At 47.4% G+C, this 72,089-nt stretch overlaps 1 protein-coding gene across 1 annotated transcript; it reads left to right on the top strand.

Annotated features, from left to right (window-relative positions):
• Window positions 1-15,363: 15,363 nt before the first annotated feature.
• On the top strand, window positions 15,364-22,325 carry LOC129762971 (uncharacterized). The gene is made up of 2 exons (XM_055761612.1): window positions 15,364-15,638; window positions 20,508-22,325. Exons 1-2 carry the CDS (start codon window positions 15,619-15,621, stop codon window positions 22,108-22,110), a joined length of 1,623 nt encoding a protein of 540 aa, XP_055617587.1. The 5' UTR covers window positions 15,364-15,618; the 3' UTR covers window positions 22,111-22,325.
• The last annotated feature ends 49,764 nt before the right edge of the window (window positions 22,326-72,089 follow it).

The following is a 72,089-nucleotide window of genomic DNA, read 5'->3' as shown; positions in this document are numbered from 1 at the left end:
GCCGTAACGATCATTCTTTGTTTGGACACCGACTGGACAACATCGTTGCTGGACGGCGAGGGATCGAGTGCCTTTCTCAAGGCAAGAGGGCGGAGGTGGTAGCGCTGGAGTAGAATAGAGTAGAGTTTTCAAAGGGCCTTTCTCAAGGCTAGAGACGAATGAACTGCAAAAGTTTAAAGTCTCTATAATACAATACCTTCCTTCTTTCCTTCCGTAACGATCATTCTCATTCAAACCGTACACCACATCGGTTCGCATCACAACACATCAACAAACCAACCCAAGAAGCCATGTCTGGACATGGTAAAGGAGGAAAAGTGAAGGGAAAGGCAAAATCCCGCTCGAACCGTGTTGATCTGGAGTTCCCCGCAAGGGTAGCTAGGCCGAGCGCGTTAGTACCAGTGCACCAGTCCACCTAGCCGGCGTTATATAGTTTCGGCCGCCGAAGTGATCGAGTTGGCTGGTAGAGCTGCTCGCGACGATAAGAAAAACCGCATTCAGAACAGAACACATAAGGACAACAACAGGCAGTTGCAGCGAGTGGCGAGTGGCAAACACAATCGCAAAACGGCATCAGGTAGCAGAAGAAAAAAGTTTGTTCTTTATACAAACTGCTTTGGTGGCAAATCCAGAACAAAGCGGAATCGAGGACGTTCGAAATGGTTTTTTTCAAAACCACGAGTACTAAGTTTTCTAAATTGGAACCATTCCATAAAACAAGACGCTTTTCAGGGCCATTAAACCATCCAAAAAAGAGTTTAGGAGATACAGTTCAATGCTTTCTAAAACATTATCCAAAATAATAATAAAACACAATTTGATTTTTTCATAATTTGTTTGCCAGGATCAGATGAGTATGTCAATTTGGCAGCTGTTCTGAGCTTATTGATAGTTGGGGACTTTCCTGATTATTCAATTTTCACCAATTCTTAAATTGTTTCCAGATTGAAAGTACAGTAATTTACAATTAGTTCGACATTTAGCTAATTAGACGGACATGTAATGCGACTTATTTAGTTGGACATTTTTGTAAACATAGAGATCCAAATTATGACCCCACATTGAAAGTCGACACTGAACCACTGTCATCGTAAATGTTCAATTACAGGTTGAAATCTCCTCCAATGCGACACTGAGTGGTGCTTCGGCACGTCGCATTAAATATAATTTACTGTAAAATATGTCACTAGCTGGATGGGAAGAAATTTTCCAACTGTGAAAGCTGTGGCGAGTGGCAAATGCAATCGCTAAACAGAAAGGTTTAGCCGAACAAGATGGGGATATCGAGTGATAACAAAACAATAAACTCTTTAGATTGAAGATAATTTTGTGATCCTGAAAAGGACCCTTTTTTAGCCTGCATGTGAATCCAACGAGCGAACAAATCGTAATGAATGTATTTTTTTGCCATCGCTCCCTTTTAACGCTCATTCGTTCGTCTCGTTGGACTCGCCCCTCTGGCTGAGTCTGCCGATTTGTCTCTATCCTGTGAGTGTGTACCGCTAGAGTATAAAACACGCGGACCCCAAAAAATATCTTATTTTTCTTTCAAACCGTAAACCCGTGTGGTTGTACGGCATCGGCATCGTGGACGTAACAAAGGAGGACAAGTTAAGGGAAAGGCAAAGTCTCACTCGAACCGTGCAGGTCTCCAGTTCCCTGTTGGTCGCATTCACTGATTGCTCCGCAAGGGTAACTAGGCCGAACGGATTGGTGCCGGAGCACCAGTATACCTAACAGCGATTATAGAGTTTCGGCCGTCGGAGTGCTCGAGTTGGCTTGCAAAGTTGCTCACGACAATCAGAAAACCCGCATCAAGAACAGAGCAGCTTCGGTTCGGCGCTCATCAAGGCAACAATTAGTTTCAGTGAGTGGCAAAGTGTTTCTCCGGCACGTCGTAATCAATGTAATTGACTGAACAACATGTCACAAGCTAGATGGGAAGAAATTTTACTGTGAAAGCTGTGGCGAGTGGCAAACGCAATAGCTACACAGGAAGGTTTAACCGAACAAGATGGGAATATCGAGTGATAACAAAAACACAACACCAAAGGTTCTTTTCAGAACCATCAACATATTCATAAAGAGTAAACAGTAAACTAATCCATTTTTCAGGTAGATAGGTAGGTATTCACGTATTCAAAATAAAACAATATATTTAAAATATATATTTAACAAAAGCTGTCCCATTTGTATAGTCCTACGTCACTCCGGTTATGTCCCCGACATTACCCACCCGTCTTTTTTCATGTAGCTGTAAAAAACTCAACAAGGTTGGTCGATAAGACGTTTTGGAAAATTTTATGGAGAAATGATAATTTTATTTTTTTTTTCATTCAGAATTGCTAAATTACAGAATTGAAGGAATTAATTTTGATTCTATGAAAATTGCGAGAGCTGTATCTTATTTGCCTACAGCCAAATTATAACAAGAATGAGTCCATCAATCGCAATAATAGCTTTTGAATGTACCGAAGGGCTGCTGGGCTCCTGTAAGGGCATATAGGACTAAAACATTCACACTTTAATTTTTAAATAACTACAGATGTGGAATTATAAAAATTTATCTCATGAATTAACGAAAATTAAATGCAAGGAAACTAAAATTTGGAAAAAGAGGAATTATTACCCTCTAAATACATAAAACAAAGAAATTTATGAGAAAAAAAAAATTAAGGTACACAAAGAACTGTAAACAAAGCTATGGTCGATACGGATAGAATTCAAGAAACATTTAGGGAGATACATCATTATGATCTCCATTCATCAACATAATTACTTATAACCTCTAGTAGAAATTAAAATTGTATCTGCCCATCATAAACAAAGTTCCAAGTATTTTCACAGATCCCACCTAGGACCTACAAAAGGAGGGGGGAGAGACCGCATCCACAGTTTGTTTTTAGGACCGGAACAGAGTGACGCCACACATCAGCAGAGAGGAGAAAGACGCGATCTATCAACAGAAGAATGGTAAGAAGGTTAAAAAAAACGGTAAAAAAAACATGAATAAATTTTCAATAGAGTTCTGGATAAAATACACAAAAAAAAAAGAAAAGAGAGAAATTATGAGAAAAAAAATGTGTTAATGAATGAGAAGAGAATAATCGAACAGGTTTTAAAAAAGTTAAATCAATTTTATTGGTAATTTGCTCAAAAGCTAGAAATATGAAAAAAGATCGGCAATGTAAAAAAAACAAATCAAAACAATGTATGAAATAAAAACAAAGAACGAAACAATGTAAAAAAAAAAAAAAAAGTTGTAATTACGTACACTGTAAAATGGTCAAACTGGTAAGACGAAAATTAATTTTCAACGAGGAGCGAGACGTGGTCAGGCAGGCAAAGACAGATCTCAGCATACCGCTGATGGGAAGGACGATTCGGCATCCCAGCCGGATGCTCGCAAGAAGAGGACGACGAGTCATGTGGAAGGTCGATGGTCAACGGTGTTGGATGTTGTGAGACGATGGAGCCAAAACAACATGGAGCAATTCGAGAGTCGAGTAAAGCGGGAATCGTGATCACCATCTGATCCTAAGGACACTGGAGTGAAAGTAGTAGAATTCATGATGGAACTGGATTCCATAATTGGAGTAATGACTTTGTACACTTTACGTTGAAGTAAAAGATTACAACAGTCTCAAAAAAATGATTATTTATCGCCGAAAACTGATAATACTGTTAAAAATGAACAGGAGGCACATGATGTTTAAAGTATTGATGAAAGATGAACGAAAAGCCTTAAATGAATGGAAAAACTATATTGCAAACATTACAATTGAAGATGCAAATGATATTTCAAAAAAAACTGATAAACAAAATTAATTTCAATCCAACAATGGAAGGCGTGGTGGACTTATGGACCATTCTAAAAGGTTGTTCTAGAATAGGACCCAGGAACACGCATCAGAGAGAAAGACAGATAAGGCGACGTGAAGAGGAGGCAAGCGGCAACTCACACCTAGTACCAGAGACCAACCAATTGACGAGTCACCAGTCGACGGATATACGGAGCGGAAGAGGAGTAGCCGGTGAACAATGAGAATCTTATATAAAATAAAAATTATAGAGTTTATGCAAATGTTTGAAAAAAAACAAAACATTATATTTACAAATATATATTATATTTACATTATATTATATTTACAATTTACATTATATTTACAATTAGGAAAAATTAAAAAAAAATACACATTCATATATAAAAAAAATCTATTGCAATATATATATATATATATATATATATATATATATATAAAAGAAGAAGGTTGATAACAATATTAGCAGGTAGATAGGAAATCTAACCTTTCGAACCAATTTTAGGGAAAACTCATCTAGTTTCCCCTAAAACTCATTGAGTAGGGGGATATGCAGCAACCAAAAAACCAGACGGGTTATGTATACCCAAAATTATCAATAGGCTCGAGCCTGAATAAATGGATAGGTCTGGTTGATCTTGAATAAACATAAAACATCTTTATCGCACGATCCTTAGTGAGGATCGTGTTAGTCAGTTTTAAGATAAGGTCGGAACGATCCAGAATAAATAAATAAATCCGTTTCTTTTACGATCATATGATTCATAGTTTTTCAGATAGGGAAACATTTTATTGCACGACCCGTGTGAGGTCTAGTTTACGATAAGCTCGGGTCGATCCCGAACATAAATAAATACATTTCTCCTGCACGATCCTGTTTGAGGATCGTGTGATTTATAGCGTCTAGTTTTAAGATAGGAATTTTTGTTTATGTTTTGGTGTTACGATAGCGGGGAGCTTATCGTAAGATTAGGTTTCGTTAAGAGGAATGAGAAAAATAAAAAGGCAGTGAGTTTTGAGACACGAAAGAGGACGATCGTTGTCTCTCTTGTTAGAACGGAAAAGAAATCCAGTTGCCTAGACCGCTAGGCAACGCCTCTCGTGACGCTAACCACTCGGCCACGGGAGCACTATCTTTACTCTCTACTCTCTCTATTATCTACTCTCTACTCTCTACTCTCTTTACTCTATCTACTCTATCTACTGTCTACTCTATCTACTTTCTACTCTCTCTACTCTCTCTATTCTCCTTACTCTCTACTCTCTCTACTCTCTCTACTCTCTCTACTCTCCCTACTCTCTACTATCTCTACTCTCTCTACTCTTCACTCTCTCTACTCTCTACTCTCTCCACTCTCTACACTCTGCTATCTCTACTCTCTACTCTCACTACTCTCTACTCTCTACTCTCTCTATTCTCTACTATTTCTACTCTGTACTCTCTCTACTCTCTCTACTCTCTACTTTCTACTCTCTCTACTCTCTACTCTTCCTACACTGTACTCTCTACTCTACCTACTCTCTACTCTCTCTATTCTCTACTCTGTACTCTCTCTACTCTCTACTCTCTCTAGTATTTTTTTTTTTTTATAGAGGTGAGAAACGCTCTACCAGCCTTATCTGGGAAGGGTTAACCCAGACGTCGAGTGGGGATCGCACCCACAAAAACCAAGCCCTCTACTCGTTACCTTATTCCCCCTGGGACCACATCTAGGCGACTACTTCAGGGGGCGGCTGTGCTCATGCACTCTTCGAGTTTTCAACGCTGACTAGCGTTGTCCTTCCCTTTTTCTCAACATTTTTTCTCTCTATTCGCTTTTCATTCCACTGCGCTTATGTCCTCTTCGCAGGCATCCAGTTACCCGTCGAGACGTGTACCGATTAGGAATTGCCCTCCAACTTGACGCGCAACCCGTCACAGTCACCCTCGCGGGATTTCTCACCTGTCGAGACGTGCACCGATTAGGAAGCGCCCTCCAACTTGACGCGCGCCCCGTCACAATCACCCTCGCAGGATTTCTCTTCCCAGCGGAGTGCCGATTAGGTAGTGCCCTCCTACATGACGCGCACTCCGTCACAGCTACTCTCGTGGGGTATACACCATTTTGATCATGGCTTCATCCTTCGCGGTGTTTCTCCATCCAGGCCACGATCAGGCGTTGCCAGGCAGGCATTTTTGCTGTTCTCCGCGGCAGTATCCGGTTACCTGTCGAGACGTGCACCGATTAGGAAGCGCCCTCCAACTTGACGCGCGCCCCGTCACAGTCACACTCGCAGGATTTCTCTCCCAGCGGAGCGCCGATTAGGTAGAGCCCTCCAACATGACGCGCACTCCGTAACAGCTACTCTCGTGGGGTTTGCACCATTTTGGTCATGGTTTCATCCTTGATGCTCGCTCCTTCGAGCGTTCGCGGTGTTCTTCATCCAGGCCACGATCAGGCGTTGTCAGGCAGGCATTTTTCAGTCATTCGCGGCAGTATCCGATTATCTGTCGAGACGTGCACCGATTAGGAAGCGCGCTCCAACTTGACGCGCGCCCCGTCACAGTCACCCTCGCAGGATTTCTCTTCCCAGCGGAGCGCCGATTAGGTAGTGCCCTCCAGCATGACGCGCACTCCGTCACAGCTACTCTCGTGGGGTATGCACCATTTTGGTCATGGTTTCATCCTTGATGCTCGCTCCTTCGAGCGTTCGCGGTGTTCTTCCATCCAGGCCACGATCAGGCGTTGCCAGGCAGGCATTTTTGCTCTTCTCCGTGGCAGTATCCGGTTACCTGTCGAGACGTGCACCGATTAGGAAGCGCCCTCCAACTTGACGCGCGCCCCGTCACAGTCACACTCGCAGGATTTCTCTCCCAGCGGAGCGCCGATTAGGTAGTGCCCTCCAACATGACGCGCACTCCGTCACAGCTACTCTCGTGGGGTATGCACCATTTTGGTCATGGTTTCATCCTTGATGCTCGCTCCTTCGAGCGTTCGCGGTGTTCTTCCATCCAGGCCACGATCAGGCGTTGTCAGGCAGGCATTTTTCAGTCATTCGCGGCAGTATCCGATTATCTGTCGAGACGTGCACCGATTAGGAAGCGCCCTCCAACTTTACGCGCGCCCCGTCACAGTCACCCTCGCAGGATTTCTCTTCCCAGCGGAGCGCCGATTAGGTAGTGCCCTCCAACATGACGCGCACTCCGTCACGGCGGCTCTCGGGGGGGGACTATCCGGTACTACAGCCGTCTCGATTGTTCATCTCTTATGGGCAGGCGTTATCCGCATGCTGGTCGGTCCTCCACTTCCGCTGTAGCTCGGACATGATATATACGATTGCACTGTTTACTGCGTTCCAGGTGCCCTCGTCACGACACATTTCCTCCACGATGTTCCCAGCATGAAGGGTAGGCAGCCTCTCGCGCACTGTGGTGAATCTGGGACATTCGAATACGATGTGTTCCGGTGTTTCCTCCACATTTCCACACTCCGGACAAAGAGGCGATCTTGCGTGTCCGAACCGGTGCAGATACTGCCTGAAGCAGCCATGACCAGACAAAAACTGCGTTAGATGGAAATTTACCTCTCCGTGTTTCCTGTTCACCCAGCCCATTAGTGTCGGTATGAGCCTGTGCGTCCACCTGCCGTTTTGCGCCGCACTCCATTCTTGCTGCCACCTAGCCATCGACTCCGCCCGCATTAGCTTCCGGATTCCTCTGGTCCTCCTCCTATAGCACTCGCTGTCCTCCGCCAAGATGATGTCTATGGGGACCAACCTGGCTATGACGTAGACCGCTTCTGTTGACACGGTTCTGTACGCACTCGCGACTCGCATCGCCATGAGCCGGTACGTACTATTCAGCCTCTTCGTGTTCCGCTGAGTTTCTAACGCCGCGATCCAGGCTGGACCACCGTAACGTAGTGTCGATGAGGAGACACTAGCCAAGAGGTGCCTCTTGCTGCTGCTTGGGCCAAAGTTGTTGGGCATGATTCGTGTCAGTGCATTGATTGCCTTCGTTGCTTTTTTACAAGCGTAGTCGACGTGACTGTTGAAGTTCAGTCGATCGTCGATCTGCACCCCCAGGTATTTTAGGTCTCGCTTCGAGGTTATCGAGTGCTCTCCAATTGTGATTTCTGCACGTTGCACCGCCCTGCGGTTGCTGACAATCAGCATTTCCGTCTTGTGGTGTGCTATCTGCAGTTTCACACTTTGCATCCACCTTCCGATCATGTCTATCGACTCGGTCGCGAGCATTTCGACCCGTTCCAAAGATTCCCCCGTCGCGAGAATAACGATGTCATCCGCGAAGCCAATGATCTCCACACCTCTGGACAGATTCAGTTTTAGTACACCATCGTACATACTGTTCCAGAGCGATGGGCCCAGGATAGAGCCCTGCGGAACTCCCGCCGTAGTTTTAATCTGCGCCTGGCCCGTGTTTGTCTCGTACACCAGCACACGGTTCTCGAAGTAGTTTCTCAGTATTCTACACAGGTAGTTTGGGACTTTCATCGTGTGGAGCGCAGTCGCGATGGCCTCCCAGCTGGCACTATTGAACGCGTTCTTAACGTCGATCGTTATCACTGCGCAGTATCGATTTCCTCTGAGCTTCTGTTTGGATGCTCTGTTGGCTCTTTCGACCACTATGCGAATGGCATCTACCGTGGATCTCCCTTTCCGAAATCCGAATTGATTATCGGACAGTCCACGAACTTCCTCCGTGCATTCCGTCAGCCTATTAAGGATGATTCTCTCCAAAAGTTTCCCCAGAGTGTCCAACAGGCATATGGGTCTATACGATGCTGGACCACCCGGCGTCTTTCCTGGCTTGGGCAGTAGTACTAGCTGTTGTACCTTCCATCGATCCGGAAAGTAGCATTCATCTAGACACTTCTGCATGGCTGTCCTGAACATATCAGGGAATGCTAGGACTGCCGCTTTCAAAGCTACGTTTGGGATTCCATCTGGGCCAGGCGCTTTCTTCGTTTTTTGGCGTATGATAGCTGCAACTAGCTCATCGTTCGTCACATCTCTGCGTTCGATGCTATCCTCATCCTCTCCATATGGCGTGGGTGGCCAGGTCGTTGGGTCGTGCTGCGGAAATAACCCTTCCACGATAATTTTTCATGTTCATGTTCAAGACGTCGCTTTCCACGCGTAGTGCTTCGATGAAAAGGTCCTTGTCAAAGGTTTTTATCTTCCACCTGCGTGGGCATGTCCTATTTATCCGTACTGCCAGTAGTAGAGTCTCTAGTAGAGACTATCTCTATTCTCTACTCTCTCCCTCTACTCTGTACTCTCTCTACTCTCTCTCTACTCTCTACTCTCTACTCTCTACTCTCTACTCTCTACTCTCTACTCTCTACTCCCTACTCTCTACTCTCTACTCCCTACTCTCTACTCTCTACTCTCTACTCTTCCTACCCTCTACTCTCTCTACTCTCTACTCTCTCTACTCTCCCTACTTTCTACTCTGGATACGCTTCCTCGAATATTGCGAGTATTCGAGGGCGACCGCTCATGTCCGTCTCCAAAGCAGTGCAGATGTAATGTCCACATGATCCGTCGCCTAGTAGTACCCACAAGTGTGGACGACTGTCGTCTGACAGTCGCAACACGCCTCGTAGGCGCAGCGTTTCGTTGGTGATGTCGATGGCTGCTGTTTCCGTGTGGCGGTAGCTCTTCGGGTTGAACCCGGCTGGTGGCCCGCTCTTGCACATCACCCTCCAGCCGCTGGCCGCTCGCTCTTACGCCCGTTCCAGGACCAGCTCCAGTTCGGGGACCCTCCTCGGGTGATCGCATTCGTAGTATTCGTCTTGACCTTAGCTCCATTGTCTGGGTGTATCTCCTTTGCCCGGGAGACAGCGGGTTGGCAAGGCCTCCATGACCCGGGAGGCCTTCCCCGGGAGAGATATAGCGCTCTGACTCGCTCGCACCCCCTCACTTAGCCACTTTCGACACCCGTTCTCGGAGCCAAGACCAGGTGTGTGTTTCCAGTTCACGCCCGATCTAAAAATGTCGTCATATGATCTTCGTGGAGGCGTGAGATAGGAACATTTGAGACCAACAGGTAGGCTCCTACCCTAGTGTTGATCCCCATTTGAGAACCAACTCAACCGTTGTTCACCTTTCACCGTCGGACGTTGTCAGCACTTTGGTCAGCCCTCCACCTTCGCTGCAGCTCCGACATGATTTGTGTGATTGCACTGCTCACGACATTCCAGATCATCTCGTCGCGACACATCTCCTCCACAATATTCCCGACATGAAGTGCAGGCAGCCCCTCGCGCCTTTCGGTGAACCTGGGACAGACAAAAACGACGTGCTCCGGTGTTTCCTCCATATCTCCACACTCCGGACAGAGGGGTGAAACTGCGTGCCCGAACCGGTGTAGATATTGCCTGAAACAGCCATGCCCAGACAGAAACTGCGTCAAGTAAAAGTTAACTTCACCGTGTTTCCTGTTCAACCAGGTCAAAAGTACCGGTATCAGCCTGTACGTCCATCTACCATTTTCTGCCGTATCCCATTCATACTGCCATTTGTCCAACGACTCCGCTCTCATCAATTTCCGGATACCTCTGCTTTCCCGTCGCTTGTAGCACTCGCTATCTTCCGCCAGAGTGATGCAGATGGGAATCATTCCGGCGATTACACACACAGCTTCTGTCGAAATGGTCCTATAAGCACTTACGACTCGCATGGCCATGAGTCGGAATGTGCTGTTCAGCTTCCTCCGATTTCGGTGGGTTTCCAGAGCCGCCAACCAGGCAGGGCCACCATACCTCAGTATCGACGAAGATACACTTGCCAAGAGACGCCTCTTGCTGCTGCTTGGGCCAAAGCTATTTGGCATGATCCTCGCCACCACGTTGATGGCCTTTGACGCCTTCCCACATGCATAGTCGACGTGCTGGTTGAAGTTCAGCCGGTCGTCGATCATGACTCCGAGGTACTTCACCGCCCGCTTCGAAACGATGGTATGTCCTCCGACCGATACCTCTGCCCGCAGCACTGCCTTACGATTGCTCACTAACAGCACCTCGGTTTTGTGATGTGCCATCTGGAGCTTTACGCTGTCCATCCAACTACCGATCATGTCTACAGCCTCAGTCGCCAACATTTCCACCTCCTGAAGCGTCTCGCCGATTACCGTTGTTACGATGTCGTCCGCGAAGCCCACGATCTCCACACCTCTGGGTAGCTTCAGCCTTAGAACACCGTCGTACATCGTGTTCCAAAGCGTAGGACCTAGGATGGAACCTTGTGGAACTCCCGCCGAGATATTCTTCACTATCTGTCCCCTGTCTGTGTTGTATACCAGGATCCGATTCTGGAAATAACTCCTCAGTATCCTGTACAGGTAGCTAGGGACCTTCAATCTGTGTAGCGCCTCGGCGATGGCCTCCCAGCTGGCACTATTGAAGGCGTTCTTCACGTCAATCAATGTCGACTTTCCTTTCCGGAACCCGAACTGCATTTTCGACAAGCCGTGGTCATCCTCCGTGCATTTCACCAGTCTGTTGAGAATAACCCTTTCCAAGAGCTTTCCCAAAGTATCCAACAAACAAATAGGCCTATACGACGCTGGATCTCCAGGTGGCTTTCCTGGTTTCGAGAGCAGCACCAACTTTTGTATCTTCCATTCCGCAGGGAAGAGACCGTCATCCAGGCATTTCTGCAGCACCACCCTGAACATGTCGGGGAAAGCAAGGATCGCCGATTTCAGGGCCACATTGGGGATTCCGTCGGGGCCGGGTGCTTTTTTCAACTTTAGTCCTTTTGCCACCGCGATGAGTTCTTCGTTGGTGACTTGTGCGTTCTCTGCTTCGTCCTCACCGTACAGTGTGGGTGGCCACGTCGGTGGGTCGTGCTGCGGAAAGAGTCCATTCACAATGACCTCGAGTTTTTCCGGACATAATTCCATGGGAGTCGTTGAACTACGGAATTTCGCCATCACGATTCGATATGCTTCACCCCAAGGATTTGCGTCGACGTCTCGACACAGCTCCCTATAGCAGTTCGATTTGCTCCTACGTATCTCTCGTTTCAAGGCGGCTCTGGTCGCTCGGAAAGACGCGCGGTGCTCCTCTCTCTCTACATCGGTTCGTGCCCTCTGGACTCTTCTTCTGGCTCGTAGACAGTTAGCGCGGAGGATGCTGAGTGTCTCGTTCCACCAGTAGGCTGGACGTCGTTCATTCGTCGGGTTCAGTCTTCTCGGCATCGCTGTATCGCATGCCCTCACCAATGTTCCTGTCAGCCCGTCGGCGCTCAGATTAAGAGTTCTGCTGTCTATGCGTAGTGCTTCGACGAAAAGCTCCTTGTCAAAAACCTTTGTCCTCCACTTCCGCTCAAAGGTTTTTGTATTCCGTACCGCTGCGGGATTCCGTTGGCCGACACTATACAGGATTGCCTGGTGGTCGCTGTGTTTATATCCCTCCGACACTCTCCACTTCGTATTAGCCGCCAGTGATGGACTGCAGAAAGTTACATCGATGATGGATTCGCGGCCGTCCCTTCGAAAGGTGCTGCTAGTGCCTTCGTTCAGAAGTGTGACGTCTAGTTTTGCGAAGGCTTCTAGTAGGCTGTACCCCCTGGCGTTGGTGCATCTGCTTCCCCACTCCTCAGCCCAGGCGTTGAAGTCTCCTCCGATGATGACTGGTTTGCGGCCGCTGACCTTATCCGTGAGTACGTCCAACATCTCGTGAAACTGCTCCGCTGACCATCTTGGGGGTGCATAGCAACTACACATGAAGATTCCGTTGATTTTGACGATCACGAAACCTTCCTGTGAGCTTTCCACCACTTCTTGGATGGGGTACCTTCCCATCACTAGTATTGCAGCCATCCCTGCTTTATCCACCACCCATTTTCCGTTATCGCGAGGAACTCGGTACGGTTCTGCGATCATTGCAACGTCGCATTTAGTTTCAGTTGTTGACTGCCACAACAATTGCTGTGCTATGTCGCAATGATTGAGGTTGAGCTGGGTAACCTCCATTACTGCGAACCCGCAATCGCCTTTTTGTACGCCGGACATTTGAAGCTACCTGTGACGTGGTCGTTTCCGTCCTCCTCCTTGCACAACATGCACCTCGGTTGCTTTGTGCAGTCTCTAGCAACGTGACCTTCCGTCCCGCACTTCCTGCACAATTTCGATCTGTCAGGACCACCGCAGTTTTTCGCCTGGTGACCGAAGCCCATGCATTGAAAGCATCTCTCCATTTGCTTGGCCATACGAGGGGGAGCTTTCATCGGGCACACGGACCACCCCACTTTTATTTTACCCTTCTCCACCAGTTTATTCGCAGCTTGTTTCGAGAGCCGCATCGAGGCCGTTTGTGTCCCACCCTATGCCTTTCTCAGCCGGATTGTCATTGGCACATCGCCAAGGTCACATTGTGACTGTAACGCAGTTCTCAATTCCTCAACAGTCGTGATCTCGTCCAGATACCGGCACTCGATGGTTGATTCCTGAGAGAGAGCTCTCACCTTCGCCTCCTCGCCTAGTGACTTCTCAATGAGTTGTTTGAAAGCAGAGCTCTTAACCGCTGGATCTTTTTTAAGCTCGAAGAGCATCTCGCCTTTCTGCGTGCGCCTAGTTTTCACGACGTTCTCGCCCAGTGTCTGCAACTCCGGATCGTCTCTCACTTTCCGAAGGATAGCTGCATACGATACTCCTGCTGACACTTCAACGATCAAAGCATCGCCCTTGATTCGCTCCACTCGAGGTCCGAGTTTCTTCTTTTCCTGCTCAACTTTTTTCTTCTTCTCCTTCCGTTTTTTTGCGTTTTTCTGCCTGGTTATCGACAGTACGCCATTCACTGCTTTCACCTCCTTTCGCGTTACTCAGATCGTTCTTGGCCTTTTTCAGCTCTTCTTCTTCTCCTGTGGTGTCCCTCCTTCTCTTGTCCGATCGTGTGTTCAGAGGACCCTTCGGCGTCTCAAGTATCTCGACGGGTTTCTCATTCGCCTCGAGCAGAGCCTTTTCAGCACCCTCTGCTCTCATCTGCAGCTTCTTATGCTCGCGTTCAGCAACCATGACGACCGATCTGATGCTCGTCACCAGATGTTTTATTTTTAAGTGGACATTGTTTTTGTCCTTTACGAACTCGTAAAGTTCGTTGACCTTTTTCCTAACGTCCGTGATGCTGAGCCTCCCAAGTTGCCCTTCTTGGGATGCGCTTGAGGTCAGCGTAAACAACTGGCTCTGTACGGAGCCAAGATCTCCTTGGAATGCTTGGGCAGCAAACACTTCTTGTGGTTTTGTGTTGCTTGTACTCGTTGTGGCTACTCGAGTGACAGGTGACCTCAGCATTCGTCCGCTTCTCGCGAACACATTCTCCTCTCCATCGTTTGTTGGTGTGTTATTGCAACTTCTCTCTACTCTTTACTATCTCTATTCTCTACTCTGTACTCTCTCTACTCTCTACTCTCTACTCTCTCTACTCTCTACTCTCTCTACTCTCTACTCTCTACTCTCTCTACTCTCTCTACTCTCTTTACTTTCTACTCTCTACTCTGTGCTCTCTCTACTCTCCCTACTCTCTCATCTCTCTACTCTCTCTACTCTCTCTATTTTCTACTCTCTCTACTCTCTATTCTCTTAACTTTCTACTCATTCTACTCTCCTTACTCTCTACTCTCTCCACTCTCTCTACTCTTTTTTTTGACGTAGGATTACGTCTTTCGGGAACATATTGGGGTACAAATTGAAAATCGAAGATAGAGCATACGTGAAAATTGTCCAATTTCAAACACTTATTGCTCAGTCATTTCATGATGGGTTGTTGATATTTTTGTGTCAATCTATTTCGGCACTCCATAACAATTTTATACATTGAATAAAATTATATATATCATGAAACTAACCATCGAAAAATTGGAAAATCTCAACCCCTATCCTAACGGAAATACCCACTTCTGATTGGTCGAAATTGACGACACATGCGGTGGCTCATGTACTTACAATTATTGGTCAGTTATTTCCTGATGGATTTACGAGACATTTGCATCAATCGATCTGAGTACTCCATAACAATTCATCACAATTGATAATATATTAATATCATATAAACTAACTAGCAAACAATCACAAAAATCTCCAAACGGAAATAACTCTTTCTGATTGGTCGAAATTGAAGGTACGGAGAAATCGGCACATCAAAGTAGAGGGAACTTTTGTTCCCACCGAAGTGTATTCCCTAACAGAGACATCAAAACCAAGCTGCCTGGGGGGAATCGGCATTGCAATTACATGAAAGTAGGGGGAGCTTTTGTTTCCACCGGCATGTATTCCCTAACAGAGATTTCAAATCCAAGGTGTCTGGGGGAAATCAGCATGTACACGTTATGAAAAGTCCCTCCCACACATTCATTTGAGAACATGCAACCGAGCCTGGCCCATTGCACGCGCGCCAGATTAACGATGATGCGCGCGAGAATTCGCCAGAAAGGAAAACAAGGTATCACCTTGCATAAGTACCAAGCCACCGGGATGAACGCAGACTCAGCAGTCTGTAGTCTTTATAATGGGTTCGATGCTAAAATAAAAGTTAGTTCTAAGTATGATGTTATAGCGATAAGTGAAATCGTGAATAAATTTATTTTTTATGCTTTCCCGTACGGAAGCTACATAACTGGCGCAGTCATAGTGAAGTGGAAGTAAAGTGCAGTAAAGTGCACGACCGAGCAACGTTTATTGGAAACATCTGGACTACCGGGAAACCACCGGTGAGGGAATATCACCGATTAGCGTAGCCCAGAAGCGAGGAACTACCATCGAACCTAATCATCAACTTAGAAACTCCAGGAGATGATCACCATCATCCTCTTGTAAGTATTTTTTTTTATTTCTTCCTAAGTGAGTGTTAAAGTGAAAAAAGTAACATAACTCTCGCAACAAAAATCAGCTGCCCCGTAAGCAAAAGTAAAGCACGGAGGCAAGCGGCACAAAATACAACGTTCAGCAATTTTAAAAGCGAGCGAAACTAACAGCCACAAACCGCGAGGTGCAGTGCAGTGTGAGCGAATATCATAGCAGTGCATTCTTGTGTGTGCAAATTATAAGCAAGATTATCATTGGTAAAATGGATCAACGCGAATTTATGATTTCACCCGACCTTATGCCAGCACCAGAGCTGGACGGGAGAATAATTATTGAACAAGAACCTCAGGAGAACCCACAACAAGTCACAGTTGAAAGTTTGTTGGGTCATATAAAAACATTAACGAGCAATCAAAACGCTTTGATTGACGAACTCCATAGATTGCGATCGAAATCAGAAGATCCCTTCTTACAGTTCCGAACACCAGACCCGATTAAAAATCTGGCCACTTTTGCGGGTAACAAAAAAGAAACACATGCTTGGTTAGAAGATGCGGAGAACACACTCGCACTCTTCCAGTCATACAAAAATGAACCCATTTACAGCCAATTAGTGAGAGCTGTTAAAAATAAAATTATTGGCGATGCCAAAGAAATTTTAATAGCGGCTGGCAACCCAAATCAGTGGGAACAAATCAAAGAAATAATCCTAAATTCTTATGGGGACAGAAGAGATCTTACATCTCATATTCAATCCCTTTTCTATGTTAACCAGGGAAAGAAGACTCTAACTGAGTTTTACAACCAAGTTAAGAAAATTGATACGTCAATTAAGGCGACAGCAGCTTTGATGGACGACTACAAATCATCCACTAAAGCTATAAATAGTTTAATAAGTCTTATGGCTTTAACAAGATTCATCGACGGGCTAAATGACGAGCTATCAATGCACGTTAGGAGTTATAGACCGCAATCCCTTGAGGACGCTTACTCCATAACTATGCAATATTCTAATGCAGCATATAGACAAAGACTCAACAAACAAACAATAGATCAAAAGACGACCAAAGCAAACAACTTTAAACCATCCGATAGCACCAACAAAAATTCCAACCTGAACCTCAACCCGTTCAATCAAAAACCAAACACTTTCAACAACGGTGGATCTTCGAATACGAAACCATCCTATCCAATTGCAAAGTCAAATGGGTCCGGTAGATTTAAGAATAGAGAGCCGCTACCAGACGACGATGTTTCCATGAGAACAGCAAAATCTCGGACGGAGGTTAACAACCACGAAACTGGGCAAAGACAAAAAAGGGACGACGGCAAAAATTGTGGGGATGAACACGACACCTCCCAACAGCTCGAAGAGTCAATCTTAAACTCGGAGGACGACGATTATTTTGTCGACGAGGAGCTAAATTTTCACGTGGTAGAACAAGCACAAAGAAAAATATGAAAAACGACAACAACTTCGTGCCATATATTACAATCCAAACTTCAAAGGGAGAAATGAAATTTTTGATCGACACAGGAGCGAACAAAAATTACATTTCACCAGCCCACGTAAACGTAGAAAACTGCAAATCAGAGCCCTTATCTAAGGTAACCAACATAAAAGGAACACACACAATCGACAAATCAGCATCCTTCGATCCGTTTCGAATTAACAAAAAATTAAAATTTTTCATTTTTAAATTTCATAGCTATTTTGACGGTCTCATCGGTTACGAGTCGTTGAGAGATCTAAATGCCAAAATCGATGTAAGCAAAAATATCTTGAGAATAGGAAAGAAAACTTTTCAAATGAAAAAAAGATTTCCCGAAAAACAAATAATAAATTTAACTGAAAAAAAAGAACAATTTATCAAAATCAGAACCACCAATGACGGAGATTTCATCATAAGCAGCGAAAGAAATATGGGAAATTTTTCAATTCTACCAGGGATCTACCACAGTAGTAATAATACCGCTTTTGTTGCAGTAGAAAATCATGAGGAATCGCAAATCGAAATAAACATGAATGAATTTGAATCTGATAACGATGAATTTGTCACAGCTGAGAAACCCATAGAAAGCCCTAGAAATAAATTCAGCATCTTAGACGATTCGTTGAATCAACAAGAAAGAAAAGCTTTGGATGACATTATCGGCGAATATTCTGAAATTCTATATTCCGATGACCAGAAATTAACCTTTACACATCAAATCAAACACCGAATTAGAACTGTGGACAATATACCGATTCATTCCAAGTCATACCGTTATCCACAAATATTTGAAACAGAGGTACAAACTCAAATAAGAAAAATGTTGAAGGACGGGATTATTCAAGAATCCATATCGCCCTACACATCACCTGTATGGATAGTGCCTAAGAAAGCAGATCCATCAGGTGTGAAAAAGTTTCGACTCGTTATAGATTACAGAAAACTTAACGAGAAAACCATCTCTGATAAATATCCTATACCGGATATAACAGAAATTTTGGATAAATTAGGAAGAGCGACATACTTCTCGACACTAGATCTAGTTTCTGGATTTCACCAGATTCAGCTAGACGCAAAAGACGTCGAAAAAACAGCGTTCTCCGTGAGCTCGGGTAAATACGAATTCACAAGGATGCCTTTTGGACTCAAGAACGCCCCTGCGACCTTTCAGAGGGTTATGGATGCCGTTCTTAGAGATCACATTGGTGTTTGTTGTCTTGTTTATATGGACGACATCATCATTTTTTCGAGTTCGTTTGAAGAGCACGTCAAAGACATATGTAAAATTCTTCGCAAGCTGAAGGAAGCTTGTTTGAAGATACAACTAGATAAATGCTATTTTTTCAGACGGGAAGTTCAATTCCTTGGACATACCGTGACCAAAGATGGCGTAAAGCCAAACAGCGACAAAATAGAGGTTATTCAAAATTGGCCTAAACCAAAAAACGAGAAGGAACTTAAGCAATTTCTCGGAACAATAGGTTACTATCGCCGTTTCATAAAAGACTTTGCCAAAATGGTGAAACCTTTAACGCAACTCTTGCGAAATGATACTTGCTTTGAATTTACTCCAGATAAAATTCAATGTTTTGAAAAATGCAAAGCACTTTTGACCATGGATCCAATACTTGCGTACCCAGATTTTACAAAAGAATTCATCCTTACCACAGATGCTAGTGACTTTGCAGTGGGAGCTGTATTATCACAGGGACAAATAGGGAAAGATCACCCGATTGCCTACGCTTCAAGAACTTTAAACAAATCGGAAGAAAATTATTGCACAACGGAAAAAGAATTATTAGCTATTATATGGGCTGTTAAACACTTCAGACCATACTTGTATGGAAGAAGATTTAAGCTTGTCACAGATCATCAACCATTAATATATTCGATGACAAGTGCAAACCAAAAAATTATTAGATGGAAACTAGTTTTAACTGAATTTGACTTTGAAATAATTTATAAACCTGGCAGAGAAAACGTCGTAGCCGACGCCCTGTCTAGAATAAAACCAGCAGAAATAAACTCCAATGACATACAGGAAAATCAAGACGAACCCGACACCGACGGCATGACAGTACTTTCAGCAGACACCAGCAACGATCATTATATTTGGACAACAGAAAGACCAACAGATTCATTCAAAAACCAGATCATATTTAAAATTTCTCCTACAGACATAGAAGCTCACGAACAAATCTTCACAAAATACCACAGATTTATAATCTCAAAACCAAACTACACAGAACAAGACATAGTAACTATTTTTAAAGAAAAACTTAATCCAAACGGTATAAATTGCATCTATTGCCCTTTAATGCTAACACAATTAATTCAGGAAACATATCGCAAACATTTTTCTCATAACAAAATCTTCAAGCTCCTTATTTCACAGGTATTACTCCAGGACATAAGGCTACCAGAGGAACAGGACGAAATCGTGCGCAAAACTCACGACTATGCCCATAGAGGGATCAAAGAGAATAAAGCTCAAATCCTGTTAGAATTTTTCTTCCCCGAAATTGATAAAAAATTGAAAGTTTATATAAATAACTGTCCTACTTGCAAAAAATGTAAGTACGACAGAAAACCTCCGAAATTGGTTCAAAAAACTAACCCCGCAGAAAATACATTTGAAAGGATTCATATGGATATATTTTTTATGAGTGGAAGAAAAATGCTAACTATAGTAGACGCTTTTTCCAAATTTGCAAACGTGATCGCTCTTGAAACAAGGACTATCGTAGACCTTAAAAGGGCAATCACAGAGCACATCAGAATTTTCGGCAAACCAAAATCGATAACTTGCGATCAAGAACCAAGCTTGACATCGCTCGCCTTCATTGGATTCATGCAGGATTTGGATATTGAAATTCATTTTGCGAGTTCAAGTAACTCAAACGGAATAGTGGAACGATTCCACTCTACACTCATTGAACTATATAGAACTTTAAATTCGAAATACAAAGACATGGAATTCTTCGACAAAATTAACATTCTTGTGGATATTTACAATAACACAATTCACTCAGCGACCGGCTTTAAGCCAAAGCAAGTAGTCTTTAACCACCATAATGAAACAAGCGCGGAAGAAATTTTTCAAAATTACAGTAAAATTCAGTCTGCCATTAAGGTCCTAATGGAAAAACGCAGAAAGCAGATAGAAAATGAAAACAAGGTAAAAACCTTGCCAAAAACTTTAGAACCAGGAGAAAATGTATACGTAAAAGTTAATCAGAGAATAACAAAGGACAAAGACCCATTCAAGGTTTCAAAAGTCGTGGACGATAACGAATTGACATTTAAAGATACTTACGGAGTAAAAATTCATAAAAATAGGATCAAAAAATGATTTTTTTTCTTTTTCTTTTCGGTCTGTTTCAGGATCATTCCACTTACTTCAGCGACATTTTACCACGACGTATCGACAAATAACGGACTTTTGACCTTAAAATTAGACTCGGTTAAGATAAAATTAGGATACGACCGTATAATACATAAAATTAACCTAGATGAAATAGGACAAAATATAAACTATATCGAAAAATTAGCAAATAACCTTAATGTAACGGATCACTTACAACAAACAATCCAGTTTAAAATTAAAAAGGCTTATGAAAAGTTGACAGGATTTTACCCAAAACGTGCAAAAAGAGGACTTATTAATGCGTTAGGAAACGTGATAAAATTTATAGCAGGCAACCCCGACCAGGAAGACCTCGACTTAATCAATCAAAATTTAGAGATGCTTGAAACTAATAGCAACAAAATCATAGATAATCAAATAAAACAAGTAAAAATCAACAATGTACTTCAAGCTACTATTAATAAAGTCTCAAAAACCATAAGATCAATTAAGGAACATGTACAATCTCAAGACACGATAATTAGAAAAGACTTGGAACTCATAAATCTTATTTTGAATACTGATATCCTGATAAAAACCTTAGAAGACCTCAAAAAACAGATTGCCTTTTCAAAATCTAATAGCTTGAACAAAAACATTCTCAGTATGGCTGAAAAAGATTATATTTTGAAATTTTTAGAAAGCCAACATATTGCTATTAAATTTGAAGATGAAATTTATAAATTCGTAAGATCAGTTGTATCGCTACAAAATAATCACATAATCATTATAGTCAAACTCCCCATCATTGAACCGAACGAGTACTCATTGATGCAGTTAGAACCTGTCAACGTGAATGGAACCAGAATCGACACGAACATCCGCTATGTGGCCAAGTATCAGCAGTCATTATACGAGCAGAGTGAGAGGTGTTTCATTTGCGACAATAACTTGCCAGTGAACGACGGTTGCATCTCCAATATCCTGACAAATCAAAAAGCCAAGTGTCCGATGCATAAACAACCAGAACGTCCAATAATCAAGGAAATCAGTGTCGGAACAATTCTCATCGACACAAATAAAGCAGTCTACATTTTAGACTCATGTGGAGAATCACAAATCATTTCCGCTCCAACTATTATTGAAACATGTAACTGCACAGTTACAGTGCAGAATGTAACGTTCAGAAGCAACTCTAAAACTATAAATAAATCTGAATATCTCACACCCATATTTGGAAAAGAGATAGAAACCATTAAACAAAAACCAGACATCGAAGAAATACACCAGATGAATATCGAAAATTTGGAGGAAATTCAGAGACTTAAGCTTCACATGATCAGCTCTCAAACGCTCGGAGGACTAGCGATAGCCTCTACCATCCTGTCAATAGTAATCATCTTATGCATTCACAGATACAAATCCCAAACTAGAAGTCAACCCCAACAGGATAAAAAAGAGGACATCGTCACCTCACAGATTACCAACAAGAAGTTCGACATCAGCTCCCCGGAAAACAATCAGAAAGGAACAGTAACCGATATCCTGAAGGACGAGCCAACCTGCCTAACGAAATCCTTCCTTCCGGCACCCAGATTTGTCCTTACCAAGGGATCCAGCAAATCAACCGAGGACGCTTGACTCTTAGGGGGGAGACGTTATGAAAAGTCCCTCCCACACATTCATTTGAGCCCATAGTAAGAACATGCAACCGAGCCTGGCCCATTGCACGCGCGCCAGATTAACGATGATGCGCGCGAGAATTCGCCAGAAAGGAAAACAAGGTATCACCTTGCATAAGTACCAAGCCACCGGGATGAACGCAGACTCAGCAGTCTGTAGTCTTTATAATGGGTTCGATGCTAAAATAAAAGTTAGTTCTAAGTATGATGTTATAGCGATAAGTGAAATCGTGAATAAATTTATTTTTTATGCTTTCCCGTACGGAAGCTACATAACTTACATACCCTCGTGGTCGATAGTTTAACTAACGACGCGCACAAATGGATAGTGCTCATTGTAACTAGCGTGGGCATTGTTGATTGCATACGTGCTGGCGAATAAGTAGGGAGCGATGAATGAGTGTTTTTTTTTATTTTCGTTCCAATAAGAATTTGATGGATTCATTGAAGAATGATATTTTACTTTACTTAACTGAATAGAACTTATGTTTGATAGAATATAAATAAAATTTAAATTTGGAACTTTTATGTTGGTTGCATCATGAAATTTCATATCAATGACCGATATCAATATCCAATTCGCATTGAGGCATGTGACATCGTATTCCGTTGGGTTTAAAGTGAAAATGGAAGTGGGTTGAGTAAACACTCTGAAAGTAAAAATTATAAATGAAATTATCTTTTCCATTTCAAATATATTTTCTCTTATAAAAAATAACCCGTTTTTTCTGGTGATAAAACTTGATGATTGTGTTCGATAATGATAATTATGTTATATTACATTGATGAGGTTTTTTTTCTTTATTTCATCCATACATAACACTGGAGCCACTTCGTCCAGGGCCACAGAGGGCGGCTTTCATCATCTCATTTCACTTAGGTATCTTTTATCGTGATACGCACCATCAAATTACTCGGTTATGAACACTGGTGGAGTGAACAAACAATACCTAGGAACCAGACAAAACGTCCCTTTTTCAGGGCCACCAAATCAATATCAAAAAGTTTAACAATGTAATTTTTCAAACATATCCAAAACCAGCATGTAACAGACAGCCTAAAGGAATCCTACGTCAACTATGCGGTCGTGTCTCGGACACAACCCTCCTGTGACTTTTTTTTTTTTTTTTTTTTTTTATAGAGGTGAGGAACGCTCTACCAGCCTTATCTGGGAAAGGTTAACCCAGACGTCGAGTGGGGATCGCACCCACAAAAACCAAGCCCTCTACTCGTTGCCTTATTCCCCCTGGGACCACATCTAGGCGACTACTTCAGGGGGCGGCTGTGCTCATACACTCTTCGAGTTTTCAACGCTGACTAGCGTTGTCCTTCCCTTTTTCTCAATATTTTTTCTATCTATTCGCTTTTCATTCCACTGCGCTTATGTCCTCTTCGCAGGCATCCATTTACCCGTCGAGACGTGTACCGATTAGGAATTGCCCTCCAACTTGACGCGCAACCCGTCACAGTCACCCTCGCGGGATTTCTCACCTGTCGAGACGTGCACCGATTAGGAAGCGCCCTCCAACTTGACGCGCGCCCCGTCACAATCACCCTCGCAGGATTTCTCTTCCCAGCGGAGTGCCGATTAGGTAGTGCCCTCCTACATGACGCGCTCTCCGTCACAGCTACTCTCGTGGGGTATGCACCATTTTGATCATGGCTACATCCTTCGCGGTGTTTCTCCATTCAGGCCACGATCAGGCGTTGCCAGGCAGGCATTTTTACTGTTATCCGCGGCAGTATCCGGTTACCTGTCGAGACGTGCACCGATTAGGAAGCGCCCTCCAACTTGACGCGCGCCCCGTCACAGTCACCTTCGCAGGATTTCTCTTCCCAGCGGAGTGCCGATTAGGTAGTGCCCTCCAACATGACGCGCACTCCGTCACAGCTACTCTCGTGGGGTATGCACCATTTTGATCATGGCTACATCCTTCGCGGTGTTTCTCCATTCAGGCCACGATCAGGCGTTGCCAGGCAGGCATTTTTACTGTTATCCGCGGCAGTATCCGGTTACCTGTCGAGACGTGCACCGATTAGGAAGCGCCCTCCAACTTGACGCGCGCCCCGTCACAGTCACCTTCGCAGGATTTCTCTTCCCAGCGGAGTGCCGATTAGGTAGTGCCCTCCAACATGACGCGCACTCCGTCACAGCTACTCTCGTGGGGTATGCACCATTTTGATCATGGTTTCATCCTTGATGCTCGCTCCTTCGAGCGTTCGCGGTGTTCTTCCATCCAGGCCACGATCAGGCGTTGTCAGGCAGGCATTTTCAGTCATTCGCGGCAGTATCCGATTACCTGTCGAGACGTGCACCGATTGGGAAGCGCCCTCCAACTTGACGCGCGCCCCGTCACAGTCACCCTCGCAGGATTACTCTCCCAGCGGAGCGCCGATTAGGTAGTGCCCTCCAACATGACGCGCACTCCGTCACAGCTACTCTCGTGGGGTATGCACCATTTTGATCATGGTTTCATCCTTGATGCTCGCTCCTTCGAAACGTTCGCAGTGTTTCTCCATCCAGGCCACGATCAGGCGTTGCCAGGCAGGCATTTTTGCTCTTCTCCGTGGCAGTATCCGGTTACCTGTCGAGACGTGCACCGATTAGGAAGCGCCCTCCAACTTGACGCGCGCCCCGTCACAGTCACCCTCGCAGGATTTCTCTCCCAGCGGAGCGCCGATTAGGTAGTGCCCTCCAACATGACGCGCACTCCGTCACGGTGGCTCTCGGGGGGGGGGACTATCCGGTACTACAGCCGTCTCGATTGTTCATCTCTTATGGTCAGGCGTTATCCGCATGCTGGTCGGTCCCCCACTTCCGCTGTAGCTCGGACATGATATGTACGACTGCACTGTTTACTGCGTTCCAGGTGCCCTCGTCACGACACATTTCCTCCACGATGTTCCCAGCATGAAGGGTAGGCAACCCCTCGCGCACTGTGGTGAATCTGGGACATTCGAATACGATGTGTTCCGGTGTTTCCTCCACATTTCCACACTCCGGACAAAGAGGCGATCTTGCGTGTCCGAACCGGTGCAGATACTGCCTGAAGCAGCCATGACCAGACAAAAACTGCGTTAGATGGAAATTTACCTCTCCGTGTTTCCTGTTCACCCAGCCCATTAGTGTCGGTATGAGCCTGTGCGTCCACCTGCCGTTTTGCGCCGCACTCCACTCTTGCTGCCACCTAGCCATCGACTCCGCCCTCATTAGCTTCCGGATTCCTCTGGTTCCCCTCCTCCTATAGCACTCGCTGTCCTCCGCCAAGATGATGTCTATGGGGACCAACCTGGCTATGACGTAGACCGCTTCTGTTGACACGGTTCTGTACGCACTCGCGACTCGCATCGCCATGAGCCGGTACGTACTATTCAGCCTCTTCGTGTTCCGCTGAGTTTCTAACGCCGCGATCCAGGCTGGACCACCGTAACGTAGTGTCGATGAGGAGACACTAGCCAAGAGATGCCTCTTGCTGCTGCTTGGGCTAAAGTTGTTGGGCATGATTCGTGTCAGTGCATTGATTGCCTTAGTTGCTTTTTTACAAGCGTAGTCGACGTGACTGTTGAAGTTCAGTCGATCGTCGATCTGCACCCCCAGGTATTTTAGGTCTCGCTTCGAGGTTATCGAGTGCTCTCCAATTGTGATTTCTGCACGTTGCACCGCTCTGCGGTTGCTGACAATCAGCATTTCCGTCTTGTGGTGGGCTATCTGCAGTTTCACACTTTGCATCCACCTTCCGATCATGTCTATCGACTCGGTCGCGAGCATTTCGACCCGTTCCAAAGATTCCCCTGTCGCGAGAATAACGATGTCATCCGCGAAGCCAATGATCTCCACACCTCTGGGCAGATTCAGTTTTAGTACACCATCGTACATACTGTTCCAGAGCGATGGGCCCAGGATAGAGCCCTGCGGAACTCCCGCCGTAGTTTTAATCTGCGCCTGGCCCGTGTTTGTCTTGTACACCAGCACACGGTTCTCGAAGTAGCTTCTCAGTATTGTACACAGGTAGTCTGGGACTTTCATCGTGTGGAGCGCAGTCGCGATGGCCTCCCAGCTGGCACTATTGAACGCGTTCTTAACGTCGATCGTTATCACTGCGCAGTATCGATTTCCTCTGAGCTTCTGTCTGGATGCTCTGTTGGCTCTTTCGACCACTATGCGAATGGCATCTACCGTGGATCTCCCTTTCCGAAATCCGAATTGATTATCGGACAGTCCACGAACTCCCACCGTGCATTCCGTCAGCCTATTAAGGATGATTCTCTCCAAAAGTTTCCCAAGAGTGTCCAACAGGCATATGGGTCTATACGATGCTGGACCACCCGGCGTCTTTCCTGGCTTGGGCAGTAGTACTAGCTGTTGTACCTTCCATCGATCCGGAAAGTAGCATTCGTCTAGACACTTCTGCATGGCTGTCCTGAACATATCAGGGAATGCTAGGACTGCCGCTTTCAAAGCTACGTTGGGGATTCCATCTGGGCCAGGCGCTTTCTTCGTTTTTAGGCGTTTGATAGCTGCAACTAGCTCATCGTTCGTCACATCTCTGCGTTCGATGCTATCCTCATCCTCTCCATATGGCGTGGGTGGCCAGGTCGTTGGGTCGTGCTGCGGAAATAACCCTTCCACGATAATTTTTAATTTTTCGGGACACATTTCGGAAGGTGTCGTTGGGCCCCTGAGCTTCGCCATCACCATTCGGTAAGCATTGCCCCATGGATTGACGTCCACGTCCCGACATAACTCCCTGAAGCAATTAGATTTGCTCCGCTTAATCGCCCGTTTAATAGTGGATCTAGCCTCTCTGAATTCCACTCTCCGCTCTTCTCTGGTGTCTATGCTTGACCGTTGGAAACGTCTTCTGGCGCTAAGGCAGTTGGCCCGAAGCACGCCAAGTGCCTCGCTCCACCAATAGGCTGGAGGTCGCTTATACCTGGGTTCCCTTTTTCTTGGCATTGTTATATCACATGCTGTTGCTAGCGTTTCCGTCAGTTCATCCGCGTTCATGTTCAAGACGTCGCTTTCCACGCGTAGTGCTTCGATGAAAAGGTCCTTGTCAAAGGTTTTTGTCTTCCACCTGCGCGGGCATGTCCTATTTATCCGTACTGCCACGGAGTTTCGTTGGCCAATGGTATAACGGATGGCTTGATGATCACTGTGGGTGTATCCTTCACATACCCTCCACCTCATTTTCGTCATTAGCGACGGACTGCAGAAAGTCCAGTCGATGATGGACTCTCGACCCTCTCGGCGGAAGGTACTAGTGGTGCCCTCGTTGCACAGGGTAACATCCAACTTGGCTAGAGTAAACTAGTAAACTAGTCCCTCTCGCGTTGGTGCATCTGCTTCCCCACTCTACTGCCCAAGCATTGAAATCCTCTCCTATAACGACTGGTTTTCGTTCGGCGAGCTCCTCGGTGAGGACATCCAGCATATAGTGGAACTGGTCCATCGTCCATCTAGGAGGTGCGTAGCAACTGCAGATATAAATTCCGTTGATCTTTGTGATCACGAAACCTTCGCGAGATCTCGAGACTACCTCCTGAATGGGATATCGGCCCATGACCTGGATGGCGGCCATTCGCACTTTATCCGTCACCCAATTGTCGTTACCGGGGGGAACGCGATACGGCTCCGCGATAATTGCGACATCACATTTTGTTTCTGTTGTTGACTGCCACAACAGTTGCTGTGCGATGTCACAATGGTTGAGATTAATTTGGGTTATCTCCATCACTGTTGGCTTGCCCTCGCCTGTTTGTACACAGGGCAATTAAAGCCTCCAGTCATATGGTCATTACTGTCCTCTTTTTCGCAGAGCATACACCTTGGTTTTCCCTTGCAGTCGCTGGCAAAGTGTCTCTCTATTCCGCATTTCCTGCACAGTTTGGATCTATCTGGCCCCAAGCAGCCTTTCGCCAGGTGGCTGAAGTTTAAACACTTGAAACATCGCTCCAGTTGCTTGGGAACAGGCGGAATGATTCTAAAACGACCCACACCCCAGCAGACGTTTATACTCTCTAACTTCAGCAACTTGTTAACTGCGTCCATTGAGAGACGAAACGTTGCGGTCTGCGTCCCGCGATACGCCTTTCGTAGTCGGATTTTCATCGGAACTTTGCCAAGGATGTTTTCCTCCTCCAACTTCTGACGTAGGTCTATCTCGGTGGTGAACAGACTGAGGTTCCTGCATTCTATCGATGCCTCGGAGGATAAGGCCCTTACGTTCGCTCCATCGCCGAGAACCCTTTCTACAAGATCCTTGAATGCTGAGCTCCTGATTTCTGGGTCTCTCTTCAGCTCGAACAGCATTTCGCCGTTCTGGGTGCGCCTGGACTTCACCACGCTCTCCTCCAGTTTCTTGAGGCCAGGGTCCTCTCGCATTTTTTTAAAGAGATCAGCGTATGATACGTTGCCCTTCGCTTCGACGAGGAGTGCATCGCCCGCCGAAGATTAGGCTTCTTGTCTTTTGGCCCCTGCCACTTTTCATTCTCTTTCTTATTTTTTTCCACTATTTTCACTTTTCTCTCCCTCTCTTTTTCTTCGTTCCTTTGTTTTTTCTTGTTTCTTTTCGTAACCGTGCTGCAGTCGTTTCTCTTGCTATCGGTGCTGATCTGGTCATCGCTGTCACCCAGCTCTTCGCTGTCGCCCTGGGCGGCACTATCGTCTTGATCATCGTTGTCGTGATCGTCCTTGCGTTTTTGAGCATTTCTTCTTCTGCTGGTGAATCCTTTTTTCTTTTTTCCGAACGGTTTCGACGAATCTTTTGCGTCACCTGTCCAGCTGCAGCTCTTTGCAACGCTTCTGCGAGTGCCTTCTGGGCGGTTTTCGTCCTTTCGACGAGTCCATCGTGCTCCTTCAAAGCTCGTCCCAAGAGAGATCTTATACCCGACATCCTGGTCTTGATCTCCTTATGCACGTTGGGTTTGTCCTGCACGAAGGTGTCGAGTTCTTTGACCCTCAACATGATCGTGCTCAGGATGCTATCTCCAGTCAGCCCTCCTTCCTGGGTTAAACTACCGCTGGACTTTGGCAGGAACAGGGGATTGATCCCCCGACTTTGCTGGGTCTCAGGTATTCCTCCATTACTGCCGCTAGGGCCTGGTGTTTCCACTTGTTTGAGTATTGGCGATCGCAGAAGCTTTTTACTACGAATGAACGCGTTGGCTTGGTCACCTGTATCCATCATACTCTCTCTTCGTTCTTCGTTGGTTTTGTAGGTTGTCTCCATTTTGGTAGGGTCCCAACTTCGGGCCGCTATCTCCGCTCGTTGTACATAGTCGCCTTTTTGTGATCCCATGGTTATCTATGCAAGCAGTGAGGCCATGCAGGGGTTGACACGGTCCTTCATGGGGACCGTGTTCAGAGCCGGATCAGCGCAAGTCAGGAATGTGACATCTGATGCCTATTACCTAGTGCCAAGGCCTAGACGAGCATCGAACGTACCCGAAGACTTGCCAAGTTGTTACCGGGACGGGGGCAACCGTACTATTAACCCACACGCCATTTCAGGTAGGTGTCACCCTTCCTTACTCAGGGAGCAGAATAGCACGACTGTCGGCTTTTAGCATCGCATGTTATCCGTTTTCGTGTCTTGTCCGTTTTCCATGTCATACCAGTATGTCGTAATCAGGATCTTACTGGCGTCGATCCTGATGTGCTCGGCACTCCTCTCGTTGCTCCTGTACACGGTATTTCCCCCGTGCATTCTCCATAGGCTTTACCGCGCCCTTACTCGCGTTGTCACCCGATTAGTCGCCTTCTACGACAGGGACAGGGACGTAGACCCGAAGTGCTATTCTAGGCCGGCAGCTCCACGGCTAACTCCCTAACTCCCTACTCTCTACTCTCTACTCTCTACTCTCTACTCTCTACTCTCTACTCTCTACTCTCTACTCTCTACTCTCTACTCTCTACTCTCTACTCTCTTTGGCAGACTTATCTCACTTCTTAACTAGGCGAACCTAGCCAGAATTTTCACCTGCCCCCGGGCTTCTGAATGCCAAAGGGGGACTAGGCTCTGCGGAATGCACGTATCTGCATGCTCGTGCTGTTTCAGTCCTGACCGAGAAATTGTCGGACAATCGCGCAGGTGCTAAGGATGACCGACTTTTGGATGCCGGCCAATTCCTTCTCCATATTCAACACCTTTAGCGCTTCCAGAAGTGTCTTCGGGACAATTCCAGTTCCAGAGAGAACGACTGGAACAATTCTTGGGACTTCCCTTAGCCCCCACAGTTCCTTGAGCTCCACGGCCAATGGTCGGTACTTGCAGATTTTGCGACCGTGGGTCTCCTCCAGATTCTGGTTCAGTGGAATAGCGACATCGATGATGGTGACTTTGCGGTCGCTCTTGTCGTAAACCATTATATCTGGCCGGTTGTGGTGGATCGAGAGGTCGGTCAGAACAGTGCGATCCCAGTACAGCTTGAAACGGTCATTTTCCAGGACAGGTGCAGGCAGGTACCGGTAGTTTGGTACGTTGTCTTCCAGTAGAGCACATTGGAGCGCCAGTTGTCGATGAACAATACGGGCCACGTTGTTGTGGCGCTCGGTGTAGGCTGCGTTGGCCAAAACGGGACAGCCTCCCATAATGTGCTCTATGTTTTCACCTGGTTGATGGCACATCCGGCAAATGTCATCAACGTCTTGATGCCAGACGTACCGCCTGCAGTTTCTCGTCGGCATTATCCTGTCCTGGATGGCTATCATGTCGGCTTCTACTACTGAAGAGAGTTCACCACGCGTTAGCCACAGATTAGATGCGGCCTTGTCGACGTGTGGCCGATCCAGTTGATGGGGGTGGGCACCATGCACTGCCTTCTGCTTCCAAGCTGCAATCTTCTCCTCCACTGTCTGCAGATTGCAGTTGAGTTGGTACTCCGCTTGCGCCAAGTGCAGAGCGCTGTATCCTCTGTCGGCGGCGCAGACAGCCCGGTATAGCGCGTTTTGGTTGGCGCGTTCTGCGAAGTACTCGCGCAGTTGTCGTACCTGGGCAACACACAGTGCAGATATGTCGACTATTCCAAGTCCCCCTTCTTTGCGTGGCAGTGAAACTCTCTCCAGTGCCGATTGAGGATGGTGCATTCCGGCCTCTTTAAATGCTTTCCTCATCCTCCTCTCAAGGTCCTCTAGGTCAGTTTTGCTCCATTTGACTACACCAAAACTGAAGGTCAGCAGGGGAACCGCGAATGTGTTGATCGCGCGTACCTTGTTCCCCGCGTTGAGGAAAGTCCTCAGGACACAGTTCACTCGACTCAAGAACTTGTCTCGCAGCTCCGTCTTGATGTCGGAGTGGCGAATCCCGGTGAGCTGTCGGAATCCAAGATATTTATAGGATTCGCCACGAACCATGTCTCTTATGAACTCGCCGTCATAGACCTCGTAACCTCCGGATTCGGTAAGCTGCCCTTTCAGCATATGGACACAGCGGCACTTGTCAAGGCCGAACTCCATGCAGATGTCCCTGCTTATGTCTTCGACAACCCGGATAGCTATACCTAGACGCTGACGTGAATCACCGTAGACCTTGAGATCATCCATGTAGAAGGTATGGGTCACTTCTTCGTGGGCGCCGTCGCCATACCTTATTTTATAGCCATGACCGTTTCTATTGAGCGTCCTACTGAGGGGGTTCAGTGCCAGACAAAACCAAAGCGGGCTGAAAGAGTCGCCTTGGAATATCCCCCTCTTTATCTGCAGCGTTCTAGACTGCAACACATTTTCCCCATCACTGAGGTGCAGAGACGTACTCCACTGCCTCATCGCATGCTGCAGGAACCTAACGACGACGGGATCAATTTTGTAGAGCTCCAATACTCGGACGAGAAACGAGTGAGGTATGGAGTCATAAGCCTTCCTGTAATCGATGTAGGCCATACTTAGGTTCCGCTGGTTATATACCGCCTGGCCGACTATGGCTGCGTCGATGATGGCCTGGTCTTTGCAGCCATGCGTATTTTTCCTGCATCCTTTCTGCTCTTCTGCGATGATGTGATGCTGTTCGCAGTGAGCAGAAACTTTGGCGGTAATTATGCTGCTCAGTATTTTGTACAGACTCGATAGGCACGTTATCGGTCTGTACTTTGATGGGTTCAATGTGTTGCTGTCTTTCGGGAGGAGGAAGGTGACGCCACGGGTGGCGAATTCAGGAAGGTTGTGTGGGTCACGTAGCACCTTGTTGAAGCACTCAGCTATCTTTGGATGTGCGACGGTCAGCTTCTTGTGCCAAAAGTTCTGGACACCATCGGGGCCCGGTGCTGCCCAGTTCCTTAGGTACCGCGAGGCTTCGCGGACATCGTTCTCTCCGACGATGATAGCTGGCATCTCTCCAATTTCACCACAACTCTCCTCCTCCCGTCTTAACCACATTTGCCCGTCGCGATGTTCTACTGGGGTCTCCCAAATACCAGCCCAGAAGTTCGTCACATCGCTAATATCTGGCAAACCTTCGCGGTAGTCGGGCTTCTCGTCGCTAATGTGGTCGTAAAACGCTTTCTCGTTATCTCTGAACATCCGATTTTGTTCCTGGCGCTTTGCAGAGTCAGAGTAACGTTTCAGCCGTTTTGTAAGGACGCTCAATTGCTGTACCAGTGTGTCGAGTTTTTCCGTCAGCTGGTGAGCTCCCAGCTGGCGAAGTTCAGTAGGCCGCACGATCACAGCAACTTGGCGACATAATTTCACCGATCTGCTGCCTCTTTTGTACGCCATCAGTCTTCCAATTGCGGCGCGCTTGTTTAGGATCCGTTGCTCCAATCTCCTTCGCCATGGAGGCTCACGCCTTTCACGGAGATGTTGGAGCAGTCCGCCTCTTGGCCTAATACGGTATCCTAAACTTTTGGCGGTCGCCACAGCAGCACAGTAAACTTTCAGTTGCAGCTCCTCCATGTTCTCAGCATCAACCAAGTGCAACGGAAGAACGTGCTCGTTCATGAGCTTTACTGCACTTGTCAGCCTGCGGGAATGCTGCAACTTCGGGATCCTGGGGCGCGACAAAGGGTCCGTGTCGCGGAACTGTGAGATCGCCTCGTCGTAATGGAAGACCAGATCGCGTAGTAGTTGTTGATCTGGCTGTGGATCTTCCGGCTCAGAGGGTTGTTGTACTGTGGCCTCCACTGGTGCTGATTCGCGTGCCCCACTCGCGAATGAATTGTTCAGCCGTACTGAACTTCGTCTCGACACATCGCTTGCTCTGCTTGTTCTGGAGCTTAGTTCTCTCTGCACCTGCTGCTTGATCTCGTCGACTTGCGTTTGGGAGAGCATATTGTTGCGTACAATCGCTCTACGCCTCGCGTTCATCGCGTTTTGGTCAAGCCTCCCGACGAACTCTGGATACGCTTCCTCGAACATTGCGAGTATTCGAGGGCGACCGCTCATGTCCGTCTCCAAAGCAGTGCAGATGTAATAGGCGCGGATCACGAATGGCGCTCGGTGTAGGCTGCGTTGGCCAAAACGGGACAGCCTCCCATAATGTGCTCTATGTTTTCACCTGGTTGATGGCACATCCGGCAAATGTCATCAACGTCTTGATGCCAGACGTACCGCCTGCAGTTTCTCGTCGGCATTATCCTGTCCTGGATGGCTATCATGTCGGCTTCTACTACTGAAGAGAGTTCACCACGCGTTAGCCACAGATTAGATGCGGCCTTGTCGACGTGTGGCCGATCCAGTTGATGGGGGTGGGCACCATGCACTGCCTTCTGCTTCCAAGCTGCAATCTTCTCCTCCACTGTCTGCAGATTGCAGTTGAGTTGGTACTCCGCTTGCGCCAAGTGCAGAGCGCTATATCCTCTGTCGGCGGCGCAGACAGCCCGGTATAGCGCGTTTTGGTTGGCGCGTTCTGCGAAGTACTCGCGCAGTTGTCGTACCTGGGCAACACACAGTGCAGAAATGTCGACTATTCCAAGTCCCCCTTCTTTGCGTGGCAGTGAAACTCTCTCCAGTGCCGATTGAGGATGGTGCATTCCGGCCTCTTTAAATGCTTTCCTCATCCTCCTCTCAAGGTCCTCTAGGTCAGTTTTGCTCCATTTGACTACACCAAAACTGAAGGTCAGCAGGGGAACCGCGAATGTGTTAATCGCGCGTACCTTGTTCCCCGCGTTGAGGAAGTCCTCAGGACACAGTTCACTCGACTCAAGAACTTGTCTCGCAGCTCCGTCTTGATGTCGGAGTGGCGAATCCCGGTGAGCTGTCGGAATCCAAGATATTTATAGGATTCGCCACGAACCATGTCTCTTATGAACTCGCCGTCATAGACCTCGTAACCTCCGGATTCGGTAAGCTGCCCTTTCAGCATATGGACACAGCGGCACTTGTCAAGGCCGAACTCCATGCAGATGTCCCTGCTTATGTCTTCGACAACCCGGATAGCTACACCTAGACGCTGACGTGAATCAGCGTAGACCTTGAGATCATCCATGTAGAAGGTATGGGTCACTTCTTCGTGGGCGCCGTCGCCATACCTTATTTTATAGCCATGACCGTTTCTATTGAGCGTCCTACTGAGGGGGTTCAGTGCCAGACAAAACCAAAGCGGGCTGAAAGAGTCGCCTTGGAATATCCCCCTCTTTATCTGCAGCGTTCTAGACTGCAACACATTTTCCCCATCACTGAGGTGCAGAGACGTACTCCACTGCCTCATCGCATGCTGCAGGAACCTAACGACGACGGGATCAATTTTGTAGAGCTCCAATACCCGGACGAGAAACGAGTGAGGTATGGAGTCATAAGCCTTCCTGTAATCGATGTAGGCCATACTTAGGTTCCGCTGGTTATATACCGCCTGGCCGACTATGGCTGCGTCGATGATGGCCTGGTCTTTGCAGCCATGCGTATTTTTCCTGCATCCTTTCTGCTCTTCTGCGATGATGTGATGCTGTTCGCAGTGAGCAGAAACTTTGGCGGTAATTATGCTGCTCAGTATTTTGTACAGACTCGATAGGCACGTTATCGGTCTGTACTTTGATGGGTTCAATGTGTTGCTGTCTTTCGGGAGGAGGAAGGTGACGCCACGGGTGGCGAATTCAGGAAGGTTGTGTGGGTCACGTAGCACCTTGTTGAAGCACTCAGCTATCTTTGGATGTGCGACGGTCAGCTTCTTGTGCCAAAAGTTCTGGACACCATCGGGGCCCGGTGCTGCCCAGTTCCTCAGGTACCGCGAGGCTTCGCGGACATCGTTATCTCCGACGATGATAGCTGGCATCTCTCCAATTTCACCACAACTCTCCTCCTCCCGTCTTAACCACATTTGCCCGTCGCGATGTTCTACTGGGGTCTCCCAAATACCAGCCCAGAAGTTCGTCACATCGCTAATATCTGGCAAACCTTCGCGGTAGTCGGGCTTCTCGTCGCTAATGTGGTCGTAGAACGCTTTCTCGTTATCTCTGAACATCCGATTTTGTTCCTGGCGCTTTGCAGAGTCAGAGTAACGTTTCAGCCGTTTTGTAAGGACGCTCAATTGCTGTACCAGTGTGTCGAGTTTTTCCGTCAGCTGGTGAGCTCCCAGCTGGCGAAGTTCAGTAGGCCGCACGATCACAGCAACTTGGCGACATAATTTCACCGATCTGCTGCCTCTTTTGTACGCCATCAGTCTTCCAATTGCGGCGCGCTTGTTTAGGATCCGTTGCTCCAATCTCCTTCGCCATGGAGGCTCACGCCTTTCACGGAGATGTTGGAGCAGTCCGCCTCTTGGCCTAATACGGTATCCTAAACTTTTGGCGGTCGCCACAGCAGCACAGTAAACTTTCAGTTGCAGCTCCTCCATGTTCTCAGCATCAACCAAGTGCAGCGGAAAAACGTGCTCGTTCATGAGCTTTACTGCACTTGTCAGCCTGCGGGAATGCTGCAACTTCGGGATCCTGGGGCGCGACAAAGGGTCCGTGTCGCGGAACTGTGAGATCGCCTCGTCGTAATGGAAGACCAGATCGCGTAGTAGTTGTTGATCTGGCTGTGGATCTTCCGGCTCAGAGGGTTGTTGTACTGTGGCCTCCACTGGTGCTGATTCGCGTGCCCCACTCGCGAATGAATTGCTCAGCCGTACTGAACTTCGTCTCGACACATCGCTTGCTCTGCTTGTTCTGGAGCTTAGTTCTCTCTGCACCTGCTGCTTGATCTCGTCGACTTGCGTTTGGGAGAGCATATTGTTGCGTACAATCGCTCTACGCCTCGCGTTCATCGCGTTTTGGTCAAGCCTCCCGACGAACTCTGGATACGCTTCCTCGAACATTGCGAGTATTCGAGGGCGACCGCTCATGTCCGTCTCCAAAGCAGTGCAGATGTAATAGGCGCGGATCACGAATTCGTTCATTTCGTGTGTCCACATGATCCGTCGCCTAGTAGTACCCACAAGTGTGGACGACTGTCGTCTGACAGTCGCAACACGCCTCGTAGGCGCAGCGTTTCGTTGGTGATGTCGATGGCTGCTGTTTCCGTGTGGCGGTAGCTCTTCGGGTTGAACCCGGCTGGTGGCCCGCTCTTGCACATCGCCCTCCAGCCGCTGGCCGCTCGCTCTTACGCCCGTTCGAGGACCAGCTCCAGTTCGGGGACCCTCCTCGGGTGATCGCATTCTAATAATTCTTCGTGATCGTAGCTCCATTTTATTGGGTGTATCTCCTTTGCCCGGGAGACAGCGGGTTGGTTGGCGGGTTGGTTAGGTTGGGTTTTTTTATTGGCAGACTTATCTCACTTCTTAACTAGGCGAACCTAGCCAGAATTTTCACCTGCCCCCGGGCTTCTGAATGCCAAAGGGGGACTAGGCTCTGCGGAATGCACGTATCTGCATGCTCGTGCTGTTTTAGTCCTGACCGAGGAATTGTCGGACAATCGCGCAGGTGCTAAGGATGACCGACTTTTGGATGCCGGCCAATTCCTTCTCGATGTTCAACACCTTTAGCGCTTCCAGAAGTGTCTTCGGGATAATTCCAGTTCCAGAGAGAACGACTGGAACAATTCTTGGGACCTCCCTTAGCCCCCACAGTTCCTTGAGCTCCACGGCCAATGGTCGGTACTTGCAGATTTTGCGACCGTGGGTCTCCTCCAGATTCTGGTTCAGTGGAATAGCGACATCGATGATGGTGACTTTGCGGTCGCTCTTGTCGTAAACCATTATATCTGGGCGGTTGTGGTGGATCGAGAGGTCGGTCAGAACAGTGCGATCCCAGTACAGCTTGAAACGGTCATTTTCCAGGACAGGTGCAGGCAGGTACCGGTAGTTTGGTACGTTGTCTTCCAGTAGAGCACATTGGAGCGCCAGTTGTCGATGAACAATACGGGCCACGTTGTTGTGGCGCTCGGTGTAGGCTGCGTTGGCCAAAACGGGACAGCCTCCCATAATGTGCTCTATGTTTTCACCTGGTTGATGGCACATCCGGCAAATGTCATCAACGTCTTGATGCCAGACGTACCGCCTGCAGTTTCTCGTCGGCATTATCCTGTCCTGGATGGCTATCATGTCGGCTTCTACTACTGAAGAGAGTTCACCACGCGTTAGCCACAGATTAGATGCGGCCTTGTCGACGTGTGGCCGATCCAGTTGATGGGGGTGGGCACCATGCACTGCCTTCTGCTTCCAAGCTGCAATCTTCTCCTCCACTGTCTGCAGATTGCAGTTGAGTTGGTACTCCGCTTGCGCCAAGTGCAGAGCGCTGTATCCTCTGTCGGCGGCGCAGACAGCCCGGTATAGCGCGTTTTGGTTGGCGCGTTCTGCGAAGTACTCGCGCAGTTGTCGTACCTGGGCAACACACAGTGCAGAAATGTCGACGATTCCAAGTCCCCCTTCTTTGCGTGGTAGTGAAACTCTCTCCAGTGCCGATTGAGGATGGTGCATTCCGGCCTCTTTGAATGCTTTCCTCATCCTCCTCTCAAGGTCCTCTAGGTTAGTTTTGCTCCATTTGACTACACCAAAACTGAAGGTCAGCAGGGGAACCGCGAATGTGTTGATCGCGCGTACCTTGTTCCCCGCGTTGAGGAAAGTCCTCAGGACACAGTTCACTCGACTCAAGAACTTGTCTCGCAGCTCCGTCTTGATGTCGGAGTGGCGAATCCCGGTGAGCTGTCGGAATCCAAGATATTTATAGGATTCGCCACGAACCATGTCTCTTATAAACTCGCCGTCATAGACCTCGTAGCCTCCGGATTCGGTAAGTTGTCCTTTCAGCAGGTGGACACAGCGACACTTGTCGAGGCCGAACTCCATACAGATGTCCCTGCTTATGTCTTCGACAACCCGGATAGCTACACCTAGACGCTGACGTGAATCAGCGTAGACCTTGAGATCGTCCATGTAAAAGGTATGGGTCACTTCTTCGTGGGCGCCGTCGCCATACCTTATTTTATAGCCATGACCGTTTCTATTGAGCGTCCTACTGAGGGGGTTCAGTGCCAGACAAAACCAAAGCGGGCTGAAAGAGTCGCCTTGGAATATCCCCCTCTTTATCTGCAGCGTTCTAGACTGCAACACATTTTCCCCATCACTGAGGTGCAGAGACGTACTCCACTGCCTCATCGCATGCTGCAGGAACCTAACGACGACGGGATCAATTTTGTAGAGCTCCAATACCCGGACGAGAAACGAGTGAGGTATGGAGTCATAAGCCTTCCTGTAATCGATGTAGGCCATACTTAGGTTCCGCTGGTTATATACCGCCTGGCCGACTATGGCTGCGTCGATGATGGCCTGGTCTTTGCAGCCATGCGTATTTTTCCTGCATCCTTTCTGCTCTTCTGCGATGATGTGATGCTGTTCGCAGTGAGCAGAAACTTTGGCGGTAATTATGCTGCTCAGTATTTTGTACAGACTCGATAGGCACGTTAACGGTCTGTACTTTGATGGGTTCAATGTGTTGCTGTCTTTCGGGAGGAGGAAGGTGACGCCACGGGTGGCGAATTCAGGAAGGTTGTGTGGGTCACGTAGCACCTTGTTGAAGCACTCAGCTATCTTTGGATGTGCGACGGTCAGCTTCTTGTGCCAAAAGTTCTGGACACCATCGGGGCCCGGTGCTGCCCAGTTCCTCAGGTACCGCGAGGCTTCGCGGACATCGTTCTCTCCGACGATGATAGCTGGCATCTCTCCAATTTCACCACAACTCTCCTCCTCCCGTCTTAACCACATTTGCCCGTCGCGATGTTCTACTGGGGTCTCCCAAATACCAGCCCAGAAGTTCGTCACATCGCTAATATCTGGCAAACCTTCGCGGTAGTCGGGCTTCTCGTCGCTAATGTGGTCGTAGAACGCTTTTTCGTTATCTCTGAACATCCGATTTTGTTCCTGGCGCTTTGCAGAGTCAGAGTAACGTTTCAGCCGTTTAGTTAGGACGCTCAATTGCTGTACCAGTGTGTCGAGTTTTTCCGTCAGCTGGTGAGCTCCCAGCTGGCGAAGTTCAGTAGGCCGCACGATCACAGCAACTTGGCGACATAATTTCGCCGATCTGCTGCCTCTTTTGTACGCCATCAGTCTTCCAATTGCGGCGCGCTTGTTTAGGATCCGTTGCTCCAATCTCCTTCGCCATGGAGGCTCACGCCTTTCACGGAGATGTTGGAGCAGTCCGCCTCTTGGCCTAATACGGTATCCTAAACTTTTGGCGGTCGCCACAGCAGCACAGTAAACTTTCAGTTGCAGCTCCTCCATGTTCTCAGCATCAACCAAGTGCAGCGGAAGAACGTGCTCGTTCATGAGCTTTACTGCACTTGTCAGCCTGCGGGAATGCTGCAACTTCGGGATCCTGGGGCGCGACAAAGGGTCCGTGTCGCGGAACTGTGAGATCGCCTCGTCGTAATGGAAGACCAGATCGCGTAGTAGTTGTTGATCTGGCTGTGGATCTTCCGGCTCAGGGGGTTGTTGTACTGTGGCCTCCACTGGTGCTGATTCGCGTGCCCCACTCGCGAATGAATTGCTCAGCCGTACTGAACTTCGTCTCGACACATCGCTTGCTCTGCTTGTTCTGGAGCTTAGTTCTCTCTGCACCTGCTGCTTGATCTCGTCGACTTGCGTTTGGGAGAGCATATTGTTGCGTACAATCGCTCTACGCCTCGCGTTCATCGCGTTTTGGTCAAGCCTCCCGACGAACTCTGGATACGCTTCCTCGAACATTGCGAGTATTCGAGGGCGACCGCTCATGTCCGTCTCCAAAGCAGTGCAGATGTAATAGGCGCGGATCACGAATTCATTCATTTCATGTGTCCACATGATCCGTCGCCTAGTAGTACCCACAAGTGTGGACGACTGTCGTCTGACAGTCGCAACACGCCTCGTAGGCGCAGCGTTTCGTTGGTGATGTCGATGGCTGCTGTTTCCGTGTGGCGGTAGCTCTTCGGGTTGAACCCGGCTGGTGGCCCGCTCTTGCACATCGCCCTCCAGCCGCTGGCCGCTCGCTCTTACGCCCGTTCCAGGACCAGCTCCAGTTCGGGGACCCTCCTCGGGCGATCGCATTCTGAGTATTCTTCGTGAACGTAGCTCCATTTTCTGGGTGTATCTCCTTTGCCCGGGAGACAGCGGGTTGGCAAGGCCTCCATGACCCGGGAGGCCTTCCCCGGGAGAGATATAGCGCTCTGACTCGCTCGCACCCCCTCACTTAGCCACTTTCGACACCCGTTCTCGGAGCCAAGACCAGGTGTGTGTTTCCAGTTCACGCCCGATCTAAAAATGTCGTCATATGATCTTCGTGGAGGCGTGAGATAGGAACATTTGAGACCAACAGGTAGGCTCCTACCCTAGTGTTGATCCCCATTTGAGAACCTTTTTTTTTTTGGCAGACTTATCTCACTTCTTAACTAGGCGAACCTAGCCAGAATTTTCACCTGCCCCCGGGCTTCTGAATGCCAAAGGGGGACTAGGCTCTGCGGAATGCACGTATCTGCATGCTCGTGCTGTTTCAGTCCTGACCGAGAAATTGTTGGACAATCGCGCAGGAGCTAAGGATGACCGACTTTTGGATGCCGGCCAATTCCTTCTCCATATTCAACACCTTTAGCGCTTCCAGAAGTGTCTTCGGGACAATTCCAGTTCCAGAGAGAACGACTGGAACAATTCTTGGGACCTCCCTTAGCCCCCACAGTTCCTTGAGCTCCACGGCCAATGGTCGGTACTTGCAGATTTTGCGACCGTGGGTCTCCTCCAGATTCTGGTTCAGTGGAATAGCGACATCGATGATGGTGACTTTGCGGTCGCTCTTGTCGTAAACCATTATATCTGGCCGGTTGTGATGGATCGAGAGGTCGGTCAGAACAGTGCGATCCCAGTACAGCTTGAAACGGTCATTTTCCAGGACAGGTGCAGGCAGGTACCGGTAGTTTGGTACGTTGTCTTCCAGTAGAGCACATTGGAGCGCCAGTTGTCGATGAACAATACGGGCCACGTTGTTGTGGCGCTCGGTGTAGGCTGCGTTGGCCAAAACGGGACAGCCTCCCATAATGTGCTCTATGTTTTCACCTGGTTGATGGCACATCCGGCAAATGTCATCAACGTCTTGATGCCAGACGTACCGCCTGCAGTTTCTCGTCGGCATTATCCTGTCCTGGATGGCTATCATGTCGGCTTCTACTACTGAAGAGAGTTCACCACGCGTTAGCCACAGATTAGATGCGGCCTTGTCGACGTGTGGCCGATCCAGTTGATGGGGGTGGGCACCATGCACTGCCTTCTGCTTCCAAGCTGCAATCTTCTCCTCCACTGTCTGCAGATTGCAGTTGAGTTGGTACTCCGCTTGCGCCAAGTGCAGAGCGCTGTATCCTCTGTCGGCGGCGCAGACAGCCCGGTATAGCGCGTTTTGGTTGGCGCGTTCTGCGAAGTACTCGCGCAGTTGTCGTACCTGGGCAACACACAGTGCAGAAATGTCGACGATTCCAAGTCCCCCTTCTTTGCGTGGTAGTGAAACTCTCTCCAGTGCCGATTGAGGATGGTGCATTCCGGCCTCTTTGAATGCTTTCCTCATCCTCCTCTCAAGGTCCTCTAGGTTAGTTTTGCTCCATTTGACTACACCAAAACTGAAGGTCAGCAGGGGAACCGCGAATGTGTTGATCGCGCGTACCTTGTTCCCCGCGTTGAGGAAAGTCCTCAGGACACAGTTCACTCGACTCAAGAACTTGTCTCGCAGCTCCGTCTTGATGTCGGAGTGGCGAATCCCGGTGAGCTGTCGGAATCCAAGATATTTATAGGATTCGCCACGAACCATGTCTCTTATAAACTCGCCGTCATAGACCTCGTAGCCTCCGGATTCGGTAAGTTGTCCTTTCAGCAGGTGGACACAGCGACACTTGTCGAGGCCGAACTCCATACAGATGTCCCTGCTTATGTCTTCGACAACCCGGATAGCTACACCTAGACGCTGACGTGAATCAGCGTAGACCTTGAGATCGTCCATGTAAAAGGTATGGGTCACTTCTTCGTGGGCGCCGTCGCCATACCTTATTTTATAGCCATGACCGTTTCTATTGAGCGTCCTACTGAGGGGGTTCAGTGCCAGACAAAACCAAAGCGGGCTGAAAGAGTCGCCTTGGAATATCCCCCTCTTTATCTGCAGCGTTCTAGACTGCAACACATTTTCCCCATCACTGAGGTGCAGAGACGTACTCCACTGCCTCATCGCATGCTGCAGGAACCTAACGACGACGGGATCAATTTTGTAGAGCTCCAATACCCGGACGAGAAACGAGTGAGGTATGGAGTCATAAGCCTTCCTGTAATCGATGTAGGCCATACTTAGGTTCCGCTGGTTATATACCGCCTGGCCGACTATGGCTGCGTCGATGATGGCCTGGTCTTTGCAGCCATGCGTATTTTTCCTGCATCCTTTCTGCTCTTCTGCGATGATGTGATGCTGTTCGCAGTGAGCAGAAACTTTGGCGGTAATTATGCTGCTCAGTATTTTGTACAGACTCGATAGGCACGTTATCGGTCTGTACTTTGATGGGTTCAATGTGTTGCTGTCTTTCGGGAGGAGGAAGGTGACGCCACGGGTGGCGAATTCAGGAAGGTTGTGTGGGTCACGTAGCACCTTGTTGAAGCACTCAGCTATCTTTGGATGTGCGACGGTCAGCTTCTTGTGCCAAAAGTTCTGGACACCATCGGGGCCCGGTGCTGCCCAGTTCCTCAGGTACCGCGAGGCTTCGCGGACATCGTTCTCTCCGACGATGATAGCTGGCATCTCTCCAATTTCACCACAACTCTCCTCCTCCCGTCTTAACCACATTTGCCCGTCGCGATGTTCTACTGGGGTCTCCCAAATACCAGCCCAGAAGTTCGTCACATCGCTAATATCTGGCAAACCTTCGCGGTAGTCGGGCTTCTCGTCGCTAATGTGGTCGTAGAACGCTTTTTCGTTATCTCTGAACATCCGATTTTGTTCCTGGCGCTTTGCAGAGTCAGAGTAACGTTTCAGCCGTTTAGTTAGGACGCTCAATTGCTGTACCAGTGTGTCGAGTTTTTCCGTCATCTGGTGAGCTCCCAGCTGGCGAAGTTCAGTAGGCCGCACGATCACAGCAACTTGGCGACATAATTTCGCCGATCTGCTGCCTCTTTTGTACGCCATCAGTCTTCCAATTGCGGCGCGCTTGTTTAGGATCCGTTGCTCCAATCTCCTTCGCCATGGAGGCTCACGCCTTTCACGGAGATGTTGGAGCAGTCCGCCTCTTGGCCTAATACGGTATCCTAAACTTTTGGCGGTCGCCACAGCAGCACAGTAAACTTTCAGTTGCAGCTCCTCCATGTTCTCAGCATCAACCAAGTGCAGCGGAAGAACGTGCTCGTTCATGAGCTTTACTGCACTTGTCAGCCTGCGGGAATGCTGCAACTTCGGGATCCTGGGGCGCGACAAAGGGTCCGTGTCGCGGAACTGTGAGATCGCCTCGTCGTAATGGAAGACCAGATCGCGTAGTAGTTGTTGATCTGGCTGTGGATCTTCCGGCTCAGGGGGTTGTTGTACTGTGGCCTCCACTGGTGCTGATTCGCGTGCCCCACTCGCGAATGAATTGCTCAGCCGTACTGAACTTCGTCTCGACACATCGCTTGCTCTGCTTGTTCTGGAGCTTAGTTCTCTCTGCACCTGCTGCTTGATCTCGTCGACTTGCGTTTGGGAGAGCATATTGTTGCGTACAATCGCTCTACGCCTCGCGTTCATCGCGTTTTGGTCAAGCCTCCCGACGAACTCTGGATACGCTTCCTCGAACATTGCGAGTATTCGAGGGCGACCGCTCATGTCCGTCTCCAAAGCAGTGCAGATGTAATAGGCGCGGATCACGAATTCATTCATTTCATGTGTCCACATGATCCGTCGCCTAGTAGTACCCACAAGTGTGGACGACTGTCGTCTGACAGTCGCAACACGCCTCGTAGGCGCAGCGTTTCGTTGGTGATGTCGATGGCTGCTGTTTCCGTGTGGCGGTAGCTCTTCGGGTTGAACCCGGCTGGTGGCCCGCTCTTGCACATCGCCCTCCAGCCGCTGGCCGCTCGCTCTTACGCCCGTTCCAGGACCAGCTCCAGTTCGGGGACCCTCCTCGGGCGATCGCATTCTGAGTATTCTTCGTGAACGTAGCTCCATTTTCTGGGTGTATCTCCTTTGCCCGGGAGACAGCGGGTTGGCAAGGCCTCCATGACCCGGGAGGCCTTCCCCGGGAGAGATATAGCGCTCTGACTCGCTCGCACCCCCTCACTTAGCCACTTTCGACACCCGTTCTCGGAGCCAAGACCAGGTGTGTGTTTCCAGTTCACGCCCGATCTAAAAATGTCGTCATATGATCTTCGTGGAGGCGTGAGATAGGAACATTTGAGACCAACAGGTAGGCTCCTACCCTAGTGTTGATCCCCATTTGAGAACCTTTTTTTTTTTTGGCAGACTTATCTCACTTCTTAACTAGGCGAACCTAGCCAGAATTTTCACCTGCCCCCGGGCTTCTGAATGCCAAAGGGGGACTAGGCTCTGCGGAATGCACGTATCTGCATGCTCGTGCTGTTTTAGTCCTGACCGAGGAATTGTCGGACAATCGCGCAGGTGCTAAGGATGACCGACTTTTGGATGCCGGTCAATTCCTTCTCGATGTTCAACACCTTTAGCGCTTCCAGAAGTGTCTTCGGGATAATTCCAGTTCCAGAGAGAACGACTGGAACAATTCTTGGGACCTCCCTTAGCCCCCACAGTTCCTTGAGCTCCACGGCCAATGGTCGGTACTTGCAGATTTTGCGACCGTGGGTCTCCTCCAGATTCTGGTTCAGTGGAATAGCGACATCGATGATGGTGACTTTGCGGTCGCTCTTGTCGTAAACCATTATATCTGGGCGGTTGTGGTGGATCGAGAGGTCGGTCAGAACAGTGCGATCCCAGTACAGCTTGAAACGGTCATTTTCCAGGACAGGTGCAGGCAGGTACCGGTAGTTTGGTACGTTGTCTTCCAGTAGAGCACATTGGAGCGCCAGTTGTCGATGAACAATACGGGCCACGTTGTTGTGGCGCTCGGTGTAGGCTGCGTTGGCCAAAACGGGACAGCCTCCCATAATGTGCTCTATGTTTTCACCTGGTTGATGGCACATCCGGCAAATGTCATCAACGTCTTGATGCCAGACGTACCGCCTGCAGTTTCTCGTCGGCATTATCCTGTCCTGGATGGCTATCATGTCGGCTTCTACTACTGAAGAGAGTTCACCACGCGTTAGCCACAGATTAGATGCGGCCTTGTCGACGTGTGGCCGGTCCAGTTGATGGGGGTGGGCACCATGCACTGCCTTCTGCTTCCAAGCTGCAATCTTCTCCTCCACTGTCTGCAGATTGCAGTTGAGTTGGTACTCCGCTTGCGCCAAGTGCAGAGCGCTGTATCCTCTGTCGGCGGCGCAGACAGCCCGGTATAGCGCGTTTTGGTTGGCGCGTTCTGCGAAGTACTCGCGCAGTTGTCGTACCTGGGCAACACACAGTGCAGAAATGTCGACGATTCCAAGTCCCCCTTCTTTGCGTGGTAGTGAAACTCTCTCCAGTGCCGATTGAGGATGGTGCATTCCGGCCTCTTTGAATGCTTTCCTCATCCTCCTCTCAAGGTCCTCTAGGTTAGTTTTGCTCCATTTGACTACACCAAAACTGAAGGTCAGCAGGGGAACCGCGAATGTGTTGATCGCGCGTACCTTGTTCCCCGCGTTGAGGAAAGTCCTCAGGACACAGTTCACTCGACTCAAGAACTTGTCTCGCAGCTCCGTCTTGATGTCGGAGTGGCGAATCCCGGTGAGCTGTCGGAATCCAAGATATTTATAGGATTCGCCACGAACCATGTCTCTTATAAACTCGCCGTCATCGACCTCGTAGCCTCCGGATTCGGTAAGTTGTCCTTTCAGCAGGTGGACACAGCGACACTTGTCGAGGCCGAACTCCATACAGATGTCCCTGCTTATGTCTTCGACAACCCGGATAGCTACACCTAGACGCTGACGTGAATCAGCGTAGACCTTGAGATCGTCCATGTAAAAGGTATGGGTCACTTCTTCGTGGGCGCCGTCGCCATACCTTATTTTATAGCCATGACCGTTTCTATTGAGCGTCCTACTGAGGGGGTTCAGTGCCAGACAAAACCAAAGCGGGCTGAAAGAGTCGCCTTGGAATATCCCCCTCTTTATCTGCAGCGTTCTAGACTGCAACACATTTTCCCCATCACTAAGGTGCAGAGACGTGCTCCACTGCCTCATCGCATGCTGCAGGAACCTAACGACGACGGGATCAATTTTGTAGAGCTCCAATACCCGGACGAGAAACGAGTGAGGTATGGAGTCATAAGCCTTCCTGTAATCGATATAGGCCATGCTTAGGTTCCGCTGATTATAAACCGCCTGGCCGACTATGGTTGCGTCGATGATGGCCTGGTCTTTGCAGCCATGCGTATTTTTTCTGCATCCTTTCTGCTCTTCTGCGATGATATGGTGTTGTTCGCAGTGGGCAGAAACTTTGGCGGTTATGATGCTGCTTAATATCTTGTACAGACTCGATAGGCACGTTATCGGCCTGTACTTTGATGGGTTCAATGTGTTGCTGTCTTTCGGGAGGAGGAATGTGACGCCACGGGTGGCGAATTCAGGGAGGTTGTGTGGGTCACGTAGCACCTTGTTGAAGCACTCAGCTATCTTTTGATGTGCGACGGTCAGCTTCTTGTGCCAGAAGTTCTGAACACCATCGGGGCCCGGTGCTGCCCAGTTCCTCAGGTACCGCGAGGCTTCGCGGACATCGTTCTCTTCGACGATGATAGCTGGCATCTCTCCAATTTCACCACAACTCTCCTCCTCCCGTCTTAACCACATTTGCCCGTCGCGATGTTGTACTGGGGTCTCCCAAATACCAGCCCAGAAGTTCGTCACATCGCTAATATCTGGCAAACCTTCGCGGTAGTCGGGCTTCTCGTCGCTAATGTGGTCGTAGAACGCTTTTTCGTTATCTCTGAACATCCGATTTTGTTCCTGGCGCTTTGCAGAGTCAGAGTAACGTTTCAGCCGTTTAGTTAGGACGCTCAATTGCTGTACCAGTTTGTCGAGTTTTTCCGTCAGCTGGTGAGCTCCCAGCTGGCGAAGTTCAGTAGGCCGCACGATCACAGCAACTTGGCGACATAATTTCGCCGATCTGCTGCCTCTTTTGTACGCCATCAGTCTTCCAATTGCGGCGCGCTTGTTTAGGATCCGTTGCTCCAATCTCCTTCGCCATGGAGGCTCACGCCTTTCACGGAGATGTTGGAGCAGTCCGCCTCTTGGCCTAATACGGTATCCTAAACTTTTGGCGGTCGCCACAGCAGCACAGTAAACTTTCAGTTGCAGCTCCTCCATGTTCTCAGCATCAACCAAGTGCAGCGGAAGAACGTGCTCGTTCATGAGCTTTACTGCACTTGTCAGCCTGCGGGAATGCTGCAACTTCGGGATCCTGGGGCGCGACAAAGGGTCCGTGTCGCGGAACTGTGAGATCGCCTCGTCGTAATGGAAGAACAGATCGCGTAGTAGTTGTTGATCTGGCTGTGGATCTTCCGGCTCAGGGGGTTGTTGTACTGTGGCCTCCACTGGTGCTGATTCGCGTGCCCCACTCGCGAATGAATTGCTCAGCCGTACTGAACTTCGTCTCGACACATCGCTTGCTCTGCTTGTTCTGGAGCTTAGTTCTCTCTGCACCTGCTGCTTGATCTCGTCGACTTGCGTTTGGGAGAGCATGTTGTTGCGTACAATCGCTCTACGCCTCGCGTTCATCGCGTTTTGGTCAAGCCTCCCGACGAACTCTGGATACGCTTCCTCGAACATTGCGAGTATTCGAGGGCGACCGCTCATGTCCGTCTCCAAAGCAGTGCAGATGTAATAGGCGCGGATCACGAATTCATTCATTTCATGTGTCCACATGATCCGTCGCCTAGTAGTACCCACAAGTGTGGACGACTGTCGTCTGACAGTCGCAACACGCCTCGTAGGCGCAGCGTATCGTTGGTGATGTCGATGGCTGCTGTTTCCGTGTGGCGGTAGCTCTTCGGGTTGAACCCGGCTGGTGGCCCGCTCTTGCACATCGCCCTCCAGCCGCTGGCCGCTCGCTCTTACGCCCGTTCCAGGACCAGCTCCAGTTCGGGGACCCTCCTCGGGCGATCGCATTCTGAGTATTCTTCGTGAACGTAGCTCCATTTTCTGGGTGTATCTCCTTTGCCCGGGAGACAGCGGGTTGGCAAGGCCTCCATGACCCGGGAGGCCTTCCCCGGGAGAGATATAGCGCTCTGACTCGCTCGCACCCCCTCACTTAGCCACTTTCGACACCCGTTCTCGGAGCCAAGACCAGGTGTGTGTTTCCAGTTCACGCCCGATCTAAAAATGTCGTCATATGATCTTCGTGGAGGCGTGAGATAGGAACATTTGAGACCAACAGGTAGGCTCCTACCCTAGTGTTGATCGCCATTTGAGAACCATTTTTTTTTTAACAGACTTATCTCACTTCTTAACTAGGCGAACCTAGCCAGAATTTTCACCTGCCCCCGGGCTTCTGAATGCCAAAGGGGGACTAGGCTCTGCGGAATGCACGTATCTGCATGCTCGTGCTGTTTCAGTCCTGACCGAGAAATTGTCGGACAATCGCGCAGGTTTTTTTTTTTTTATTGGCAGACTTATCTCACTTCTTAACTAGGCGAACCTAGCCAGAATTTTCACCTGCCCCCGGGCTTCTGAATGCCAAAGGGGGACTAGGCTCTGCGGAATGCACGTATCTGCATGCTCGTGCTGTTTTAGTCCTGACCGAGGAATTGTCGGACAATCGCGCAGGTGCTAAGGATGACCGACTTTTGGATGCCGGCCAATTCCTTCTCGATGTTCAACACCTTTAGCGCTTCCAGAAGTGTCTTCGGGATAATTCCAGTTCCAGAGAGAACGACTGGAACAATTCTTGGGACCTCCCTTAGCCCCCACAGTTCCTTGAGCTCCACGGCCAATGGTCGGTACTTGCAGATTTTGCGACCGTGGGTCTCCTCCAGATTCTGGTTCAGTGGAATAGCGACATCGATGATGGTGACTTTGCGGTCGCTCTTGTCGTAAACCATTATATCTGGGCGGTTGTGGTGGATCGAGAGGTCGGTCAGAACAGTGCAATCCCAGTACAGCTTGAAACGGTCATTTTCCAGGACAGGTGCAGGCAGGTACCGGTAGTTTGGTACGTTGTCTTCCAGTAGAGCACATTGGAGCGCCAGTTGTCGATGAACAATACGGGCCACGTTGTTGTGGCGCTCGGTGTAGGCTGCGTTGGCCAAAACGGGACAGCCTCCCATAATGTGTTCTATGTTTTCACCTGGTTGATGGCACATCCGGCAAATGTCATCAACGTCTTGATGCCAGACGTACCGCCTGCAGTTTCTCGTCGGCATTATCCTGTCCTGGATGGCTATCATGTCGGCTTCTACTACTGAAGAGAGTTCACCACGCGTTAGCCACAGATTAGATGCGGCCTTGTCGACGTGTGGCCGGTCCAGTTGATGGGGGTGGGCACCATGCACTGCCTTCTGCTTCCAAGCTGCAATCTTCTCCTCCACTGTCTGCAGATTGCAGTTGAGTTGGTACTCCGCTTGCGCCAAGTGCAGAGCGCTGTATCCTCTGTCGGCGGCGCAGACAGCCCGGTATAGCGCGTTTTGGTTGGCGCGTTCTGCGAAGTACTCGCGCAGTTGTCGTACCTGGGCAACACACAGTGCAGAAATGTCGACGATTCCAAGTCCCCCTTCTTTGCGTGGTAGTGAAACTCTCTCCAGTGCCGATTGAGGATGGTGCATTCCGGCCTCTTTGAATGCTTTCCTCATCCTCCTCTCAAGGTCCTCTAGGTTAGTTTTGCTCCATTTGACTACACCAAAACTGAAGGTCAGCAGGGGAACCGCGAATGTGTTGATCGCGCGTACCTTGTTCCCCGCGTTGAGGAAAGTCCTCAGGACACAGTTCACTCGACTCAAGAACTTGTCTCGCAGCTCCGTCTTGATGTCGGAGTGGCGAATCCCGGTGAGCTGTCGGAATCCAAGATATTTATAGGATTCGCCACGAACCATGTCTCTTATAAACTCGCCGTCATAGACCTCGTAGCCTCCGGATTCGGTAAGTTGTCCTTTCAGCAGGTGGACACAGCGACACTTGTCGAGGCCGAACTCCATACAGATGTCCCTGCTTATGTCTTCGACAACCCGGATAGCTACACCTAGACGCTGACGTGAATCAGCGTAGACCTTGAGATCGTCCATGTAAAAGGTATGGGTCACTTCTTCGTGGGCGCCGTCGCCATACCTTATTTTATAGCCATGACCGTTTCTATTGAGCGTCCTACTGAGGGGGTTCAGTGCCAGACAAAACCAAAGCGGGCTGAAAGAGTCGCCTTGGAATATCCCCCTCTTTATCTGCAGCGTTCTAGACTGCAACACATTTTCCCCATCACTGAGGTGCAGAGACGTACTCCACTGCCTCATCGCATGCTGCAGGAACCTTACGACGACGGGATCAATTTTGTAGAGCTCCAATACCCGGACGAGAAACGAGTGAGGTATGGAGTCATAAGCCTTCCTGTAATCGATGTAGGCCATACTTAGGTTCCGCTGGTTATATACCGCCTGGCCGACTATGGCTGCGTCGATGATGGCCTGGTCTTTGCAGCCATGCGTATTTTTCCTGCATCCTTTCTGCTCTTCTGCGATGATGTGATGCTGTTCGCAGTGAGCAGAAACTTTGGCGGTAATTATGCTGCTCAGTATTTTGTACAGACTCGATAGGCACGTTATCGGTCTGTACTTTGATGGGTTCAATGTGTTGCTGTCTTTCGGGAGGAGGAAGGTGACGCCACGGGTGGCGAATTCAGGAAGGTTGTGTGGGTCACGTAGCACCTTGTTGAAGCACTCAGCTATCTTTGGATGTGCGACGGTCAGCTTCCTGTGCCAAAAGTTCTGGACACCATCGGGGCCCGGTGCTGCCCAGTTCCTCAGGTACCGCGAGGCTTCGCGGACATCGTTCTCTCCGACGATGATAGCTGGCATCTCTCCAATTTCACCACAACTCTCCTCCTCCCGTCTTAACCACATTTGCCCGTCGCGATGTTCTACTGGGGTCTCCCAAATACCAGCCCAGAAGTTCGTCACATCGCTAATATCTGGCAAACCTTCGCGGTAGTCGGGCTTCTCGTCGCTAATGTGGTCGTAGAACGCTTTTTCGTTATCTCTGAACATCCGATTTTGTTCCTGGCGCTTTGCAGAGTCAGAGTAACGTTTCAGCCGTTTAGTTAGGACGCTCAATTGCTGTACCAGTGTGTCGAGTTTTTCCGTCAGCTGGTGAGCTCCCAGCTGGCGAAGTTCAGTAGGCCGCACGATCACAGCAACTTGGCGACATAATTTCGCCGATCTGCTGCCTCTTTTGTACGCCATCAGTCTTCCAATTGCGGCGCGCTTGTTTAGGATCCGTTGCTCCAATCTCCTTCGCCATGGAGGCTCACGCCTTTCACGGAGATGTTGGAGCAGTCCGCCTCTTGGCCTAATACGGTATCCTAAACTTTTGGCGGTCGCCACAGCAGCACAGTAAACTTTCAGTTGCAGCTCCTCCATGTTCTCAGCATCAACCAAGTGCAGCGGAAGAACGTGCTCGTTCATGAGCTTTACTGCACTTGTCAGCCTGCGGGAATGCTGCAACTTCGGGATCCTGGGGCGCGACAATGGGTCTGTGTCGCGGAACTGTGAGATCGCCTCGTCGTAGTGGAAGACCAGATCGCGTAGTAGTTGTTGATCTGTCTGTGGGTCTTCCGGCTCAGGGGGTTGTTGTACTGTGGCCTCCACTGGTGCTGATTCGCGTACCCCACTCGCGAATGAATTGCTCAGCCGTACTGAACTTCGTCTCGACACATCGCTTGCTCTGTTGTTCCTGGAGCTTATTTCTCTCTGCACCTGCTGCTTGATCTCGTCGATTTGCGTTTGGGAGAGCATGTTGTTGCGTACTATCGCTCTACGCCTCGCGTTCATCGCGTTCTGATCAAGCCTCCCGACGAACTCTGGATACGCTTCCTCGAACATTGTTAGTATTCGAGGGCGACCGCTCATGTCCGTCTCCAAAGCAGTGCAGATGTAATAGGCGCGGATCACGAATTCATTCATTTCGTGTGTCCACATGATCCGGCGCCTAGTGGTACCCACAAGTGTGGACGACTGTCGTCTGGCAGTCGCAACACGTCTCGCAGGCGCAGCGTTTCTTGGGTGATGTCGATGGCTGCTGTTTCCGTGTGGCGGTAGCTCTTCGGGTTGAACCCGGCTGGTGGCCCGCTCTTGCACATCGCCCTCCAGCCGCTGGCCGCTCGCTCTTACGCCCGTTCCAGGACCAGCTCCAGTTCGGGGACCCTCCTCGGGTGATCGCATTCTAATTAATCTTCGTGATCGTAGCTCCATGTTATTGGGTGTATCTCCTTTGCCCGGGAGACAGCGGGTTGGCAAGGCCTCCATGACCCGGGAGGCCTTCCCCGGGAGAGATATAGCGCTCTGACTCGCTCGCACCCCCTCACTTAGCCACTTTCGACACCCGTTCTCGGAGCCAAGACCAGGTGTGTGTTTCCAGTTCACGCCCGATCTAAAAATGTCGTCATATGATCTTCGTGGAGGCGTGAGATAGGAACATTTGAGACCAACAGGCAGGCTCCTACCCTATGTTGATCCCCATTTGAGAACCCGTTTTGAGAAATTTGAGAGACGTTTTTTTTTTTTTTTTTTTTTGACGTAGGACTACGTCTTTCATTTCTATACCGGGGTGTAAAATCAAAGTTTCGAAAACGAAAGCGTTACGCCGGACACCGAGATTTTGAGCGTTAATAGCTCTTAAACAACTGAACGAAATGGTATGATAAACACTTCATTCGAAAGATAAAATGTCTACGCGTTATATACTTGTTACTTTTGACGTAGGACTACGTCTAACCGGAAGATATAGGGGGTGAAATGGAAATCTAGGCACTGAACAAGTAGGAAAAAATGCAAGATTTGAAACGCTTATAACTCGAGCATTTCTCAATAGATCGCAAAGGTTTTTGCATCAATTGATAGGAAATATATCTACGCATCTATCATAACGAATAACATTTCATTTTTCTTGAGATAAATAATTCAATCATTGTGAAATATCAAGCATTGTCAAAATGCACTATGTGCCCATTTTTGATTGGTCCATTTTGTGCTACTCAAATCGTACCGACCAAAACGGGCAACCAGAGCAGCAGCGAAATAGAATGAAGCACGATTGGAAAGGAAAAAGGAAAAAAAGAAAGAAACATTGGTCGCAGTCTCACACATGCGTAATTCTCGAGCCAGCCAGTCAGCTTAAAAATCCCCGCTCCGCTGCCGTAACGATCATTCTCATTCAAACCGTACACCACATCGGTTCGCATCACAACACATCAACAAACCAACCCAAGCAGCCATGTCTGGTCATGGTAAAGGAGGAAAAGTGAAGGGAAAGGCAAAATCCCGCTCGAACCGTGTTGATCTGGAGTTCCCCGCAAGGGTAGCTAGGCCGAGCGCGTTAGTATCAGTGCATCAGTCCACCTAGCCGGCGTTATATAGTTTCGGCCGCCGAAGTGGAAAAGCTGCTCGCGACGATAAGAAAACTCACATTCAGAACAGACCACATTCGGTTCGGTGGACATCAAGACAACAACAGGCAGTTGCAGCGAGTGGCAAACGCAATCGCAAAACGACAGCAGGTAGGGGAAGAACAAAGTTTGTTCTTTATACAATCTGCTTTGGTGGCAAAACCATTTCGAGGGCGTTCGAAATGGTTTTTCTTAAAACCACGAGTACTAAGTTTTCTAAATTGGAACCATTCCATAAAACAAGGCGCTTTTCAGGGCCATTAAACCTTCCAAAAAAGAGTTTAGGAAATACAGTTCAATGCTTTCTAAAACATTATCCAAAATAATAATAAAACACAAATTGATTTTTTCATAATTTGTTTGCCAGGATCTGATGAGTATGTGAATTTGGCAGTTGTTCTGAGCTTATTGATTTTCACCAATTCTTAAATTGTTTCTAGATTGAAAGTACAGTAATTTACACTTATCTCGACATTTAGCTAATTGGACGGACCTGTAATGCGACATATTTAGTTGGACATTTTTGTAAACATAGAGTTCGGGGTCAATATTATTTGAATTGAATGTAATTTACTGTAAAATATGTCACAAGCCGGATGGGAAGAAATTTTCCAACTGTGAAAGCTGTGGCGAGTGGCAAATGCAATCGCTAAACAGAAAGGTTTAGCCGAACAAGATGGGGATATCGAGTAATAACAAAACAATAAACTCTTTAGAATGAAGATAATTTTGTGATCCTGAAAAGGACCCTTTTTAGCCTGCATGTGAATCCAACGAGCGAACAAATTGTAATGAATGTATTTTCTTCTTCTTCTTCTTTTTGGCTTTAAGAGGGTTTAAACTTTTCAGTTCATTCGCCTCTAGCTCTGAGAAGAGCCATTGAGCACCAGTCTTGAGGAGACTGGTGGAAAAAGAAGAAAAAACCATATTCAGCGGACCTGTCTGCTCAGATGTAAAACCGGACGAAGGCAGGAAAGGATCCTATGCCATATAAGATGTTTAATATAAGCTGTAACGTAATTGTATTGTTATTAATTAGTACCAAAGCGGCGACGAAGCATCGTAGAACCAAGCTCTAGAACAAAGGGAAAGGGACGGAGTGGGGGGGGGGGGGGGTTGGTGAAAAGGAAAGGAATGCTAAGGAGAAGGGGTGGGATGGAGTGGGAAGGAATGATGTGATGTTGGGTGATTTATAAATGTAGTTAGTTTAATGGTGTTAGTAAAATGCTGGATAAGTATGAATTAGTGTGGTTAGAATTGAGTAAATAAAATAATAATATGTTTGAAAGGTATGCTGTTTGATTATATAGTACTGCTGCATATGCTGGAAAAAGTTAATTTGTGAGTTATATATGGAAGATGTTTATGTTTATATATTTTTATTTGTTTTAATATTTTTGTATGTTATATGTTTATAGATGTATACACATACATACGCCATTTTTGTTAGATTTGTAATTTTGTACATAAACCTGTGCATGCATGCGCATGTACATGCATACATATATATACATTTTATTTACTTATATCTACATGTATATGCATACGCGGCGGTGAAGTGACTAACTGAAATAAGAGTGTATTTTAGATTTTACCAAAGAAGCCGGTTTCTTTCAGAAACGCAATCAAATTGGTTTCCTGTGTCTCGTCTCTACTGAGAATGTCTCGGAGACTCTGACCTATATTGTGTCGGACACGAGCATCTTTGGTGTGTTGGCATTCTAGTAGAAGATGCCTAACTGAAACTTGGGCTGAGTTACATGCGCAAAGTGGTCTTTCGGTTTTCTTCATTAGGTGTGAGTGTGTGAAAAAAGTGTGTCCAATTCGAAGACGGGTTAGCACCCGTCTTTCTTTGCTGTTGTTTTGATCAAACCAAGGAAGTGTGGTATTTTTGATTTGATGGAGATGGGTGGGAGGGCTATTTAGCCAGCCTATGTTCCAGCTTTCGCGAATTTGCTGTTTGACCCAGCGAACTATATCAGTTCGAGGACAGGGTATAACTGGTGGTTCCATTTTGCTACCCTTACCGGCCAGTTTGTCTGCGGCTGTGTTTCCGAGGATTCCGGAATGACCAGGAACCCAACAGTAGAAGATGTTTTTTTCTGAAGCAGCCTCTTCTGTCTGTATTATCCATGGGTGTTTACTGTTTCCACTGAGCAGGTCTTGAAGACAGCTAGCTGAATCGGAGAAAATTACCGTAGGAAGGTGATCATGGTTACACTCTTGTGTAGCTATTAATAGAGCAAAAGCTTCCGCACTGAAGATGGAGCATTGCGGTGGAAGAGAAAAACTACCGGTGTATCTGTTCTCGAAAATTCCACACCCAACTCCATCGGAGTTAACAGAACCGTCTGTGTAGACCTGGTGTTTGTTTTGAAAGTGAGTAGCCGTGAGATGGTTGAAGCAGGCTTTAATTTTTGGTGGAGGGTCGCCTGCACGGACAGTCTTGAGAAGATCAAGATTCACGTTCGGCGGTATGACGTTCCATTTTCTTCCCGTGGCAGTTGAAAGTGCACATATATCGGGAAGGTCTTGGTTCGTGAGGTCTTTGAACCAATTTATAGCTCGAATTACTGATGGTGCATTGGGGTCATTGTCAGGAAGTGAAAGTTGTCGGATGGCTTTGCCTGTGATGATTCTTGTTACAAGGTGTTTGAAAGGCAGATGACCACTTTCCGCCATAACAGCAAGAGTGGGGCTTGTGGTGAAGGCTCCTGTTGCTAGCTTTATTGCTTTGTTGTAGATGGGTTCAATGGCGTTGAGTACTCTGTCCCCACCACGGCTGAAGATGCCTACTCCGTAAAGGATTTGGGGGATCAACCAGATATTGATGATTTTAAGCAGTGTTTCTCTGTGTCCAGAGGATAAACTTCCTGTAATGGATTTGAGGATATTCATTTTCCTGCTGGCGGCTTTTTTGACCAATTGAGCATGATGTAAAAAGTTAAGCCTGGTATCGAAGGTAACACCCAGTATTCTGAGTGTTCTCTTCTGAGGGATTTCGGATTGATTAAGCTTTAGGACGGATTTCTTTTTGAGTGTTTTGCCAATGTGAATGAATCGGGATTTTTCTGGCGAAAATTGGAATCCTATGTGTTGGGCCCAGTTTTGTATGGAATCAATTGTACTCTGAAGTCTCTTTCTCTGTGCTAAACCAAAGCCACTGACAGAAACAAGAGTGATATCATCAGCATAAGCAAAAATGTTTATACTGTCGGGAATTAATTCAAAAATAGGTTGCATGGCAACATTGAAGAGTGTTGGAGAAAGGACTGAACCTTGGGGAAACCCGTTTTCAAGAATTTTCAATGAAGACTTGTGATTGTTGATGATTGTTTTAAAGGTTCTGTTTTCCAGAAACCCTTTGATGAAGAAGCCTAATCTACCACGAACCCCCCAGTTGAAAAGATTTTTCAGAACTGGGTACCTCCATGCTCGATCGAAGGCCTTGCTAAGATCGAGTGATACAACATCTGCGTGCAGATTACTTTCAGCGGCGTCGTCTAGGACTTTTTCGAGAGCTACGAGGCAGTCTTCTGTACTTTTACCCGCGCGGAAGGCAAATTGTCTAGGGTCGAGCAGCTTGTTTGACTCTAAAAAGGTCGTTAAGCGCCGGTTGATAATTTTTTCCATGATTTTACCGACGCAACTCAGAAGAGTAATGGGACGGAAGTTGTCCAGCAGGTGATTATTCTTGTCTGGTTTAGGCAGAGAGATCATTAGGCCCTCTTTCCAGCAATTTGGGAAAATTCCACTGTTCCATACGTTGTTGTAAAGTTTTAAAAGAACTTTTTTCCCAAGATAGGGTAGGTTTTTCAGCATTGGGTAGCTGATGTCATCTGGTCCAGTGGAGCCGCGTGTTGTTTTGTTTAAGGCCCATTCTAGTTCTTTGAGGGAAATAGTTTTGTTGAAGTCAAAATTTGCGTCGGTGTTAAAATCAATGGGGATTTTTTCGCATTCTGCCTTGCGGGTTTGGAAGGTGGTATCGAAGCTTTGGTTGGATGAGGTGGAGGCAAAGAAATCTCCGAAAGCCTCTGCTATAGTTTTCCGATCATTTGTATAATGACCGGCAATAAGAAGGTTGTATTCATTGTTCCTTTTTTTTCCATGAAGCCTGCCAATTTTGCTCCATAATTCCTTTGACGACGTGTTAGGATTAATACCGTTGACGAATTTAATCCAGCTGTTATGCTTGGCTGTTTTAATAATAGCTCTAGCATTTTTGCGAGCCCTTTGGAATTCCTCTAGCAGAGTGTGCTTAGATGGGTTATCCGGATGGGCCTTTCTTAGCTTGCGTAAGGCTTTTCTTCTGTCTTTGATGGCTGTATTTACTTCAGGTGTCCACCATGGGACGCATTTTCTACCAGGATTTCCGCTGGTTCTAGGAATGTGTCGTATTGCAACCTCAAGGACGGCTTGGGAAAAGTCCTCGGGTGTCCAATCTTGTTTGGCTGAGAGGCAGCTTTCAATGTCACATTGATAGCCAGCCCAGTTTGCATATTCAAATTTCCATCTAGGCCTTGTTGAAACTTCTGGAGAAGGTTGGCCAAGGGAAATACATATTGGGAGATGATCGCTGTTGCAGCAATCATCGTGAGTGTTCCATGAAAGCTTTGAACAAAGTTGAGGGGATACGATGGTGAGATCTATGGCCGAAGAAGAGCCAGAAGCAGAATTGATTCTGGTGTGTTGGCCGTTGTTCAGAAAAGTGAGAGTATTATCGGAGAGAAAATCCTCTAAAATGGACCCTCTTCGATTGAGGTATGAGCATCCCCAGGCATACGAGTGAGCATTGAAATCACCCATAAGGAGAACTGGGGAGGGAAGTTGGTTGAGAAGATGTTCCAGTTGACCCCGTAGAGGAGCCACATCGGACGTAGGAGAAATGTATATGCTGGCTACTGTGATTGGAAACGGAAGGTTTATGCGTATTGCCACTGCTTGTAGAGCGGTGTTAACGGGGAGAAAATTGTGGGGGGTGCCGATTTTTATTGAAGTTGCAACCCCGTTGAATGAAGGGTTGGGTCCTTCTTTGAAATAAGTGGTGTAACCTTTGATAGAATCTTTGTGAAAATTTTTCTGCGTCATAGTCTCTTGAAGAGCTATGATTGTGGGATTATATTTATAAATTAATGTTTGTAATTCCGGAAAATTTCTTTGGAGACTTCGAATGTTCCATTGAATGGTTAGTTTGTTCGTTGGAGTGAATGTATTGGCGGGTTTGGTGGATCTTATTTACCCTTGGAAGGGGTGCTGTTCTTTCCGGATCTCTTGTCATTTTTGTTTTGTTTGTTGTTGTTTTGTTTGTTATTTTGTGTGTTGTTGTTCTGTGTGTTGTTGTTTTGTGTGTTGTTGTTTTGTGTGTTGTTGTTTTGTGTGTTGTTATGTGTGTTGCTGTTTTGTGTGTTGTGGTGTGGTGCGTTGTTTTGTGTGTTGTTTTTTTGTGGTGTGGTTTCCTTTGATTCCTGATTGTTTCGTGTCTTCTTCCTTTGTTTCTCTTTATTTTGTCGAAGTTCATCTTCTGAGGTTTTTAGTTCTTCTGAAGATGTGTTTTTGGAAGATATCTTCCTCTTGGTTTTTCTTGGGGCCTCAGATATTGTCATTGAAACATCGGAATCATATTCTGATTCGCTGGTCGAGGTATCAGATTCGGACATAGTAGTGTCAACTGTGGATGGAGTGCTTTCGCGACTTGTTGCCGGACTGTTTTCAGCTGAAACGCAACTACATTTGCACTTGTTGCAGCTAGCAGTCGGTTTTTGAATATTATTTATTCTGTCTTGTAGAACACTTGAATATGAAGGTCCATTATTTTTAATGTTGTACAGATCCTTGGCTTGTTTATATGAAATGCCTTGATCTATTCTAATCTTTGTTATGTTATTTTCTTTTAGCCATATTGGGCACTTCCTGCTTGAAGAGGAGTGGTCCCCTTGGCAATTAATGCAGTGGGCGACATCGTTACACGTTTTGATTTCTGTGCCATGTTCTTTGCCGCAATTTCGACAGAGTGGACTCTCGCGTTGGCATCGTTTCGACGTATGTCCAAAGCGGAAGCACTTGAAGCATTGCATCGGGTTCGGGTAAAAATTCCGAGTCCCGATGCGAAGGAATCCAAATAAAATTATTTCTGGGATCACTGTCCCACGGATGGTCAGAATTAGGGTAGCTGTGGGGATAACTATATTGTTTTCCTTCCTAGTGATCCGCTTAACTTCGATCACTTGTTGGTCGGCAAGTTCAGTGAGAATTACTGATTCAGGTATTTCAATCACTTCACGGCATGTGACAACGCATTTGCGTTGATTTAATGTTGGGTGATATATTACATCAACAGGTGTTTTATCGATGAGTTCATTTATTAAGAGGAGCTTACCGATGGTGTCCTCGTCTCTGGCCGTTAAGATGTACTGCGTTCTCTTCTTATCGTCCTTTGATGGTCGGGCGTTGTTTTTATCAAAATCTTTCACGAAATTGGCGATGGTTTTGCTCACAACAAATGGGTTGGATGGTAACACATGATCTCCTGTAGCACGCAAGAGTAAAATTAGAAGATTACCGTTCAGAGGGTCAACCCACTCTGGAGCGGTACGTTGAGTCAGCTTTCCTTGGTAAAAATTTGTAGCCCGGCCTCCCGGAGGCCCGGAGCTACTGGACGCCATGATATTGCCTAGCTACACCCTGGGTATAGCCGGCAGAATGGTTTCGGTTTACACAAACCTCACAAAACACTATTCGGATATGTGCGAGAAAACGTTTAACACACTAAATGGAGAAAAACGAAATAGCCCAAAACTGATTAACTGTAACGCGAAAATTTGGAAAAAACGTACTAAAATTTTTCAGTCGTATACACTTTCAGTTCAATCACTTCACCGTTGTAATTCGTTTGCGTATATTCACGCTATGTATTATTTGGTTCTAAACACTAAAAGAGGCACTATGAGGGTAGCGTCAGTGACGCCACGAAAGCGCGCGCTTTTTCCGGCAAGCCGGTGAGCGCCCGCTTTCCACGGTCGAAACGAGCTGATGCCTTCTCCTATTCGCCTTCTGCTTCCACGCCAAATGAATCCGCTTCAAAATCGCCAACAGGAGACGTCCCAGTCTGCTGTCCAAAACGCCAAAACGCCGAGCTGAAAAAGACGACCTTCTCGGTCGGAGGTAAAAATCAGTATGATGAATGTATTTTTTTGCCATCGCTGCCTTTTAACGCTCATTCGTTCGTCTCGTTGGACTCGCCCCTCTGGCTGAGTCTGCCGATTTATCTCTATCCTGTGAGTGTGTATCGCTGGAGTATAAAACACGCGGACCCCAAAAAAATATCATATTTTCTTTCAAACCGTAAACCCGTGTGGTTGTACGGCATCGGCATCGTGGACGTAACAAAGGAGGACAAGTTAAGGGAAAGGAAAAGTCCCACTCGAACCGTGCAGGTGTGCAGTTCCCCGTAGGTGTATCCGTCAATTGCTCAGCAAGGGTAGCTAGGCCGAGCGCGTTAGTACCAGTGCACCAGTCCACCTAGCCTTCGTTATATAGTTTCGGCCGCCGAAGTGATCGAGTTGGCTGGTAAAGCTGCTCGCGACGATAAGAAAAACCGCATTCAGAACAGAACACATCAAGACAACAACAGGCAGTTGCAGCAAGTGGCGAGTGGCAAACGCAATCGCAAAACGGCATCAGATAGCAGAAGAAAAAAGTTTGTTCTTTATACAAACTGCTTTGGTGGCAAATCCAGAACAAGGCGGCATCGAGGGCGTTCGAAATGGCTTTTTTCAAAACCACGAGTACTAAGTTTTCTAAATCGGAATCATTCCATAAAACAAGGCGCTTTTCAGGGCCATTAAACCTTCCAAAAAAGAGTTTAGGAAATACAGTTCAATGCTTTCTAAAACATTGTCCAAAATAATAATAAAACACAAATTGATTTTTTCATAATTTATTTGCCAGGATATGATGAGTATGTGAATTTGGCAGTTGTTCTGAGCTTATTGATTTTCACCAATTCTTAAATTGCTTCTAGATTGAAAGTACATTAATTTACAATTATCTCGACATTTAGCTAATTGGACGGACCTGTAATGCGACATATTTAGTTGGACATGTTTGTAAACATAGAGTTCGGGGTCCAAATTATGACCCCACATTGAAAGTCGACACTGTACCACTGTCATCGCAAATGTTCAATTACAGGTTAAAATCGCCCCCAATGCGACACTGAGTGGCGCTTCGGCACGTCGCATTGAATGTAATTTACTGTACAACATGTCACAAAGCTGCAAAGCAAAGCAAAGAAATTTTCCAACTGTGAAAGCTGTGGCGAGTGGCAAACGCAATAGCAAAACAGGAAGGTTTAACCGAACAAGATAGGAATATCGAGTGATAACAAAATACAACACCAAAGGTTCTTTTCAGAACCATCAACATATTCATAAAGAGTAAACAGTAAACTGATCCGTTTTTCAGGTAGATTTTCAGGTTCACGCAGGAGAAGAAAATAAAACAACATATTTAAAATATATCTTTAACAAAAGCTGTCCCCTTTGTATAGTCCTACGTCACTCCGGTTATGTCCCCGACATTACCCACCCGTCTTTTTCATCTAAAAACTTGTTTCAATAGCCTTAAAATTGGTTTCAAAACAGGCTATTGAAATCACCAATCGGTATATAAACGAGCGCCGCTCGTAAACCCACTCAGTTATAATTGAACAGCGATTGGAGCATGTTGTCGCTGTTGTTGTGAAGCTCTTCGTTTATCATGAAAGCGCTGATGAACGGTGTCACCAAGAGCCTGTTTGTGCACCTTAGGCCAGAAGGGAATCCACCAGAAGGAGAGTGATGCCACGGTTCCGCTTGAAACATCGGAGCAGCCGCCACACATACATACACGCGCGGAACCCTCGTTCCGCGTTCCGCGTACCAGTTCCCCTGGGAATTGAAAAATACATTCATGCGAAAGAGTTTATTTTAATGTTTTCTATTCATACAACACTGCAACCAAATACATTTGGTTTTGTGATTTTTCAATCAATCGCAATTGACAGGAAAGTTTCTGAATATTATTTTTCCCCATCAGTAGATAATTTTCGTATCCAATATTGGATGCATAACATGAAAAACGGAAAATGTTACACATCGCGAAAATCATGTCATTTTCGAGCGATTATTTGCATCCTACTCATATATTGCTGCGACCAAATACATTTCGTTTTGGATTTTTCAATCAATTGCGATCAACGTAAGACCACGTCTTTCGGCAATTTATTAGAGGTGCAATGAATCTTTAGGAATTCCCGCTCTACGCGCACTGGCAAACGATGTTTACTCAACAGTTTCTCAAACGAGAAATGGGTGTTGTGAGAAAGGATTAGCGAACGCAAAAACGACAAACGGGAGAAAGAGATGTTTGAAGGTTGAAGGAAATTAGCAGAAAACATCTTCATTTTATCTTCCGAATAATGTGATTATCATAGTACTTCCTTTTGCCGGAAACAGATTAATAACGCTCAAAGGAGGAATCGAATCCTCCGAGGAAATACCCAGCGCAAATTAGAATCGACTATAGATTGCGCCATTAGTACACAAATAACTTTATAATGCAGTTTCATCAAAGTGATTTCTTCGATATGGGGAAATATTCACTGCATCATGTCATGTATTTCATATTCTTCACTATCAAAATCCATATCCATGGCACCTATCGGTATCGAATTGTCATCGACAACACGATTTTCGCTAAATGCTCCCTTCAGTTCGGCCCGCAAAAAACTTTCCTGAACTCTAATACATCAAATTAGGAGCCCTGAAAAGGGCTGCTGATTATATGCTAAGCTAATAGCACGCTCTCCTCGGATACGATGGGCCAAGGACATCCTTGGGCATAATGTGACGCGCTTTGCGTGGATAGCACACAAATTGGTATCTTCGAATAGGCCTCCTGCAGTACCATAACCGCGAAGTTTGACGAGCAAGTCGGTTTTGAAGTTCCGGGCAATTCCACAAACCAAACGCTGCAAAGGTAGCTTGCGGATCAGCAGTTTGTTCGACCTCTGAAAGCGACGAATTTCACTTAAAGTTCCCGGTCGATAGCGATGTGGCTTCTTCACGCTTTCTGCGGCTGGTGCGCTTATCCGAGCTGCTTTCATGGTGCCTTACCACCGAAAGACTAACGAGCTGTCTTCTTGGTCCCAAACAAACAAGTCCTCACGGTGCGAGAGTAGAGTAAGAAATGAACGAAAGCAAAGGAAGCGTGATATTATATACCATAACAGACTTGAATGTAAACCCCACCCTCTTTATTATATTCTTAGCTTAGCCTGAGAGAGAAAAGAATAACATCGAAGTAATTATACAGTAATGTATTTGAATCCGGACACTTTGTGTTACATTCAATATCATACCGCAGACACAACATTTCGTGCATGCTGAATTAATACGATTGATTAGTAAGTATCAAGTAACTATCAGTAACTATATTAGTAACTATTAATCGCATAAATTGAACATGAAAAAAAATGTTATGGCTGTGGTATGATTTTGAATGTAATGCAGTGTCCGGATTCAAAAGCATTACTTCTTTTACAGTACAGTTAACTCAACTGAAAATTTTTCAGTTCGGCCTGCAAAAACGAAATTAATTGGAAGAGTACAGCATAATGCATAGACGTGAGTATGAGCTTCCCCATCTCACATTCCAATAGGATTAATGGGCTTCCAAGTGGGCGCGCTACATACGGATACGTATGATTTCAATAACCTGTTTTCGAAGCTATCATTAAGCTATTGAAACAATTTTTCGAGTCAATAAATAGCAATGATATAACTCTTGGACATTTTATCTTTTGTATGAAATGATTATCATACTGTTCCGTTGATCCGAAGCAGAATGAATCACGCTTAAAGAAGGAATGGAATGGAAAAATCTAATCGTTGCTGAAAAATAATCTGCCAGTTCCCGTAGGAATTGAAAAATACATTCATGCGAAAGAGTTTACTTTAATGTTTTCTATTCATGTAACACTGTGACCAAATATTGTTTAATCAAGTGCTATTAACAGGTGGTTATCGAGTTATCATTAACCACCGGTGGGCTTCAAGTATCGAGGAAAATCTGGAAAAATCTAATCGTTGCTGAAAAATAATCTGCCAGTTCCCCTGGGAATTAAAAAACTACATTCATGTGAAAGAGTTTATTTTAATGTTTTCTAACCATATAACACAGCGACCAAATACATTTGATTTTGTAATTTTTCAACCAAGTGTAATTAGCAGGAAAGCTTCTGAAGGTTATTCTTCCCCATCAGTAGGATATTTTCGTATCCAATATTGTATGCGTATGCAACGGAAAATGTTTCGTTTCGCGAAAATTATATAATTTTCAATCGATTATTGCTCAGTCTCCGAAAGTTTCAAACTCAGAGAGTTCATTCCCCTCTAGTTTGCCTTCCAAATTGCTATCGTAAACCATACCTTCTCTCGATTCAATCGCGCACAAAAAGCATTTATTCTGGTGGTGAAACGATATTCTGGTGGTGAAACGATATTCTGGTGGTGAAACGATATTCTGGTGGTGAAACGCATTCGATTAGAGGCGAATGAACTGAAAAGTTTAAAGCCTCTTTAATCCAACATCATCATCATGAAACGCATTCATTTTCCGTGAGGACATCGACAAGACAACATCGTTACTGAACGAGCTGAACTAGCTGGACGAGCTGAACGAGCTGAACGGCGAAGGATCGAGGGATCGAAGGATTCATTACCTGGCCTGACCTGACCTGAAACGCAATCAGTTTGTTTTAACTGTGAGGGAGCGCAGAAAAGCCGATCGATCAGAAGGAGAAGAGAAGGTGACCAGGAGAGTATCAGCATCGAAAAACGGTTCCCCGGGAAGACATCGAAGCAGCCGCCACACACACACATGCACGCGCGCAACTCTTTTCGTTTGCTGGTTATCGAGAAGAAACCTGGAAAGAAATGATCGTTGCTGAAAAATAATCTGCCAGTTCCCCTTGGAATTGAGAATTACATTCAAGCGAAAGAGTTTATTTTAATGTTTTCTATTCATATGATGCTGCGACCAAATACAATTGGTTTTGTGAGTTTTCAATCAAGTGAAGTTAGCAGGAAATCTTCTGAAGATTATCCTTGTGAAGAACCTTGTGCCTCCAACGTAACGCTCTCGTTTTCGAAGTCCCCCAAATATTCATTTACACATTCATTCAGAATGGATTTAGATTCAACTTCAAACAAATGATCTCTAAATCAACGATAGTCCTACGTCACCCTTGCGGTTATACCATAGATATAACCCACTTCCTGTTTTTTTTTTTGGTGAAGAAGGTGGAGATCTTCATAGACACCCAGTCGCCATGTTGACTGGGTAGTGTGAGATTCTTACTCACTAAAACCACCTCCTATGCGCCTTGCCTTTCCCCCCCCGGAACCACCGTTTGGTATTACTTCGGGAGGAGGCTGTGCTCATGCACTCATCTCTATGAATTGCTACTTCTTTGTTCTTCTCTCCATCTTCGTTGGAGCATCGTGAGTATTTTGGTAATAGCAGAATTAACCGCATTCCACGTGCTCTCTTTTTCGCACATTCGTTGAACAACGTTTCCAGCGTTCACATCTGGGCTGATCTCCCGGTACATTTGTTCTCTTTCTTGGACAAAGCGAGGACAGTAGAAAACCACGTGCTCCGGCGTTTCCTCTATTCCATCACACTCAGGGCAAAACGGTGAACTTGCATGGCCGAATCTGTGCAAGTACCGTCTAAAGCAACCATGTCCGGATAAGAATTGCGTCAAGTGGAAATTAACTTCACCGTGCTTTCTTTGTACCCAATTGATTATATTTGGGATCAGTCTGTGGGTCCATCTACCGTTAGGGGTGCTGTTCCACTCCTGCTGCCACTTCCTCATGGAGTCGGCTCTTGCTGTTACTCGAGCTTCTCTATTGCTCTGTGTGCTTGTCGTTCTCAGATTGTAGCACACACTATCTTCGCTCAGAGTGATTTCGATAGGAACCAATCCGGCTATGACACATACCGCCTCCGCAGATATCGATAAGCGCTGCTGTCCAAGCCGGACCACCGTATCGCAATATCGAAGTGGCTACACTGGCCAGAAGGCGCCTCTTACTACTGCTTGGCCCTGCATTATTGGGCATTATCCTAGCAAACGCCGTGGAAACTTTAGCCGCTTTTTCACACGCGTATTTCACGTGGCTCTTAAAATTGAGTCGGTCGTCTATTATAACACCCAGGTATTTAAGTTCGCGTTTGGAGACGATAGTATGCGCCCCAACTGTTATTTCTGCCTGCTGTACTGCTCTGTGGTTGCTGATTATCACCATTTCTGTTTTGTGGTGTGCGATCCTCAGTTTAGCATCGTTCATCCAATCTTCAACAGTTTGTATTGCCTCAGTAGCCAACATTTCCACTTCCTCTCGGGACTTGCCTGTTACCGTCAAGGATATATCGTCGGCGAAGCCGGTAATCACTACACCCTGCGGAAGCTTCAACCTCAGCACTTCATCGTACATTCCATTCCATAGTGTTGGACCCAAGATGGAACCCTGTGGGACACCCGCTGTTATGTTAAATGACTCCTGTCCCATGTCTGTGTCATAAATCAAAACTCGGTTCTCGAAATAGCTTTTCAGGATCTTACAAACATAGTTTGGTACCGTCAGTCTGTGCAACGCTTCGGCGATAGCTTCCCAGCTGGCACTGTTGAACGAATTTTTTACGTCGACCGTAATTACTGCGCAAAATCGATTTCCACGTTTTTTCTGCTTCAACACTTTTTCAGCTGCTTCGACAACTGACAAGATGGCATCCACCGTAGATTTATTTTTCCGAAATCCGAACTGCATCCTCGAGAGTCCGTGTTCACTTTCTGTGCATCTCGACAGCCTGTTGAGGATGATCTTCTCTAACAGTTTCCCAAGGGTATCAAGGAGGCAAATCGGTCTATACGAGGATGGATCCCCTGGTGGCTTCCCTGGTTTTGGCAGTAGCACCAGTCTCTGCTTCTTCCACATGTCTGGAAAGTACCCCTCATCCAGGCACTTTTGCAGCGTTGCCCTGAAAATGTCAGAGTTCGCTTGTATTGCGGCTTTAACCGCCACATTTGGGATTCCGTCGGGGCCAGGTGTTTTGTTGACTTTTAATTTTCTTGCTGCCGTAATCAGCTCCTCTGTTGACACTCTCTCGACGCGTTCTTCATCATCGCCATATGGCGTTGCTGGCCAGGTAATCGGATCATGCTTCGGGAAGAGCCCTTCTACGATTTTCTTCAGCTTATCCGGACAGCTTTCACGGGGCATCGATGGGCCTCTGATTTTGGCCATCACTACCCTATATGCTGTGCCCCAAGGGTTCGCATCGGCATCGCGACATAACTCTTTGAAGCAGTTTCTCTTGCTGGATCTGATTTCGTGCTTAAGGGCGGCTTTTGCCGTTTTGAATAATTCTCTACGCTCTATTCTTTCGCTAGTAGTTCTAGCCCTCTGCATTCTCCTTCTCGCTCGGAGACAGTCCGAGCGAAGGGAGTTAATCACCTCGTTCCACCAATAAACTGGGCAGCGTTCGTTTTTCGGTGTTCTTTTTCTCGGCATGGCGACGTCACATGCTCTCACCATTATACTTGTCAATTCACTGGCTCGCGTGTTATTGACTGATCGTTCCTCTCGGAGTGCTTCCAGGAAGAGATTTTTGTCGAATTCCTTCGACTTCCATCTTCGACCCTCTGTTCTCATTATTCGTCTTTTTACTAAGTTCTGGCTGCCGACGGTATAGCGAATTGCTTGGTGGTCGCTGTGAGTATAATCATCACACACTCTCCAATTAATGGTTGATGCCAGTGTCGGACTGCAAAATGTGACATCAATAATTGATTCTCGACCATCTCTATGGAAGGTGCTGGTGCAACCTTCATTGGCCAGTCTCACATTCAGCTTTGCCAGAGCTTTCAGCAGACTAAAGCCCCTCGTGTTGGTAAATCTGCTACCCCATTCCACTGCCCAGGCATTGAAGTCTCCGCCGATGACTATAGGGCTCCTTCCTACGAGATCTTCGGTTAGATTGTGGAGCATCTGATCAAACTGCTCTATCGTCCATCTCGGGGGGGCATAGCAGCTACATACGAAGATTCCATTTATTTTGGCTATCACGAACCCTTCATATGCGTTGGATACCACTTCCTGGATGGGGTATCTTCCCGTTGTCTTCACTGCAGCTATTCTAGCTTTGTCGGTCACCCAGTTTCCGTTATCTGGAGGTACTTGATACGGCTCTGCTATGATCGCTACATCGCATTTGGTTTCTGATGCGGCTTGCCATAGCAATTGTTGCGCCGTGTCGCAGTGATTCAGGTTTATCTGGGTTACCTCCATTTGGTTATTGCTGCCATCGCCCTTTTAAAGACCGGGCATCTCGGTCCCCCTGTAGCGTGGTCCTTCTCTTCCTCAGTCGTGCAGAGCAAGCACCTTGGGGGCTTCGTACAATTCTTTGCCAAATGCCCCTTGTCGCCGCATCTTATACAGAGCTCCGATCTGTCAGGTCCTTTACAGTACTTTGCTTGGTGGCCAAAGTCCATGCATTTGAAACACCTAGATACTTGCTGGATAGCTCTCAGGGAGCACACCGTCCATCCGACTTTCATCTTACTAGCCTCCAACAGCTTGCTGGCTGCGGTTCTTGGCAGTCTTAAGGTTGCTATTTGGGTATTTCCAAATGCTTTCCTCAACCTGATTGATATGGGGACTTCTCCCAGCTTAAACTGTTCATTCAGGGCTTCTTTCAATTCGGTATCTGTAGTGATCTCATCCAGGTTTCTACATTCTACCACTGTTTCTTGGGACAGAGCTTTCACTTTCGCTGTTTCGCCCAACGATTTCTCGACAAGCTCTTTATAAGTTGAGCTTTTAATCGTTGGGTCCTTCTTTAATTCGAACAGCAATTGTCCATTTTGAGTTCGCCTTACTTTGGCCACGTTTTCTCCGAGATTTTTCAGGGACGGATCCTCTTTTACTTTCCGCAAGATCTCAGCATATGTTGCAGCGCCCGCTGTAGCCACAATCAGAGCGTCCGGCTTTGGCCTGTCCAGCCTAGGCTTTAATTTTTCTTTCTTCTTCTCTTCTTTTTTCTTTCTTTCGATCTTTTTCCACTCATTTATCTCTTCGTTGTTCTGTTTGCTTTCACCATTAGCCACTTCGCTACCATCTTTCTGTTTCTTTGCTGCCCTTTTCTCTTCAGGAGTTAGTCTTTTCCTTTTCGCGGTTAACGGGGTACTGTCACTCATTGGTGTCGAGATCGCTTCTATCGGCTTACTCTGCACATTCTCTTTCAGTGCGTTCTCCGCCTTTTCAGCTTTTGCTCTCCAGAATTGTTGCTCGCGTTCGGCTGCTGCAAGCGCCGATTTGATTTTAATCGTCAAGGTCCTTATGACGGCGTGAACGTTACTGCGAGGCTTAATGTACTCGTAGAGTTCATCAGATGCCCTTTTGGCCTCACCCAGCTTAGTTTTCTCGTGTTGCAGGTTTGGCTGCTCTCCGATGTATTTATCGCTTGTGGATTTTGGTGCTGGTGGTTGGCTCAGCGGCGGAGATCTCATCACCTGTCCCCTTCTGGCAAAGATGCCTACCTCTTCGATTTCGCTCTCGATTTCTGTTGAATTTGTTTGGAAACTCATTTTTGTTGTTGGGTCCCAACTCCGGGCCGCTATCTCCGCTCGTTGCACATAGTCGCTATCAGTGATCCCATGGTTATCTATGCAAGCAGTGAGGCCATGCAGGGGTTGACACGGTCCTTCATGGGGACCGTGTTCAGAGCCGGATCAGCGCAAGTCAGGAATGTGACATCTGATGCCTAGTACCTAGTGCCAAGGCCTAGACGAGCATCGAACGTACCCGAAGACTTGCCAAGTTGTTACCGGGACGGGGGCAACCGTACTATTAACCCACACGCCATTTCAGGTAGGTGTCACCCTTCCTTACTCAGGGAGCAGAATAGCACGACTGTCGGCTTTTAGCGTCGCATGTTATCCGTTTTCGTGTCTTGTCCGTTTTCCATGTCATACCAGTATGTCGTAATCAGGATCTTACTGGCTTCGATCCTGATGTGCTCGGCACTCCTCTCGTTGCTCCTGTACACGGTATTTCCCCCGTGCATTCTCCATAGGCTTTACCGCGCCCTTACTCGCGTTGTCACCCGATTAGTCGCCTTCTACGACAGGGACAGGGACGTAGACCCGAAGTGCTATTCTAGGCCGGCAGCTCCACGGCTACTCTCTACTCTCTACTCTCTACTCTCTACTCTCTACTCTCTACTCTCTACTCTCTACTCTCTACTCTCTACTCTCTACTCTCTACTCTCTACTCTCTACTCTCTACTCTCTACTCTCTACTCTCTACTCTCTACTCTCTACTCTCTACTCTCTACTCTCTACTCTCTACTCTCTACTCTCTACTCTCTACTCTCTACTCTCTACTCTCTACTCTCTACTCTCTTTATTTCACAGACTTATCTCACTTCTTAACTAGGCGAACCTAGCCAGAATTTTCACCTGCCCCCGGGCTTCTGAATGCCAAAGGGGGACTAGGCTCTGCGGAATGCACGTATCTGCATGCTCGTGCTGTTTCAGTCCTGACCGAGAAATTGTCGGACAATCGCGCAGGTGCTAAGGATGACCGACTTTTGGATGCCGGCCAATTCCTTCTCCATATTCAACACCTTTAGCGCTTCCAGAAGTGTCTTCGGGACAATTCCAGTTCCAGAGAGAACGACTGGAACAATTCTTGGGACCTCCCTTAGCCCCCACAGTTCCTTGAGCTCCACGGCCAATGGTCGGTACTTGCAGATTTTGCGACCGTGGGTCTCCTC

Source organism: Toxorhynchites rutilus, chromosome 1 (assembly GCF_029784135.1).
Source record: "Toxorhynchites rutilus septentrionalis strain SRP chromosome 1, ASM2978413v1, whole genome shotgun sequence".
In the NCBI taxonomy this organism is placed as follows: Eukaryota; Metazoa; Arthropoda; class Insecta; order Diptera; family Culicidae; genus Toxorhynchites; species Toxorhynchites rutilus.
This window is presented reverse-complemented; position numbering and strand designations above follow the sequence as displayed.

What these genes read in the sequence shown, in the direction of transcription:
- LOC129762971 (XM_055761612.1), top strand. Translation starts at nt 15,619, where the DNA reads ATGATCACCATCATCCTCTT. An exon ending in ATGATCACCATCATCCTCTT is followed by an intron (nt 15,639 to 20,507) that starts GTAAGTATTTTT and finishes GGTCTGTTTCAG; the next exon opens with GATCATTCCACTTACTTCAG.